Genomic DNA, 72089 nt, shown 5'->3' on the forward strand with positions numbered 1-72089 from the left:
CTATGGAACCCTGACCTGTTCACCGGACGTGCTACCTTGTCCCAGACCTGCTGTTTTCAACTCTCTCTCTCTTCCACACCTGCTATTTCAACCTCTAAATGCCCGGCTATGAAAAGCCAAGTGACATTTACGCCTGATGTACTGACCTGTTGCAACCTCTACAACCACTGTGATTATTATTTGACCCTGCTGGTCATCTATGAACGTTTGAACATCTTGGAGAAAAATCTGGCCTTAATGGCCATGTACTGTTATAATCTCCATCCGGCACAACCAGAAGAGGACTGGCCACCCCTCAGAGCCTGGTTCCTCTCTAGGTTTCTTCCTAGGTTTCTGCCTTTCTAGGGAGATTTTCCTAGCCACCGTGCTTCTACATCTGCATTGCTTGCTGTTTGTGGTTTTAGGCTGGGTTTCTGTATAGCACTTTGTGACATCTGCTGATGTAAAAAGGGCTTTATAAATACATTTAATTGATTGATTGATTGATCCTGTGCTTCAGACATTTTTAAAATAGGTTGTTTTGGTGAATCGTTTTTATAGAAAATGTTTTACCACGCTGACGGATATGCCTCTCCTCTGTTTCAACAACAAAACAAAAACAATTACAGTCGCTGGGGCGAAGAGTGGCAGTTTCCCCAAAAGGTCACTAGTCTACTGAACAACAATATAAACGCAACATGCAACAATTTCAACGATTTTACTGAGTTACAGTTCTTATAAGGAAATCAGTCAATTGAAATAAATTCATTAGGCCCTAATCTATGGATTTCACATGACTGGGCAGGGGCGCAGCCATGGGTGGGCCTGGGAGGGCATAGGCCCACCCACTGTGGAGCCAGGCCCATCAGAATTAGTTTTTCCCCACAAAAGGGTTTTATTACAGAGAGAAATACTCCTCAGTTTCATCAGCTGTCCGGGTGGCTGGTCTCAGACGATCCCGCAGGTGAAGAAGCCGGATGTGGAGGTCCTGGGCTGGCGTGGACTAAAACAGGTAGGGACTAAGTAATGCTCATTTTTGTTTTCCGTTGCGAAACGTTTTTTTGAAACGTTTTCCATTTTATGCCCTAATGAACAGGACCCAAGAGTAGTTGAAGCTCAGATGTGTTCACAGCTTGATGTTGCCTGACACTATGGAGCTGTAGACCTGGCCAGACATTGGTGTGTAGCTCTGCTTTTTCTCCTGGAGGATGTACAGAGGGTCTGGGATGCAGGCCGGGTCGAAACCTTCCTCCACCAACCTCACCTTCATCTGCTTGAAGGTCCCCGTCACCTCCACCGCATTCTGGATATGAGAGAGAAAGAAAGAAAGAGAAAGAGAGACAAACACACACAGGCTTTTAGCTCAGTGGACTATTCATCTCCAGTGATGTTTCTGCCATTGAAATCCTTGGGCTGGGAAAAACATTTCAGTGTAGACGACTAAAATATATATTTGTAAATAATATAATCTTTGAGAACTAACAATCACCTAAATAAAAGCTAGACAGTGGGGGAGGATAGAAAATTACAAAAACTATGAATTTAGCAGTATAGATTTAGTTTTTATGTTTGAGCAAAAGAACACAGCATTAAACATGGTAAAATGCCTAGAATTGCAGGAAATTAGCTTTAAAACTGCAAAAACCTGTCTCAGCTTTATGGAGAAAAGTGTACAATTGCAGGAAATTGGCTTAAAAATGCAAACATTTCTCTACGTCGCCAAGATGGGTGCCTCTAAAAAAAATGTTATCCAGAAAAGCCCCTGATCTCATAAGCAAAAAAGAGTCCACACCAATGTTCCCTCCAAATAAATTTCAGGTCTGCTGAGTTCAAACTTGAACATTGTGAAAATTCTGTGCAACTTCCAGCGAGCGTTTACTGTGAACACTGAGGCTGTACCCGCTTTAAGTAGGCTACTGTGGCTATTTGATCATAATGTAGGCCTACCAGAGTGGCCTACCATCAAAAACAATGGAGAAAAATGCATCCCATAACATTTTAACATGGAAATAACTGTTCTATCAGTCAGCCTACAGTAGCAGCTAATGTGTGGTGTTCAATGTAGGCCTACATTCCATGAGACTTTTGGGGAAAAAACAGGCAGGGCTTGACATTAACCTGTTTATCTACTTGTCCTTCAGACAAGGAGGTGACTGAAAATATTGTTGTGTTTGATGCAAGAAACCACTTTACAAAATAAAATGCATTATTATTATTCCCATTATCCCCCCCCCCGTTTGCCAATCAACTAGGAGATCGACCAGTTGGTGACCACTGCTCTAGAAAGTGTAGTTCAATCTCGTGCTTCTCTCTGTGGGATGATATTACTGCATGGTAGTCTCTGGGCTACTGCATGGTAGTCTCTGGGCTACTGCATGGTAGTCTCTGGGCTACTGCATGGTAGTCTCTGCGCTACTGCATGGTAGTCTCTGGGCTACTGCATGGTAGTCTCTGCGCTACTGCATGGTAGTCTCTGGGCTACTGCATGGTAGTCTCTGGGCTACTGCATGGTAGTCTCTGGGCTACTGCATGGTAGTCTCTGGGCTACTGCATGGTAGTCTCTGGGCTACTGCATGGTAGTCTCTGGGCTACTGCATGGTAGTCTCTGGGCTACTGCATGGTAGTCTCTGCGCTACTGCATGGTAGTCTCTGGGCTACTGCATGGTAGTCTCTGCGCTACTGCATGGTAGTCTCTGGGCTACTGCATGGTAGTCTCTGGGCTACTGCATGGTAGTCTCTGGGCTACTGCATGGTAGTCTCTGGGCTACTGCATGGTAGTCTCTGGGCTACTGCATGGTAGTCTCTGGGCTACTGCATGGTAGTCTCTGGGCTACTGCACGGTAGTCTCTGGGCTACTGCACGGTAGTCTCTGGGCTACTGCACGGTAGTCTCTGGGCTACTGCACGGTAGTCTCTGGGCTACTGCACGGTAGTCTCTGGGCTACTGCACGGTAGTCTCTGGGCTACTGCGCGGTAGTCTCTGGGCTACTGCGCGGTAGTCTCTGGGCTACTGCGCGGTAGTCTCTGGGCTACTGCGCGGTAGTCTCTGGGCTACTGCGCGGTAGTCTCTGGGCTACTGCACGGTAGTCTCTGGGCTACTGCACGGTAGTCTCTGGACTACTGCACGGTAGTCTCTGGGCTACTGCACGGTAGTCTCTGGGCTACTGCACGGTAGTCTCTGGGCTACTGCACGGTAGTCTCTGGGCTACTGCACGGTAGTCTCTGGGCTACTGCACGGTAGTCTCTGGGCTACTGCATGGTAGTCTCTGGGCTACTGCATGGTAGTCTCTGGGCTACTGCATGGTAGTCTCTGGGCTACTGCATGGTAGTCTCTGGGCTACTGCATGGTAGTCTCTGGGCTACTGCATGGTAGTCTCTGGGCTACTGCATGGTAGTCTCTGGGCTACTGCATGGTAGTCTCTGGGCTACTGCATGGTAGTCTCTGGGCTACTGCATGGTAGTCTCTGGGCTACTGCATGGTAGTCTCTGGGCTACTGCATGGTAGTCTCTGGGCTACTGCATGGTAGTCTCTGGGCTACTGCACGGTAGTCTCTGGGCTACTGCACGGTAGTCTCTGGGCTACTGCATGGTAGTCTCTGGGCTACTGCATGGTAGTCTCTGGGCTACTGCATGGTAGTCTCTGGGCTACTGCACGGTAGTCTCTGGGCTACTGCACGGTAGTCTCTGGGCTACTGCATGGTAGTCTCTGGGCTACTGCATGGTAGTCTCTGGGCTACTGCATGGTAGTCTCTGGGCTACTGCACGGTAGTCTCTGGGCTACTGCACGGTAGTCTCTGGGCTACTGCATGGTAGTCTCTGGGCTACTGCGTGGTAGTCTCTGGGCTACTGCACGGTAGTCTCTGGGCTACTGCGCGCCTGCCCGCAGCTTAGAGGGAACATTGGTCCACACACACTCTGATATATGCTCCATTTTTCAACCCGTAGGTCGAGACAAAAGCAAAAATGTTGATTCTACTTTCTAATAAATAATAATATGAATAGTCTACAATTAATAATGTAATGTAAGAAGAAAGACTTTTCAATAGTTACCTGAATGCGTATGAAGCGTGGCCGTGCATATGGCGGTAAGTAGCTGGCTACATGGCTGAACGTTTTGTTGCCATCAAACTGTTCTCCCTCCTTCACCGTGACGGCAGCCATTCCGATCCTCCCCTCGTGGCCTTGGAGGCAGAACACAACAATCACTCATTCCAACAACTAAACAATCAGAACACAACAATCACTCATTCCAACAACTAAACAATCAGAACGCAACAATCACTCATTCCTACAACTAAACAATCAGAACACAACAATCACTCATTCCTACAACTGTACAATCAGAACGCAACAATCACTCATTCCTACAACTAAACAATCAGAACACAACAATCACTCATTCCTACAACTAAACAATCAGAACACAACAATCACTCATTCCTACAACTGTACAATCAGAACACAACAATCACTCATTCCTACAACTGTACAATCAGAACGCAACAATCACTCATTCCTACAACTAAACAATCAGAACACAACAATCACTCATTCCTACAACTGAACAATCAGAACACAACAATCACTCATTCCAACAACTAAACAATCAGAACGCATCATACTGTGACACTTTCTGTATTTTAAAGTTATTTTAAACTTGACTGCTGACATGCAAAACATTTTGGGACTGTATCAACAGTGGACTAATGAAACAAACACCAGAAGATAATTCCACTCAAACTTTCAACAAGAAGTTAAGTTTCAAATGATCATCGTCTGGTGAGTGGAACAGTGATTCTTATATCAGCTCGTTTGCTGTTTTTAGCTATCGCGTTGAAAATAACGTCTGTGAAACATTGTTGCAGTTTTTAAACTTTAGAGCACCAGTTAAACTTTAGAGCACCGGTTACTTTGTGTGCTGAATGTGAAAAAGATGTTTGCAATGGGAAGTGATTGTTGTACATTTCGATTGGGAAATGCTTAGCCTAATGGTTGTGTTTTTGTATTATTATGACTGGGACCTACTGGCTTTTTGCAGTGTATTTGGATAGTATTCTGACCCCTTGACTTTTTCCACATGTTGTTAAGATACAGCCTTATTCTAAAACGGATTCAATACTTTCCCCCCACCCCTCATCAATCTACACACAATACCCCATAATGACAAGGATCTCTCTGTACTTTACTCCGTTCATCTTTCCCTCTATCCTGACTAGTCTCCCAGTCCCAGCCGCTGAAAAACATCCCCACAGCATGATGCTGCCACCACCATGCTTCACCGTAGGGATGCTGCCAGGTTTCCTCCAGACGTGACACTTGGCATTCAGGCCAAAGAGTTCAATCTTGGTTTCATCAGACCAGAGAATTTTGTTTCTCATGGTCTGAGAGTCCTTTAGGTGCCTTTTGGCAAACTCCAAGCGAGCTGTCATGTGCCTTTTACTGAGGAGTGGCTTCCGTCTGGTTACTCTTCCATAAAGGCCTGATTGGTGGAGTGCTGCAGAGACGGTTGTCCTTCTGGCAGGTTCTCCCATCTCGCCTGAATAACTCTGGAGCTCTGTCAGAGTGACCATCGGGTTCTTGGTCACCTCCCTGACCAAGGCCCTTCTCCTCCAATTGCTCAGTTTGGCTGGGCAGCCAGCTCTAGGAAGAGTCTTGGTGGTTTCAAACTTCTTCCATTTAAGAATGATGGAGGCTACTGTGTTCTTGGGAACCTTCAATGCTGCAGAAATGTTTTGTTTCCCTTCCCCAGATCTGTGCCTCGACACAATCCTGTCTCGGAGCTCTACAGACAATTCCTTCGAACTGATGGCTTGGTTTTTGCTCTGACATGCACTGTCAACTGTGGGACCTTATATGGACAGGTTCGTGCCTTTCCAAATCATGTCCAATCAATTGAATTTACCACAGGTGGACTCTAATCAAGTTGTAGAAACATCTCAAGGATGATCAATGGAAACAGGATGCACCTGAGCTTTCTACTAAGCTATATGGAATTGTTTTAAGAAGGTCATACCAAGGATCATTTAGTTATTTGATTTTGAATTTTAAGACCCCTTGAAGTATAAAAAAAATTGAATTTGTCCTTACTGCTATTAGCCCATACAAACACATTGACTAACAGATTCACTACATGGAACAACAGATAGTCCCTAAAAAACAACAAAAGGAAGTTTGTTCTGAAGTGTCTGTCCTATATCTGAGAGATATAAGAAAGATCACGAAACATTTGTTTTATTTTTTATTACATGTATTTAACCCCTTATTTTTGGCAGTAAACAGTCTCCATTGATACCTTCCTTCATCTTTTCAACTGATACCGGGGGGACCTGTGGGGGTCATAGAGCAAAACAGAGAACACCATCGTATTTGTGAGAGTCTCATCTTTCGTAATAGTTTTGTCGGCCAAACCGTTCGGACGCTACAGACGATTTTGTGAGAAGGCCGATCTTCGGGACGTCTCATGGTCTGGCAAACACCGCTCTAGCTCCGTCACCTTTCACCCCAGATGCGGAAGTGTGACATCGGCGGATGTGGTGGATTGAGACGCATCCAATGCAAGATATCTCTAGCTTAAACTAACAGATTTTGGGGGGATTTTTTGTTTTGTTTTACACCATGTTGAGTGTGACTGCTCTCTTTCTATAAACCCTATGTGTGTTCTCTCCTACGTGGCGCACTGCATATTACAGTCACTGTTCCTTCAGCATCACCAGCCTGTCAAACACACATCCTCTGATGTGTCACTGTTGTTGTCGTGGTGATAGTGTGATAGTGATGGCGTCAGGCTACCACAGGCTGTGTAAGCAGCGTGGTTGTGGTTGTTGGTAGCATTATCCATGAGGGCGCTGCCTCTGTGTGAGTGGCAGCCCCAAGCATGGCTCGGCCTCAGGCCTGTTTCATTTAGTTGGGTGCATTAAGTGATGCTATGTTTCTGTTATTTTTCAAGATTTTTTAGTTTGGTACAACGTGTTGGAAGGCTTAGGTCCAATTGCCACTGTTTGCGTTCGAGTTAAGGTTACCTGGTACTTGGATCAAGATTAGGGTTACCTGGTCCCTCGATCAAGGTTAGGGTTAGGGTTCCCTGGTACTTGCATTAAGGTAAGGGTTAGATTTACCTGGTACTTGGATTAAGGTAAGGGTTATATTTACCTGGTACTTGCATTAAGGTAAGGGTTAGATTTACCTGGTACTTGGATTAAGGTAAAGGTTAGATTTACCTGGTACTTGGATTAAGGTATGGGTTAGATTTACCTGGTACTTGGATTAAGGTAAGGGTTAGATTTACCTGGTACTTGCATTAAGGTAAGGGTTAGATTTACCTGGTACTTGGATTAAGGTAAGGGTTAGATTTACCTGGTACTTGGATTAAGGTAAAGGTTAGATTTACCTGGTACTTGGATTAAGGTAAGGGTTAGATTTACCTGGTACTTGGATTAAGGTAAGGGTTAGATTTACCTGGTACTTGGATTAATAATAATAATATGCCATTTAGCAGACGCTTTTATCCAAAGCGACTTACAGTCATGCGTGCATACATTTTTGTGTATGGGTGGTCCCGGGGATCGAACCCACTACCTTGGCGTTACAAGCGCCGTGCTCTACCAGCTGAGCTACAGAGGTAATGGTTAGATTTACCTGGTACTTGCATTAAGGTAAGGGTTAGATTTACCTGGTCCTTGGATTAAGGTAAGGGTTAGATTTACCTGGTACTTGGATTAAGGTAAGGGTTAGATTTACCTGGTACTTGGATTAAGGTATGGGTTAGATTTACCTGGTACTTGGATTAAGGTATGGGTTAGATTTACCTGGTACTTGGATTAAGGTAAGGGTTAGATTTACCTGGTACTTGGATTAAGGTAAGGGTTAGATTTACCTGGTACTTGGATTAAGGTATGGGTTAGATTTACCTGGTACTTGGATTAAGGTAAGGGTTAGATTTACCTGGTACTTGGATTAAGGTTAGGGTTAGATTTACCTGGTACTTGGATTAAGGTAAGGGTTAGATTTACCTGGTACTTGGATTAAGGTAAGGGTTAGATTTACCTGGTACTTGGATTAAGGTAAGGGTTAGATTTACCTGGTACTTGGATTAAGGTTAGGGTTAGATTTACCTGGTACTTGGATTAAGGTAAGGGTTAGATTTACCTGGTACTTGGATTAAGGTAAGGGTTAGATTTACCTGGTACTTGGATTAAGGTTAGGGTTAGATTTACCTGGTACTTGGACGCCGTAGACATTCGCCTCTTGGACAAAGTCTATCAGGGTGAGGATGTCAGCTACTTCAGTTGTGGCCACGTTCTCTCCCTTCCACCTGTAGGGGTCAATACAACTCCAGTCAATATAATATAATATGTTCTCTCCCTTCCACCTGTAGGGGTCAATACAACTCCAGTCAATATCATATAATATGTTCTCTCCCTTCCACCTGTAGGGGTCAATACAACTCCAGTCAATATCATATAATATGTTCTCTCCCTTCCACCTGTAGGGGTCAATACAACTCCAGTCAATATCATAGAATATAATAGAATATGGTTCCATATATTTGGAAAGTCATACTGTAGGTCAGGATATGTACCTGAATGTATCTCCGACTCGATCCTGAAAGTAAATAAAGTTGTCCTGGTCTATCTTCAGCAGGTCTCCACTGTTAAAGTACAGATCTCCTTTCTGAAACACGTCTCTCAGTCTCTTCTTCTCTGTCTGCTGGCTGTTCTTAGCGTATCCAACAAAAGGAGCGATGTCTGTGATCTTCGACACCAACAGTCCTGTCTCACCTTCAGGAAGACACACACACCATAATGTAGACCTATACCCAACAGTCCTGTCTCACCTTCTTGAAGACACACACACCATAATGTAGACCTACTCCAACAGTCCTGTCTCACCTTCAGGAAGACACACACACCATAATGTAGACCTACTCCAACAGTCCTGTCTCACCTTCAGGAAGACACACACACCATAATGTAGACCTACTCCAACAGTCCTGTCTCACCTTCAGGAAGACACACACACCATAATGTAGACCTCCACAGTCTCTGCCTTAGGGAAAGGGCCATACACACACACATGAATAGCATAATATACATTGAGATCTGTGTGATTTTCAGGTCATTATTGTAAACCAGAATGTGTCCACAATAACCTCCCTGGTTGAATAAAAGCAATTAATAAATGAATAAACAGTACAGAACGAGCCTCCAACTCCAGCCCTGGAGAGCCACAGTACAGTGGGTGCAGGCTTTTGTTCCTGCCCAACACTAACACACCTATGAAAGAGTATCTCACCTTTAGGAGCTTCTACACACAGTCCGGTAGAGTCTCTGATTGGTTCATCTCTCTCTGTGTCGTATTTAATCAGAGCATAAGGAAACAGCTTCTATAAGAGGGACAGGAGAGACACCATGATCAGAACATAGTGAAACAGCTTCTATAAGAGGGAGAGACACCATGATCAGAACATAGTGAAACAGCTTCTATAAGAGGGAGAGACACCATGATCAGAACATAGTGAAACAGCTTCTATAAGAGGGAGAGACACCATGATCAGAACATAGTGAAACAGCTTCTATAAGAGGGAGAGACACCATGATCAGAACATAGTGAAACAGCTTCTATAAGAGGGAGAGACACCATGATCAGAACATAGTGAAACAGCTTCTATAAGAGGGAGAGACACCATGATCAGAACATAGTGAAACAGCTTCTATAAGAGGGAGAGACACCATGATCAGAACATAGTGAAACAGCTTCTATAAGAGGGAGAGACACCATGATCAGAACATAGTGAAACAGCTTCTATAAGAGGGAGAGACACCATGATCAGAACATAGTGAAACAGCTTCTATAAGAGGGAGAGACATCATGATCAGAACATAGTGAAACAGCTTCTATAAGAGGGACAGGAGAGACACCATGATCAGAACATAGTGAAACAGCTTATATAAGAGGGAGAGACACCATGATCAGAACATAGTGAAACAGCTTCTATAAGAGGGAGAGACACCATGATCAGAACATAGTGAAACAGCTTCTATAAGAGGGACAGGAGAGACACCATGATCAGAACATAGTGAAACAGCTTCTATAAGAGGGAGAGACACCATGATCAGAACATAGTGAAACAGCTTCTATAAGAGGGAGAGACACCATGATCAGAACATAGTGAAACAGCTTCTATAAGAGGGAGAGACACCATGATCAGAACATAGTGAAACAGCTTCTATAAGAGGGAGAGACATCATGATCAGAACATAGTGAAACAGCTTCTATAAGAGGGAGAGACATCATGATCAGAACATAGTGAAACAGCTTCTATAAGAGGGAGAGACACCATGATCAGAACATAGTGAAACAGCTTCTATAAGAGGGAGAGACACCATGATCAGAACATAGTGAAACAGCTTCTATAAGAGGGAGAGACACCATGATCAGAACATAGTGAAACAGCTTCTATAAGAGGGAGAGACACCATGATCAGAACATAGTGAAACAGCTTCTATAAGAGGGAGAGACACCATGATCAGAACATAGTGAAACAGCTTCTATAAGAGGGAGAGACACCATGATCAGAACATAGTGAAACAGCTTCTATAAGAGGGAGAGACACCATGATCAGAACATAGTGAAACAGCTTCTATAAGAGGGAGAGACACCATGATCAGAACATAGTGAAACAGCTTCTATAAGAGGGAGAGACACCATGATCAGAACATAGTGAAACAGCTTCTATAAGAGGGACAGGAGAGACATCATGATCAGAACATAGTGAAACAGCTTCTATAAGAGGGACAGGAGAGACACCATGATCAGAACATAGTGAAACAGCTTCTATAAGAGGGAGAGACACCATGATCAGAACATAGTGAAACAGCTTCTATAAGAGGGAGAGACATCATGATCAGAACATAGTGAAACAGCTTCTATAAGAGGGAGAGACACCATGATCAGAACATAGTGAAACAGCTTCTATAAGAGGGAGAGACATCATGATCAGAACATAGTGAAACAGCTTCTATAAGAGGGAGAGACACCATGATCAGAACATAGTGAAACAGCTTCTATAAGAGGGAGAGACATCATGATCAGAACATAGTGAAACAGCTTCTATAAGAGGGAGAGACACCATGATCAGAACATAGTGAAACAGCTTCTATAAGAGGGAGAGACACCACGATCAGAACATAGTGAAACAGCTTCTATAAGAGGGACAGGAGAGACACCATGATCAGAACATAGTGAAACAGCTTCTATAAGAGGGAGAGACACCATGATCAGAACATAGTGAAACAGCTTCTATAAGAGGGAGAGACACCATGATCAGAACATAGTGAAACAGCTTCTATAAGAGGGACAGGAGAGACATCATGATCAGAACATAGTGAAACAGCTTCTATAAGAGGGAGAGACATCATGATCAGAACATAGTGAAACAGCTTCTATAAGAGGGAGAGACACCATGATCAGAACATAGTGAAACAGCTTCTATAAGAGGGACAGGAGAGACACCATGATCAGAACATAGTGAAACAGCTTCTATAAGAGGGAGAGACATCATGATCAGAACATAGTGAAACAGCTTCTATAAGAGGGAGAGACACCATGATCAGAACATAGTGAAACAGCTTCTATAAGAGGGAGAGACACCATGATCAGAACATAGTGAAACAGCTTCTATAAGAGGGACAGGAGAGACACCATGATCAGAACATAGTGAAACAGCTTCTATAAGAGGGAGAGACACCATGATCAGAACATAGTGAAACAGCTTCTATAAGAGGGAGAGACATCATGATCAGAACATAGTGAAACAGCTTCTATAAGAGGGAGAGACACCATGATCAGAACATAGTGAAACAGCTTCTATAAGAGGGAGAGACACCATGATCAGAACATAGTGAAACAGCTTCTATAAGAGGGAGAGACATCATGATCAGAACATAGTGAAACAGCTTCTATAAGAGGGAGAGACACCATGATCAGAACATAGTGAAACAGCTTCTATAAGAGGGAGAGACACCATGATCAGAACATAGTGAAACAGCTTCTATAAGAGGGAGAGACATCATGATCAGAACATAGTGAAACAGCTTCTATAAGAGGGAGAGACATCATGATCAGAACATAGTGAAACAGCTTCTATAAGAGGGAGAGACACCATGATCAGAACATAGTGAAACAGCTTCTATAAGAGGGAGAGACACCATGATCAGGACATAGTGAAACAGCTTCTATAAGAGGGAGAGACACCATGATCAGAACATAGTGAAACAGCTTCTATAAGAGGGAGAGACACCATGATCAGAACATAGTGAAACAGCTTCTATAGGAGGGAGAGACACCATGATCAGAACATAGTGAAACAGCTTCTATAAGAGGGACAGGAGAGACACCATGATCAGAACATAGTGAAACAGCTTCTATAAGAGGGAGAGACACCATGATCAGAACATAGTGAAACAGCTTCTATAAGAGGGAGAGACACCATGATCAGAACATAGTGAAACAGCTTCTATAAGAGGGAGAGACACCATGATCAGAACATAGTGAAACAGCTTCTATAAGAGGGACAGGAGAGACACCATGATCAGAACATAGTGAAACAGCTTCTATAAGAGGGAGAGACACCATGATCAGAACATAGTGAAACAGCTTCTATAAGAGGGAGAGACATCATGATCAGAACATAGTGAAACAGCTTCTATAAGAGGGAGAGACACCATGATCAGAACATAGTGAAACAGCTTCTATAAGAGGGAGAGACATCATGATCAGAACATAGTGAAACAGCTTCTATAAGAGGGAGAGACACCATGATCAGAACATAGTGAAACAGCTTCTATAAGAGGGAGAGACACCATGATCAGAACATAGTGAAACAGCTTCTATAAGAGGGAGAGACACCATGATCAGAACATAGTGAAACAGCTTCTATAAGAGGGAGAGACACCATGATCAGAACATAGTGAAACAGCTTCTATAAGAGGGAGAGACACCATGATCAGAACATAGTGAAACAGCTTCTATAAGAGGGAGAGACATCATGATCAGAACATAGTGAAACAGCTTCTATAAGAGGGAGAGACACCATGATCAGAACATAGTGAAACAGCTTCTATAAGAGGGAGAGACACCATGATCAGAACATAGTGAAACAGCTTCTATAAGAGGGAGAGACATCATGATCAGAACATAGTGAAACAGCTTCTATAAGAGGGAGAGACACCATGATCAGAACATAGTGAAACAGCTTCTATAAGAGGGAGAGACACCATGATCAGAACATAGTGAAACAGCTTCTATAAGAGGGACAGGAGAGACACCATGATCAGAACATAGTGAAACAGCTTCTATAGGAGGGAGAGACACCATGATCAGAACATAGTGAAACAGCTTCTATAAGAGGGACAGGAGAGACACCATGATCAGAACATAGTGAAACAGCTTCTATAAGAGGGAGAGACATCATGATCAGAACATAGTGAAACAGCTTCTATAAGAGGGAGAGACACCATGATCAGAACATAGTGAAACAGCTTCTATAAGAGGGAGAGGAGAGACACCATGATCAGAACATAGTGAAACAGCTTCTATAAGAGGGACAGGAGAGACACCATGATCAGAACATAGTGAAACAGCTTCTATAAGAGGGAGAGACACCATGATCAGAACATAGTGAAACAGCTTCTATAAGAGGGAGAGACACCATGATCAGAACATAGTGAAACAGCTTCTATAAGAGGGAGAGACACCATGATCAGAACATAGTGAAACAGCTTCTATAAGAGGGAGAGACACCATGATCAGAACATAGTGAAACAGCTTCTATAAGAGGGAGAGACACCATGATCAGAACATAGTGAAACAGCTTCTATAAGAGGGAGAGACACCATGATCAGAACATAGTGAAACAGCTTCTATAAGAGGGAGAGACACCATGATCAGAACATAGTGAAACAGCTTCTATAAGAGGGACAGGAGAGACACCATGATCAGAACATAGTGAAACAGCTTCTATAGGAGGGAGAGACACCATGATCAGAACATAGTGAAACAGCTTCTATAAGAGGGACAGGAGAGACACCATGATCAGAACATAGTGAAACAGCTTCTATAAGAGGGAGAGACATCATGATCAGAACATAGTGAAACAGCTTCTATAAGAGGGAGAGACACCATGATCAGAACATAGTGAAACAGCTTCTATAAGAGGGAGAGACACCATGATCAGAACATAGTGAAACAGCTTCTATAAGAGGGAGAGACACCATGATCAGAACATAGTGAAACAGCTTCTATAAGAGGGAGAGACATCATGATCAGAACATAGTGAAACAGCTTCTATAAGAGGGAGAGACACCATGATCAGAACATAGTGAAACAGCTTCTATAAGAGGGAGAGACACCATGATCAGAACATAGTGAAACAGCTTCTATAAGAGGGAGAGACACCATGATCAGAACATAGTGAAACAGCTTCTATAAGAGGGAGAGACACCATGATCAGAACATAGTGAAACAGCTTCTATAAGAGGGAGAGACACCATGATCAGAACATAGTGAAACAGCTTCTATAAGAGGGAGAGACACCATGATCAGAACATAGTGAAACAGCTTCTATAAGAGGGAGAGACATCATGATCAGAACATAGTGAAACAGCTTCTATAAGAGGGAGAGACACCATGATCAGAACATAGTGAAACAGCTTCTATAAGAGGGACAGGAGAGACACCATGATCAGAACATAGTGAAACAGCTTCTATAAGAGGGAGAGACACCATGATCAGAACATAGTGAAACAGCTTCTATAAGAGGGAGAGACACCATGATCAGAACATAGTGAAACAGCTTCTATAAGAGGGAGAGACACCATGATCAGAACATAGTGAAACAGCTTCTATAAGAGGGAGAGACACCATGATCAGAACATAGTGAAACAGCTTCTATAAGAGGGAGAGACACCATGATCAGAACATAGTGAAACAGCTTCTATAGGAGGGAGAGACACCATGATCAGAACATAGTGAAACAGCTTCTATAAGAGGGAGAGACACCATGATCAGAACATAGTGAAACAGCTTCTATAAGAGGGAGAGACACCATGATCAGAACATAGTGAAACAGCTTCTATAAGAGGGAGAGACACCATGATCAGAACATAGTGAAACAGCTTCTATAAGAGGGAGAGACACCATGATCAGAACATAGTGAAACAGCTTCTATAAGAGGGAGAGACACCATGATCAGAACATAGTGAAACAGCTTCTATAAGAGGGACAGGAGAGACACCATGATCAGAACATAGTGAAACAGCTTCTATAAGAGGGAGAGACATCATGATCAGAACATAGTGAAACAGCTTCTATAAGAGGGAGAGACACCATGATCAGAACATAGTGAAACAGCTTCTATAAGAGGGAGAGACATCATGATCAGAACATAGTGAAACAGCTTCTATAAGAGGGAGAGACACCATGATCAGAACATAGTGAAACAGCTTCTATAAGAGGGAGAGACACCATGATCAGAACATAGTGAAACAGCTTCTATAAGAGGGAGAGACACCATGATCAGAACATAGTGAAACAGCTTCTATAAGAGGGACAGGAGAGACACCATGATCAGAACATAGTGAAACAGCTTCTATAAGAGGGAGAGACACCATGATCAGAACATAGTGAAACAGCTTCTATAAGAGGGAGAGACACCATGATCAGAACATAGTGAAACAGCTTCTATAAGAGGGAGAGACACCATGATCAGAACATAGTGAAACAGCTTCTATAAGAGGGAGAGACACCATGATCAGAACATAGTGAAACAGCTTCTATAAGAGGGAGAGACACCATGATCAGAACATAATGAAACAGCTTCTATAAGAGGGAGAGACACCATGATCAGAACATAGTGAAACAGCTTCTATAAGAGGGAGAGACACCATGATCAGAACATAGTGAAACAGCTTCTATAAGAGGGAGAGGAGAGGCATCACTGTGATAAAGGCACGGTATTTCAGTTGATTTTCGGACCTGGTAAAATGTCCAATGTACATTTTCTACAACGTAAAACCTTTACCAATTTAATACAAATAAAAGTATCTAGCTATCCTAAGATAAACGCACTAACTATAAGTGAGTCTGGATAAGAGAGTTTTCTAAATGACTAAAATGTAATGTAAATGTAGAGGGAGGCATGATATCTCAGTAGAGTTGGGGTCAATTCCATTTCAATTCAGTAACTGATATTAAATGGAATTGTCCCCAACCCTGGTTCTTAGAAGTCAGATCTTCAGGCCCCTTATTCATAAAGTGTCTCAGAGTAAAGAGTGCTGATCTAGGATCAATTTGACCTTTTAGATCATAATGAATAAGATTTAATGAACAGGGGGGACCTGATCCGAGATCAGCACTCCTACTCTGAGAGGCATTATAAATCCTGGCCCAGGAGTCAGGGCTGTTCAGGAGTCAGTCCTTACCCGGTGTAGGTAGTTGACTCGTCCGATAGCTCCTATCTTCCCGGTGTAGTTGACGAATCCCACGTTGCCCTCAGTTGAAGCATAAAACTCCCTCACGTCCATGTTCCCAAAGCGGTTGAGGAACTCCTTCCATATCTCTGCTCTCACACCGTTACCAATGGCCAGCCTGACTTTGTGCTCTCTGTCGTTGTCTCTCTGGAACGTTGGGAGAAAACAGAAACATTCATCTTTTCAATGTTTATTTTTATGTCAATCATTGTTATTGTGAAGACAAAGACACATTTACTCATTGGGTGAACAATAATGTTTTTCTAATTGTAGTTGTCATTTGAACAGCCATATAGTGTATTACCAATAGAGACAGGAGTCTGTACAGACCTGGAAAATATCCTGTTGGTTTGAGTTCCAGGCAGTAAAACAGACATTTTAAAAACAACTCAAATGGAAATCATGTAACCTCAGTACGACCTTGCCGTCAAAAATTGTTTTCAGAATGAAAATCAAAACCTTAAAGTACCAATATCTTTGCCTGGCTTCCCAAACTCCTTGCACTGGCCAAACGCTAGGCCACGCCCACGGACGTTCGTTTCTTCTCTGCGATGAGTCTGGATCTGAGTACCTCCCTGTCAATTTCTAGAACGCAAACACATTCTAAACTTTCTGATTGGTCCCAGAAACCAATGGGTTGGGCCAGAGACAGAACACACGTGAATAAAGCGACGTTTTTGAAAATTCGTAATTGGCATTGATACTCTGATTGGTTAGAGATGATCCAATCGCTGATGACTTTGTTTTGTACAACACCCCTCATTTTGATGTCACCACAAACTACTTCAGCGATGGCAGTCTCAGACTGAAGTATGTAGCGAACACAGAGCAGCGGAACAATTCAGTTTAAGTCGTCAGGCAACCAATATCTTTCCTTTTCAATATCTTTCCTTTTTCAATATCTTTCAATATCTTTCCTTTTCTATACATTCTGTAGTATATGTAGGTACAGTACATTCAGTTCCAAAAGTCATTTGGAAACAACTGAAAAGAAAACTAACATCGTAAGCTAACATTCTATTAGGTTCTATTAACATTCTAACCTAACATTCTATAACATTCTAACCTAACATTCTATAACATTCTAACCTAACATTCTATTAGGTTCTATTAACATTGTAACCTAACATTCTATAACATTCTAACCTAACATTCTATTAGGTTCTATTAACATTCTAACCTAACATTCTATAACATTCTAACCTAACGTTCTATAACATTCTAACCTAACATTATTTTGAACTATCCAATGAAAGGTTCGAAAACATGACCCGCAATACATGATTACATTCCCCTTCCCTGACGCAGAGATATGGTTTCCCAGCCTCAGCCCCAGCCTCAGCCTCAGCCCCAGCCGCAGCCTCAGCCGCAGCCTCAGCCCAAGCCTCAGCCCAAGCCTCAGCCCCAGCCCAAGCCTCAGCCTACCACTGACTGTCATTCCACATGGTAGAGTTCCTAAGTAAAGGCCACTAGCTATTCCGAGAGGACCACCAGATCAGAACCACGAGGGGTGGGTCTTAAATGGCACCCTATTCCCTATATACTGTAGTCCACTACTTTTACCCTGGTGAAACTATATAGGGAATAGGGTGCAATTTCAGATGCAACTCTAGACCACTAGGCTGTGGGAGGGTCACATGGTGTGTCTGTACGTGGAGAGGGGTTCAGTTTCAAATGGCGGAACACAGAATGTTTACATTGCTCTCCAGGACACGCCTTTCAGGGCCCTGAAATATGACATAACAAGTAAGGGGACGTGGATGACGTGCAAACCAATATTTCATTTCTGAATTGGTTCAAATTAGTTTAGGGTTGGAGTTAGGGTTAGAGTTAGGGTTAGAGTTAGGGTTAGGGTTAGGGTTAGAGTTAGGGTTAGGGTTAGGGTTAGGGTTAAGGTAATGGTTAGGGTTAGGGTTATGGTTAGGGTTTGGGCTAGTTGAGCGGTCAATGGGATGCTGGTCAGAAAAGTATTTTAAGTCTCCCCCCATACATTTTGGGGAAAGGCTCCTTTTGGGAGATTTGGTGATGAGAAGAAGACAGAACTGCCTGCATGTAGCCTAGTCCAGAAAATACAAGGTGATAGCATCTTCCATAAAATGGCGTCTCTCATAACCGCCTGCATATTTTTACCGTAAAAAAAAAAAGAGGCACATGAGAAACATCTGCTACTATAATATCCAGATTAAAACCTAACCTATCGATGAAATGTTGAACTCGATCATCTGTCTGGATTCAATCCAACTCAATAGAAAATATCACCTTAGAACATTCCAGGTCAGTGATATTGATAACAGTAAGGTGACACAGTGAATCTATTTCCGACGCTACAGCTGTGGCCGGGTTGTAAGACAACCTAGCTGGAGAGTTTTGGAAGTGGCCGAGAGGGTCTCGGTCTGATTGGACAAACAGAAGGAGCAGTTCGCGCCACAAAGTCTGGGAGTAAACCACACCTGGCTTCACTAGTCTGTAACACTATAAGAGCGTCTGCTAAATGAATAAAATGTAAAATGTAGTCTGTGACACTAGTCTGTAACACTAGTCTGTGACACTAGTCTGTAACACTAGTCTGTGACACTAGTCTGTGACACTAGTCTGTAACACTAGTCTGTAACACTAGTCTGTGACACTAGTCTGTGATACTAGTCTGTAACACTAGTCTGTGACACTAGTCTGTAACACTAGTCGGTAACACTAGTCTGTAACACTAGTCTGTAATACTAGTCTGTGACACTAGTCTGTAACACTAGTCTGTAACACTAGTCTGTGACACTAGTCTGTAACACTAGTCTGTAACACTAGTCGGTAACACTAGTCTGTAACACTAGTCTGTAATACTAGTCTGTGACACTAGTCTGTAACACTAGTCTGTGACACTAGTCTGTGACATTAGTCTGTAACACTAGTCTGTAACACTAGTCTGTGACACTAGTCTGTAACACTAGTCTGTAACACTAGTCTGTGACACTAGTCTGTAACACTAGTCTGTAACACTAGTCTGTGACACTAGTCTGTAACACTAGTCTGTGACACTAGTCTGTGACACTAGTCTGTAACACTAGTCTGTAACACTAGTCTGTGACACTAGTCTGTGACACTAGTCTGTAACACTAGTCTGTGACACTAGTCTGTGATACTAGTCTGTAACACTAGTCTGTGACACTAGTCTGTGACACTAGTCTGTGACACTAGTCTGTGACACTAGTCGGTAACACTAGTCTGTGACACTAGTCTGAGACACTAGTCTGTGACACTAGTCTGTGACACTAGTCTGTAACACTAGTCTGTAACACTAGTCTATAACACTAGTCTGTGACACTAGTCTGTAACACTAGTCTGTAACACTAGTCTGTGACACTAGTCTGTGACACTAGTCTGTGACACTAGTCTGTAACACTAGTCTGTAACACTAGTCTGTGACACTAGTCTGTGACACTAGTCTGTAACACTAGTCTGTGACACTAGTCTGTGACACTAGTCTGTGATACTAGTCTGTAACACTAGTCTGTAACACTAGTCTGTAACACTAGTCTGTGACACTAGTCTGTGACACTAGTCTGTGACACTAGTCGGTAACACTAGTCTGAGACACTAGTCTGTGACACTAGTCTGTGACACTAGTCTGTAACACTAGTCTGTGACACTAGTCTGTGACACTAGTCTGCGACACTAGTCTGCAACACTAGTCTGTAACAATAGTCTGTGACACTAGTCTGTGACACTAGTCGGTAACACTAGTCTGTAACACTAGTCTGTAACACTAGTCTGTGACACTAGTCTGTAACACTAGTCTGTGACACTAGTCTATAACACTAGTCTGTGACACTAGTCTGTGACACTAGTCTGTGACACTAGTCTGTGACACTAGTCGGTAACACTAGTCTGTAACACTAGTCTGTGACACTAGTCTGTAACACTAGTCTGTAACACTAGTCTGTAACACTAGGCTGGGACACTAGTCTGGGACACTAGTCTGTGACACTAGTCTGTAACACTAGTCTGTAACACTAGTCTGAGACACTAGTCTGTAACACTAGTCTGTGACACTAGTCGGTGACACTAGTCTGTGACACTAGTCTGTATCACTAGTCTGTGACACTAGTCTGTAACACTAGTCTGTAACACTAGTCGGTAACACTAGTCTGGGACACTAGTCTGGGACACTAGTCTGTAACACTAATCTGTAACACTAGTCTGTGACACTAGTCTGTGACACTAGTCTGTAACACTAGTCTGTAACACTAGTCTGTAACACTAGTCTGTGACACTAGGCTGGGACACTAGTCTGGGACACTAGTCTGTGACACTAGTCTGTAACACTAGTCTGTAACACTAGTCTGTGACACTAGTCTGTATCACTAGTCTGTGACACTAGTCTGTAACACTAGTCTGTAACACTAGTCGGTAACACTAGTCTGGGACACTAGTCTGGGACACTAGTCTGTAACACTAATCTGTAACACTAGTCTGTGACACTAGTCTGTGACACTAGTCTGTAACACTAGTCTGTAACACTAGTCTGTAACACTAGTCTGTAACACTAGGCTGGGACACTAGTCTGGGACACTAGTCTGTGACACTAGTCTGTAACACTAGTCTGTAACACTAGTCTGAGACACTAGTCTGTAACACTAGTCTGTGACACTAGTCGGTGACACTAGTCTGTGACACTAGTCTGTATCACTAGTCTGTGACACTAGTCTGTAACACTAGTCTGTAACACTAGTCGGTAACACTAGTCTGGGACACTAGTCTGGGACACTAGTCTGTAACACTAATCTGTAACACTAGTCTGTGACACTAGTCTGTGACACTAGTCTGTAACACTAGTCTGTAACACTAGTCTGTAACACTAGTCTGTGACACTAGTCGGTGACACTAGTCTGTGACACCAGTCTGTATCACTAGTCTGTGACACTAGTCTGTGACACTAGTCTGTAACACTAGTCTGTAACACTAGTCTGTAACACTAGTCTGTGACACTAGTCTGTGACACTAGTCTGTGACACTAGTCTGTAACACTAGGCTGGGACACTAGTCTGTAACACTAGTCTGTAACACTAGTCGGTGACACTAGTCTGTATCACTAGTCTGTGACACTAGTCTGTGACACTAGTCTGTGACACTAGTCTGTAACACTAGTCTATAACACTAGTCTGTGACACTAGTCTGTGACACTAGTCTGTAACACTAGTCTGTAACACTAGTCTGTAACACTAGTCTGTGACACTAGTCGGTGACACTAGTCTGTGACACTAGTCTGTAACACTAGTCTGTAACACTAGTCTGTGACACTAGTCTGTGACACTAGTCTGTAACACTAGTCTGTGACACTAGTCTGTGACACTAGTCTGTGATACTAGTCTGTAACACTAGTCTGTAACACTAGTCTGTAACACTAGTCTGTGACACTAGTCTGTGACACTAGTCTGTGACACTAGTCGGTAACACTAGTCTGAGACACTAGTCTGTAACACTAGTCTGTGACACTAGTCTGTAACACTAGTCTGTGACACTAGTCTGTGACACTAGTCTGTGACACTAGTCTGCGACACTAGTCTGCAACACTAGTCTGTAACAATAGTCTGTGACACTAGTCTGTGACACTAGTCGGTAACACTAGTCTGTAACACTAGTCTGTAACACTAGTCTGTAACACTAGTCTGTGACACTAGTCTGTAACACTAGTCTGTGACACTAGTCTATAACACTAGTCTGTGACACTAGTCTGTAACACTAGTCTGTCACACTAGTCTGTGACACTAGTCTGTGACACTAGTCTGTGACACTAGTCTGTAACACTAGTCTGTAACACTAGGCTGGGACACTAGTCTGGGACACTAGTCTGTGACACTAGTCTGTAACACTAGTCTGTAACACTAGTCTGAGACACTAGTCTGTAACACTAGTCTGTGACACTAGTCGGTGACACTAGTCTGTGACACTAGTCTGTATCACTAGTCTGTGACACTAGTCTGTAACACTAGTCTGTAACACTAGTCGGTAACACTAGTCTGGGACACTAGTCTGGGACACTAGTCTGTAACACTAATCTGTAACACTGGTCTGTGACACTAGTCTGTGACACTAGTCTGTAACACTAGTCTATAACACTAGTCTGTGACACTAGTCTGTGACACTAGTCTGTAACACTAGTCTGTAACACTAGTCTGTAACACTAGTCTGTGACACTAGTCGGTGACACTAGTCTGTGACACTAGTCTGTATCACTAGTCTGTGACACTAGTCTGTAACACTAGTCTGTAACACTAGTCGGTAACACTAGTCTGTGACACTAGTCTGTAACACTAGTCTGTAACACTAGTCTGTGACACTAGTCTGTGACACTAGTCTGTAACACTAGTCTGTGACACTAGTCTGTGACACTAGTCTGTAACACTAGTCTGTAACACTAGTCTGTGACACTAGTCTGTGACACTAGTCGGTAACACTAGTCTGTGACACTAGTCTGTAACACTAGTCTGTAACACTAGTCTGTAACACTAGTCTGCAACACTAGTCTGTAACACTAGTCTGTGACACTAGTCGGTAACACTAGTCTGTAACACTAGTCTGTGACACTAGTCTGTAACACTAGTCTGTGACACTAGTCTGTAACACTAGTCTGTAACACTAGTCTATAACACTAGTCTGTGACACTAGTCAGTAAAACACTAGTCTGTGACACTAGTCTGTGACACTAGTCTGTAACACTAGTCTGTGACACTAGTCTGTAACACTAGTCTGTAACACTAGTCTGTAACACTAGTCTGTGACACTAGTCTGTGACACTAGTCTGTGACACTAGTCTAACACTTGGGTTCACCATAGCTCAGTGGGTTAGAGCATGGATGCTGCCGGAAACACCAGAGATGTGAGGTTTGATTCCAGCATGGCCCCTGCATGGGAAACACCAGAGATGTGATGTTTGATTCCAGCATGGTTCCTGCATGGGAAACACCAGAGATGTGAGGTTTGATTCCAGCATGGCCCCCACATGGGAAACACCAGAGATGTGAGGTTTGATTCCAGCATGGCCCCTGCATGGGAAACACCAGAGATGTGAGGTTTGATTCCAGCATGGCACCCAGATGGGAAACACCAGAGATGTGATGTTTGATTCCAGCATGGCCCCCACATGGGAAACACCAGGAAGTGGAGTTTGATTCCAGCATGGCCCCCGCATGGGAAACACCAGGAAGTGGAGTTTGATTCCAGCATGGCCCCCACATGGGAAACACCAGGAAGTGGAGTTTGATTCCAGCATGGCCCCCGCATGGGTTCCTCATGGCCCCTGCATGCTGCCAAGTGGCCTACTAACATGTTATTATTATTAGTGTGTACTCTACAGCACTCGGTCAAAAATATAATGTCAAATACTTTCAAATCCTTGTCTGAAACATGGCTGAAAACATGGCTGGTCAGCCATATACCCTGTAGCTGAGAGAATAAGTAAGCCTTGTCCGAGACAGAAAGGGTCCATATCTCCTGCTTATGTGGCATGAGGCAGCTTGATGTGCAAATAAACCCCCTGGACAGGATGCTAGAACCATAGCAACTACTATGTAATTACTATGTCATAAACCCCCTGGACAGGATGCTAGAACCATAGCAACTACTATGGAATTTCTATGTCATAAACCCCCTGGACAGGATGCTAGAACCATAGCAACTACTATGTAATTACTATGTCATAAACCCCCTGGACAGGATGCTAGAACCATAGCAACTACTATGTAATTACTATGTCATAAACCCCCTGGACAGGATGCTAGAACCATAGCAACTACTATGGAATTACTATGTCATAAACCCCCTGGACAGGATGCTAGAACCATAGCAACTACTATGTAATTACTATGTCATAAACCCCCTGGACAGGATGCTAGAACCATAGCAACTACTATGTAATTACTATGTCATAAACCTCCTGGACAGGATGCTAGAACCATAGCAACTACTATGTAATTACTATGTCATAAAGCCCCTGGACAGGATGCTAGAACCACAGCAACTACTATGTAATGACTATGTCATAAACCTCCTGGACAGGATGCTAGAACCATAGCAACTACTATGTAATTACTATGTCATAAACCCCCTGGACATAATGCTAGAACCATAGCAACTACTATGTAATTACTATGTCATAAACCCCCTGGACAGGATGCTAGAACCATAGCAACTACTATGGAATTACTATGTCATAAACCCCCTGGACAGGATGCTAGAACCATAGCAACTACTATGTAATTACTATGTCATAAACCCCCTGGACAGGATGCTAGAACCATAGCAACTACTATGGAATTACTATGTCATAAACCTCCTGGACAGGATGCTAGAACCATAGCAACTACTATGTAATTACTATGTCATAAAGCCCCTGGACAGGATGCTAGAACCACAGCAACTACTATGTAATGAATATGTCATAAACCTCCTGGACAGGATGCTAGAACCATAGCAACTCCTATGTAATTACTATGTCATAAACCCCCTGGACATGATGCTAGAACCACAGCAACTACTATGGAATTACTATGTCATAAGCTAGTAATAATGATGAATGACAAAACGAAGGTCCCGTTGTATAGAGCTTGCAGCTGAGGTTGCTTACCTTGGGTGTGTTACAGAGGTAGCGTAAGACCTCTCCTATGTACTGGACCACGGTAACGTTGTACTTCCTGCACTCATCCCAGAACTGAGAGGCCGAGAACTTCCTCCTCAGAATGATGGTCGAGCCTGGAACACAGACAGATAGAAGAGATGAAAGAGGAACAATGAAAAGATCGGTTTGAAGAACATGCAGGTGATATAGCTTCATATCAAACAATGGCAGAACTGAAATGCTGACAAAACTGTCATGGTAAGTCAGCAGTGTTGACAAAACTGTCATGGTAAGTCAGCATTGTGTACATGGTCATCGCCAAACACCCTAACACGCAGGCGCGGTTATTAGTTCAGGCACAGGAATGAACAAGACAGAGCTCTTATAAATGAGGTACATGCTGTAAAACAGGGACCTTGTAGCGGCCGTGAGAGCAGAAATGTTGCCACACATGCTGTGAACCTGTTGTATTCACTTCAGTACCAAAATGTCCCGTAAATCTGCACCCGTGAGCTGGTACTGCATGTGCATCATAATCAGCTTGGGAGTTATTCCTAACCACGTGACCTGACCAGGACATTTCAAATAAAACTTTATTGGTCGCATTCACATATTTAGCAGATGTTATTGCGGGTGTAGTGAAATGCTTGTGTTCCTAGCTCCAACAGTGCAGTAATCTCTAATACACAACAATACACACAAATCTAAAAAGTAAAATAATGGAATTAAGAAATATATAAATATTAGGATGAGCGTCCGGAGTATATATACAGTACATATATATATATATATATATATATGATGGGATGTATATACATTATGGACAGTATATGGATAGAATATGTAGTATATCTGAAGAATAGCATACAGTGCATTCGGAAAGTATTCAGACCCCTTTACTTTTTCCACATTGTTACGTTACAGACTTATTCTAAAATGGATAAAATTGTTTTTTCCCCCCTCATCAATCTACGCACAATACCCCCTAATAACAAAGCAAAAACAGGTTTTTAGAAATGTTTGCAAATGTATTAAAAATAACAAACTGAAATATCACATTTACATAAGTATTCAGACCCTTTACTCAGTACTTTGTTTAAGCACCTTTGGCAGCAATTACAGCCTCGAGTCTTCTTGGGTATGATGCTAAAAGCTTGACACAACTGTATTTGGGGAGTTTCTCCCATTCTTCTCTGCAGATCCTCTCAAGCTCTGTCAGGTTGGATGGGGAGTGTTGCTGCACAGCTATTTTCAGGTCTCTCCAGAGATGTTAGATCGGGTTCAAGTCCGGGCTCTGGCTGGGCCACTCAAGGACATTCCAAGATTTGTCCCGAAGCCACTCCTGCATTGTCTTGGCTGTGTGCTTAGGGTCGTTGTCCTGTTGGAAGGTGAACCTTCACCCCAGTCTGAGGTCCTGAGAGCCCTGGAGCAGGTTTTCATCAAGGATCTCTCTGTACTTTTCTCTGTTCATCTTTGCCTCGATCCTGACTAGTCTCCCAGTCCCTGCCGCTGAAAACATCCCCAAAGCATGATGCTTCCACCACCATGCTTCACCGTAGGGATGGTGCCAGGTTTCCTCCAGACGTGACGCTTGGCATTCAGGCCAAAGAGTTCAATCTTGGTTTCATCAGACCAGAGAATCTTGTTTCTCATGGTCTGAGAGTCTTTAGGTGTCTTTAGGCAAAATCCAAGTGGGCTGTCATGTGCCTTTTACTGAGGAGAGGCTTCCGTCTCCGGCCATTCTACCATAAAGGCCTGATTGGTGGAGTGCTGCAGAGATGGTTGTCCTTCTGGAAGGTTCTCCCATCTCCACAGAGGAACTCTAGAGCTCTTTCAGAGTGACCATCCGATTCTTGGTCACCTCCCTGACCAAGGCCCTTCTCCCCCGATTGCTCAATTTGGCCGGGCGGCCAGCTCTAGGAAGAGTCTTAGTGGTTCCAAACTTCTTCCATTCCCAAACTTCTTCCATTTAAGAATGATGGAGGCCACTGTGTTCTTGGGGACCTTCAATGCTGCAGAATTTTTTTGGCACCCTTACCCAGATCTGTGCATCGACACAATCCTGTCTCGGAGCGCTACGGACAATTCCTTCGAACTCATGGCTTGGTTTTTGCTCTGACATGCACTGTCAACTGTGGGATCTTATATAGACAGGTGTGTGCCTTTCCAAATCATGTCCAATCAATTGAATTTACCACAGGTGGACTCCAATCAAGTTGTAGAAAAAACTCAAGGATGATCCATGGAAACAGGATGCACCTGAGCTCAATTTCTAGTCTCATAGCAAAGGGTCTGAATACTTATGTCAATATGATATTTCTGTTTTTTATTTTTAATACATTTGCAAAAAAAATCTAAAAACCTGTTTTCGCTTTGTCATTATGGGGTATTGTGTGTAGATTGGTGAGGAAATTGTTTTATTTAATCCATTTTAGAATAAGGCTGTAACTTAACAAAATGTGGAAAAAGTCAAGGGGTCTGAATACTTTCCGAAGTTACTGTATGTACAGCCATAGTTGTATACAGGTAACGAGCTGAGATTAGGAGCTCACTCTTAAAGGGAGTCTCCTAATCTCAGCTCGTTACCTGTATAAAAGACACCTGTCCACAGAAGCAATCAATCAATCAGATTCCCAACTCTCCACCATGGCCAAGACCAAAGAGCTCTCCAGGGATGTCAGGGACAAGATTGTAGACCTACACAAGGTTGGAATGGGCTAAAAGACCATCGCCAAGCAGCTTGGTGAGAAGGTGACAACAGTTGGTGCGATTATTCGCAAATGGAAGAAACACAAAATAACTATCAATCTCCCTCGGCCTGGGGCTCCATGCAAGATCTCACCTTGTGGAGTTGCAATGATCATGAGAACGGTGAGGAATCAGCCCAGAACTACACGGGAGGATCTTGTCAATGATCTCAAGGCAGCTGGGACCATAGTCACCAAGAAAACAATTGGTAACACACTACGCCGTGAAGGACTGAAATCCTGCAGCGCCCACAAGGTACCCCTGCTCAAGAAAGCACACATACAGGGCCGTCTGAAGTTTGCCAATGAACATCTGAATGATTCAGAGGAGGACTGGGTGAAAGTGTTGTGGTCAGATGAGACCAAAATCGAGCTCTTTGGCATCAACTCAACTCGCCGTGTTTGGAGGAGGAGGAATGCTGCCTATGACCCCAAGAACACCATCCCCACCGTCAAACATGGAGGTGGAAACATTATGCTTTGGGGGGGGTTTTCTGCTAAGAGGACAGGACAACTTCACTGCATCAAAGGGACGATGGACGGGGCCATGTACCGTCAAATCTTGGGTGAGACCCTCCTTCCCTCAGCCAGGGCATTGAAAATGGGTCGTGGATGGGTATTCCAGCATGACAATGACCCAAAACACACGGCCAAGGCAACAAAGGAGTGGCTCAAGAAGAAGCACATTAAGGTCCTGGAGTGGCCTAGCCAGTCTCCAGACCTTAATCCCATAGAAAATCTGTGGAGGGAGCTGAAGGTTCGAGTTGCCAAACGTCAGCCTCGAAACCTTAATGACTTGGAGAAGATCTGCAAAGAGGAGTGGGACAAAATCCCTCCTGAGATGTGTGCAAACCTGGTGGCCAACTACAAGAAATGTCTGACCTCTGTGATTGCTAACAAGGGTTTTGCCACCAAGTACTAAGTCATGTTTTGCAGAGGGGTCAAATACTTAATTCCCTCATTAAAATGCAAATCAATTCATAACATTTTTGACATGCGTTTTTCTGGATTTTTTTGTTGTTATTCTGTCTCTCACTGTTCAAATAAACCTACCATTAAAATTATAGACTGATCATGTCTTTGTGAGTGGGCAAACGTACAAAATCAGCAGGGGATCAAATACTTTTTTCCCTCACTGTATGTGCATAGGGCAGCAGCCTCTAAGGTGCATGGTAGAGTAACCGGGTGGTAGCCGGCTAGTGACAGTGACTAAAGTTCAGGGCAGGGTACTGGGCGGAGGCCAGATAGTGGTGACTATTTAACAGTGATAACCTTGAGATAGAAGCTGTTTTTCAGTATCTCGGTCTCAGCTTTGATGCACCTGTAGTGACCTTGACTAGAATACAGTATATACATATGAAATGGGTAAAACGGTATGTAAACATTATTAAAGTGACCAGTGTTCCATTATTAAAGTGACCAGTGTTCCATTATTAAAGTGACCAGTGTTCCATTATTAAAGTGACCAGTGTTCCATTATGGTGCATCTTTTGGTGCATCTGTAGAAGTTTGTGAGAGGCCAAGCCAAATTTCTTCAGCCTCCTGAGGTTGAAGAGGCGCTGTTGCACCCTTTCACCACATTGTCTGTGTGAGTAGACCATTTCAGATTGTCAGTGATGTCTACGCCGTGGAACTTGAAGCTTTTCACCTTCTCCAATGCGGCCCTGTCGATGTGGATGGGGGCGTGCTCCTTCTAATGTCTCAATTTACATTTTAGTCATTTAGCATCAAACATTGTTATATCCAGAGCAATTACAATCAACCTCTGGGCAACCTCCAGGCCCCAGTTATACATTAGACCATAACTAGAGTCTTGTTTAGAGTCTGTCCTGGTCAGATTACGTGGTGAAGGGAAACTCTGGGCCCTAATCATAGTCTATAACTAAAGCCTTGCTTAGAGTCTGTCCTGGTCAGATTATGTGGTGAGGGGAAACTCTGGGCCCTAATCATAGTCTATAACTAGAGTCTTGTTTAGAGTCTGTCCTGGTCAGATTACGTGGTGAGGGGAAACTCTGGGCCCTAATCATAGTCTATAACTAGAGTCTTGTTTAGAGTCTGTCCTGGTCAGATTACGTGGTGAGGGGAAACTCTGGGCCCTAATCATAGTCTATAACTAGAGTCTTGTTTAGAGTCTGTCCTGGTCAGATTACGTGGTGAAGGGAAACTCTGGGCCCTAATCATAGTCTATAACTAGAGCCTTGTTTAGAGTCTGTCCTGGTCAGATTACGTGGTGAGGGGAAACTCTGGGCCCTAATCATAGTCTATAACTAAAATCTTGTTTAGAGTCTGTCCTGGTCAGATTACGTGGTGAGGGGAAACTCTGGGCCCTAATCATAGTCTATAACTAAAGCCTTGGTTAGAGTCTGTCCTGGTCAGATTACGTGGTGAGGGGAAACTCTGGGCCCTAATCACAGTCTATAACTAGAGTCTTGTTTAGAGTCTGTCCAGGTCAGATTACGTGGTGAGGGGAAACTCTGGGCCCTAATCATAGTCTATAACTAGAGTCTTGTTTAGAGTCTGTCCTGGTCAGATTACGTGGTGAGGGGAAACTCTGGGCCCTAATCATAGTCTATAACTAGAGTCTTGTTTAGAGTCTGTCCTGGTCAGATTACGTGGTGAGGGGAAACTCTGGGCCCTAATCATAGTCTATAACTAGAGCCTTGGTTAGAGTCTGTCCTGGTCAGATTACATGGTGAGGGGAAACTCTGGGCCCTAATCATAGTCTATAACTAGAGTCTTGTTTAGAGTCTGTCCTGGTCAGATTACGTGGTGAGGGGAAACTCTGGGCCCTAATCATAGTCTATAACTAGAGTCTTGGTTAGAGTCTGTCCTGGTCAGATTACGTGGTGAGGGGAAACTCTGGGCCCTAATCATAGTCTATAACTAAAGCCTTGGTTAGAGTCTGTCCTGGTCAGATTACGTGGTGAGGGGAAACTCTGGGCCCTAATCATAGTCTATAACTAAAGCCTTGGTTAGAGTCTGTCCTGGTCAGATTACGTGGTGAGGGGAAACTCTGGGCCCTAATCATAGTCTATAACTAGAGTCTTGTTTAGAGTCTGTCCTGGTCAGATTACGTGGTGAGGGGAAACTCTGGGCCCTAATCATAGTCTATAACTAGAGTCTTGTTTAGAGTCTGTCCTGGTCAGATTACGTGGTGAGGGGAAACTCTGGGCCCTAATCATAGTCTATAACTAGAGTCTTGTTTAGAGTCTGTCCTGGTCAATTACGTGGTGAGGGGAAACTCTGGGCCCTAATCATAGTCTATAACTAGAGTCTTGTTTAGAGTCTGTCCTGGTCAATTACGTGGTGAGGGGAAACTCTGGGCCCTAATCATAGTCTATAACTAGAGTCTTGTTTAGAGTCTGTCCTGGTCAATTACGTGGTGAGGGGAAACTCTGGGCCCTAATCATAGTCTATAACTAAAGCCTTGGTTAGAGTCTGTCCTGGTCAGATTACGTGGTGAGGGGAAACTCTGGGCCCTAATCATAGTCTATAACTAGAGTCTTGTTTAGAGTCTGTCCTGGTCAGATTACGTGGTGAGTGGAAACTCTGGGCCCTAATCATAGTCTATAACTAGAGTCTTGTTTAGAGTCTGTCCTGGTCAGATTACGTGGTGAGGGGAAACTCTGGGCCCTAATCATAGTCTATAACTAAAGTCTTGTTTAGAGTCTGTCCTGGTCAGATTACGTGGTGAGGGGAAACTCTGGGCCCTAATCATAGTCTATAACTAAAGCCTTGGTTAGAGTCTGTCCTGGTCAGATTACGTGGTGAGGGGAAACTCTGGGCCCTAATCATAGTCTATAACTAGAGTCTTGTTTAGAGTCTGTCCTGGTCAGATTACGTGGTGAGGGGAAACTCTGGGCCCTAATCATAGTCTATAACTAAAGCCAGGAGATTTTCCTGGTCATGTTAAGTGGTGAGGGGGGAAACCTGGGCTGGCCTTAAACCAACTCTGACATTCCAGAACCACAGTTCTATCAGACATAACAAGGTAAAAGAGGCTGTTTTGTTTTCGCTACGTGATTAAATATCCCTTCAATTAGTAACTCTGCTCTGAGGTCAAACAGAAGAGTGAAATGAACTATAGCCCACTTGGAGAACTCAGGAAAACGGTCTCACTAAGAGAATTGGCATCTCAAATGGCACCCTTTTCCCTACACAGTGCACTACTTTTGACCAGAGCCCAATAGGCCTTGGTCAAAATTAGTGCACTCTGAAGAGAAAAGGGTGGCAGTTGGGACGGAGCCGAAAAGAAAGAAGTGGCGAGCCAACTCGTTTGCTGTTTTTTCTGCCCAGTGGCTTTGGCTGTGTTGAGATAACCCGGGTTTACATGCACAAGGACCTCTTTCATTTGATTTCCCCTTCCGTGGGAGGGGGGGGGGGAGTAAATGGCTAAGTAAATGGCTTCAACTAGAAAGGCCAAGCCACAGACCTTAACATTACCCCTTACACACCTACTACCTCACTATTGCCTCTACACACCTACTACCTCATAAAATATTACCCCTTACACACCTACTACCTCAATATTGCCTCTACCCACCTACTACCTCATAAAATATTACCCCCTACCTACCTACTACCCCAATATTACCCCCTACCCACCTACTACCTCAATATTACCCCCTACCCACCTACTACCTCAATATTACCCCCTACCCACCTACTACCTCAATATTACCCCCCAACCCACACAACCTCAATATTACCCCCTACCCACCTACTACCTCAATATTACCCCCTACCCACCTACTACCTCAACATTACCCCCCAACCCACACACTACCCCAATATTACCCCCTACCCACCTACTACCTCAATATTACCCCCCAACCCACCTACTACCCCAATATTACCCCCTACCCACCTACTACCTCAATATTACCCCCTACCCACCTACTACCCCAATATTACCCCCTACCCACCTACTACCTCAATATTACCCCCTACCCACCTACTACCCCAATATTACCCCCTACCCACCTAATACCCCAATATTACCCCCTACCCACCTACTACCCCAATATTACCCCACTACCTACCTAATACCCCAATATTACCCCCTACCCACCTACTACCCCAATATTACCCCCTACCCACCTAATACCCCAATATTAACCCCTACCCACCTACTACCCCAATATTACCCCCTACCCACCTAATACCTCAATATTACCCCCTACCCACCTACTACCTCAATATTACCCCCTACCCACCTACTACCTCAATATTACCCCCTACCCACCTAATACCTCAATATTACCCCCTACCCACCTACTACCTCAATATTACCCCCTACCCACCTAATACCTCAATATTACCCCCTACCCACCTAATACCTCAATATTACCCCCCAACCCACACACTACCTCAATATTACCCCCTACCCACCTACTACCCCAATATTACCCCCTACCCACCTACTACCTCAATATTACCCCCTACCCACCTAATACCTCAATATTACCCCCTACCCACCTAATACCTCAATATTACCCCCCAACCCACACACTACCTCAATATTACCCCCTACCCACCTACTACCCCAATATTACCCCCTACCCACCTAATACCTCAATATTACCCCCTACCCACCTAATACCTCAATATTACCCACTACCCACCTACTACCTCAATATTACCCACTACCCACCTACTACCTCAATATTACCCCCTACCCACCTACTACCCCAATATTACCCCCTACCCACCTAATACCCCAATATTACCCCCTACCCACCTAATACCCCAATATTACCCCCTACCCACCTAATACCCCAATATTACCCCCTACCCACCTACTACCCCAATATTACCCCCTACCCACCTACTACCTCAATATTACCCACTACCCACCTACTACCTCAATATTACCCCCTACCCACCTACTACCCCAATATTACCCCCTACCCACCTACTACCTCAATATTACCCACTACCCACCTAATACCCCAATATTACCCCCTACCCACCTACTACCTCAATATTACCCCCTACCCACCTACTACCTCAATATTACCCCCTACCCACCTACTACCTCAATATTCCCCCCTACCCACCTACTACCTCAATATTACCCCCTACCCACCTACTACCTCAATATTACCCCACTACCCACCTACTACCCCAATATTACCTCCTACCCACCTACTACCCCAATATTACCCCCTACCCACCTACTACCCCAATATTACCCACTACCCACCTACTACCTCAATATTACCCCCCTACCCACCTACTACCTCAATATTACCCCCCTACCCACCTAATACCTCAATATTACCCCACTACCTACCTAATACCCCAATATTACCCCCTACCCACCTACTACCCCAATATTATCTCCTACCCACCTACTACCTCAATATTACCCCCTACCCACCTACTACCTCAATATTACCCCCTACCCACCTACTACCTCAATATTACCCCACTACCTACCTAATACCCCAATATTACCCCCTACCCACCTACTACCCCAATATTACCCCCTACCCACCTACTACCTCATAAAATATTACCCCCTACCCACCTACTACCTCAATATTACCCCCTACCCACCTACTACCCCAATATTACCCCCCTACCTACCTACTACCTCAATATTACCCACTACCCACCTACTACCTCAATATTACCCCCTACCCACCTAATACCCCAATATTACCCCCTACCCACCTACTACCCCAATATTACCCCCTACCCACCTAATACCTCAATATTACCCCCTACCCACCTACTACCTCAATATTACCCCCCAACCCACACACTACCTCAATATTACCCCCTACCCACCTACTACCTCAATATTACCCCCTACCCACCTACTACCCCAATATTACCCCCCTACCTACCTACTACCTCAATATTACCCACTACCCACCTACTACCCCAATATTACCCCCTACCCACCTACTACCCCAATATTACCCCCTACCCACCTAATACCTCAATATTACCCCACTACCCACCTACTACCTCAATATTACCCCCTACCCACCTAATACCCCAATATTACCCCACTACCCACCTAATACCCCAATATTACCCCCTACCCACCTACTACCCCAATATTAGCCCCTACCCACCTACTACCTCAATATTACCCCACTACCCACCTACTACCCCAATATTACCCCCTACCCACCTACTACCCCAATATTATCCCCTACCCACCTACTACCTCAATATTACCCCCTACCCACCTACTACCTCAATATTACCCCACTACCTACCTACTACCTCAATATTACCCCCTACCCACCTAATACCTCAATATTACCCCCTACCCACCTACTACCTCAATATTACCCCCTACCCACCTACTACCCCAATATTACCCCCTACCCACCTACTACCCCAATATTACCCACTACCCACCTACTACCTCAATATTACCCCCTACCCACCTACTACCCCAATATTACCCCCTACCCACCTAATACCTCAATATTACCCCACTACCCACCTACTACCTCAATATTACCCCCTACCCACCTAATACCCCAATATTACCCCACTACCCACCTAATACCCCAATATTACCCCCTACCCACCTACTACCCCAATATTAGCCCCTACCCACCTACTACCTCAATATTACCCCACTACCCACCTACTACCCCAATATTACCCCCTACCCACCTACTACCCCAATATTACCCCCTACCCACCTACTACCCCAATATTACCCCCTACCCACCTACTACCCCAATATTACCCCCTACCCACCTAATACCCCAATATTACCCCCTACCCACCTACTACCCCAATATTACCCCACTACCCACCTACTACCCCAATATTACCCCACTACCCACCTACTACCCCAATATTACCCCCCAACACACACACTACCCCAATATTACCCCCTACCCACCTACTACCTCAATATTACCCCCTACCCACCTACTACCCCAATATTACCCCCTACCCACCTACTACCCCAATATTACCCCCTACCCACCTACTACCCCAATATTACCCCCCAACACACACACTACCCCAATATTACCCCCTACCCACCTACTACCCCAATATTACCCCCTACCCACCTACTACCTCAATATTACCCCCTACCCACCTAATACCCCAATATTACCCCCTACCCACCTAATACCCCAATATTACCCCAATATTACCCCACTACCCACCTACTACCCCAATATTACATTTACATTACATTTTAGTCATTTAGCAGACGCTCTTATCCAGAGCGACTTACAGTTAGTGATTACATATTTTTTTTATACTGGCCCCCCGTGGGAATCGAACCCACAACCCTGGCGTTGCAAACGCCATGCTCTATCAACTGAGCTACATCCCTGCCGGCCATTCCCTCCCCTACCCTAGACGACGCTGGGCCAATTGTGCGCCGCCCATGAGTCTCCCGGTCGCGGCCGGCTGCGACAGAGCCTGGATTCGAACCAGGATCTCTAGTGGCACAGTTAGCACTGCGATGCAGTGCCTTAGACCACTGCGCCACTCAGGAGCTCTTACCCCCTACCCACCTAATACCTCATACAATACAATATCCCGTGTGTATCAAGAATGGTCCACCACCCAGCCATCTTGACAATGTGGGAAGCATTGGAGTCAACATGCTTTCAACACCTTGTAGAGTCCATGCCCCGACAAATTGAGTATGTTCTTAGGGTAAAAGGTGGGGTGCAACCCAATATTAGGAAGGTGTTCTTAATGTTTTGTACACTCAGTGTAAACTCACCAGTCTCGATGGATCCTGTATAAACTCACCTGCCTCGATGGATCCTGTATAAACTCACCTGTCTCGATGGATCCTGTATAAACTCACCTGCCTCGATGGATCCTGTATAAACTCACCTGCCTCGATGGATCCTGTATAAACTCACCTGCCTCGATGGATCCTGTATAAACTCACCTGCCTCGATGGATCCTGTATAAACTCACCTGCCTCGATGGATCCTGTATAAACTCACCTGCCTCGATGGATCCTGTATAAACTCACCTGCCTCGATGGATCCTGTATAAACTCACCTGCCTCGATGGATCCTGTATAAACTCACCTGTCTCGATGGATCCTATGAAGCCGATGATGAAGCCGGCGGTGTGGTAGAGGGGCAGGTTGAGGTAGATGACATCACCAGGCGTGACACCGGTGGAGTCCAGCACGGCCAGGGCAGCCAGAAGACGGTTCTGATTAACCACCGCTGCTTTAGGCAGACCTACAGGAGCAGTAGAAAGAGGAGAGAGATGATTACAGCAGGAGAGAGAGAGAGGGCTGTTCATATAGAGGTCCCCTGTAGCTCAGTTGGTAGAGCATGGCACTTGCAACGCCAGGGTTGTGGGTTCGTTTCCCACGGGGGGCCAGTATGAAAATGTATGCACTCACTAACTGTAAGTCGCTCTGGATAAGAGCGTCTGCTAAATGACTAAAATCTAAAATGTAAATGTAATATACAGTAGCACTGGCAGGAGAGAGAGAGCTGTTCATATACAGTAGCACTGGCAGGAGAGAGAGGGCTGTTCATATACAGTAGCACTGGCAGGAGGAGAGGGCTGTTCATATACAGCAGCACTGGCAGGAGAGAAAGAAGGAGAAAGGAAACAGAGAGGAGGAAGCAGAGAAGCAGTGCTCTAGAAGGTGATGTCTGACTAGTAGACCATACCTGTGTAGCACCCTCCTCCTTTACCTATACCCCCTCCCTCTCCCTCTCCCTCCCCCTCACCTGTACCCCCTCCCTTCCACTCTGACCTCCCCCTCCCCTGTACCCCCTCCCTCTCCCTTCCCCTCTGTCCTCCCCTATACCCCCTCCCTCTCCCTTCCCCTCTGTCCTTCCCCTCTGTCCTCCCCCTCCCTTCCCCTCTGTCCTCTCCCTTCCCCTCTGTCCTCCCCCTCACCTGTTCCCTCTCCCTTCCCCTCTGTCCTCCCCCTCCCTTCCCCTCTGTCCTCCCCCTCCCTCTCCCTTCCCCTCTGTCCTCCCCCTCCCCTGTACCCCCTCCCTCTCCCTTCCCCTCTGTCCTCCCCCTCCCTCTCCCTCTCCATTCCCCTCTGTCCTCCCCCTCCCCTGTACCCCCTCCCTCTCCCTTCCCCTCTGTCCTCCCCCTCCCCTGTACCCCCTCCCTCTCCCTTCCCCTCTGTTGTCCCCCTCCCCTGTACCCCCTCCCTCTCCCTTCCCCTCTGTCCTCCCCCTCCCCTGTACCCCCTCCCTCTCCCTTCCCCTCTGTCCTCCCCCTCCCCTGTACCCCCTCCCTCTCCCTTCCCCTCTGTCCTCCCCCTCCCCTGTACCCCCTCCCTCTCCCTTCCCCTCTGTCCTCCGCCTCACCTGTACCCCCTCCCTTCCACTCTGACCTCCCCCTCCCCTGTACCCCCTCCCTCTCCCTTCCCCTCTGTCCTCCCCCTCACCTGTACCCCCTCCCTCTCCCTTCCCCTCTGTCCTCCCCCTCACCTGTACCCCCTCCCTCTCCCTTCCCCTCTGTCCTCCCCCTCCCCTGTACCCCCTCCCTCTCCCTTCCCCTCTGTCCTCCCCCTCACCTGTACCCCCTCCCTCTCCCTTCCCCTCTGTCCTCCCCCTCACCTGTACCCCCTCCCTCTCCCTTCCCCTCTGTCCTCCCCCTCCCCTGTACCCCCTCCCTCTCCCTTCCCCTCTGTCCTCCCCTATACCCCCTCCCTCTCCCTTCCCCTCTGTCCTCCCCCTCCCCTATACCCCCTCCCTCTCCCTTCCCCTCTGTCCTCCCCCTCCCCTATACCCCCTCCCTCTCCCTTCCCCTCTGTCCTCCCCCTCCCCTGTACCCCCTCCCTCTCCCTTCCCCTCTGTCCTCCGCCTCACCTGTGGTCCCAGAGGTGTAGATGTAGACAGCAGGGCTTTTGAAGGTGATGTCCGAGCGGAGGGACTGAGGGAGAGGTGTGTCCGATGCTTCCTCCACCTGGTCAGAGAAGCCCTCCACGCCAGGTGTGTCACACTGTTTAGTCATCAGGTACACACACACACCCTGCTCCCTCAGGGATGGGAGCACCTCCTCCACCGCTTCCTGCAGCTCTGAGAGAAGAACTCAATATTCAATACTTGATCAAAACTGGACTCCAGCTGTTCTAGACTGCAGAGAAAAAATTTAACTTTTGCCCCCACGGTCATGAATTATCATTTGATTATCATTATCATTTGAGTTTCAATAGGCTATTGCAGACCTTTGTCTTTTTCATTCCATCCCTCTGGATGTGCATGTCTCTGATAAACTCATAACAACACCTGTGATTTTCACCTACTGTCATAATGTAGTAATCTCAACCAGACACTTCTGCCTATGAGGAATTAGCCTCGGGATGAGTTTACTTTGATAGTGATATCCGCCTGCTGAAGGGCCAACGGGTAGGCATTGGGGTATTGGTCACTTACCCGCGGCTGCTATGAGCAGCTTGGCGCTGCAACAGTTGAAGCAGTGCAGCAGAGATCTAGATCTGATGTTATGGTTGAGAAGCGCTACGGGACATCCCAGTTTGGCCAGGGCCAGCCAGGTGAAGATGAAGGCAGGTTCGTTTCCCATAAAAAGAGCCACGGTATCCCCCGGTCGCAGCTCCGAGTGCCTCTGTAAAGCGTTGGCTATTTTGTTGCTTCTTCTGTCCGTGTCCTGATACGAATAGGTTTTATTTTCAAACACGATGAACGGTCTGTCCGCATGAGCGGCGGACTGCTCCAAAAAACGGTCCAGAACCAAAAATAACGGTTTCCTTCTCCTCCGTAAAACAAACTTCAGCAAAATCCGAACCAAGTCCGCGAGGTAGAAGGCATCTTTCCAGAAGTAAGGAAAGAAAGTTTTAAGAACTAGCGGTGTGACGGCCAGACTGGCGAAAAGGATAGAAACCAAGTACATTGTTGAGCACAACGTCGAGCTCCTATGCTTCTGGGTGAATTGTAGATTCGTTTATTCTCTGTGGATAAAAAAAATAGGATAACAATCGGATCAAAACAAAAGTGTAGCGCGCCGCAAACAGTTATTACCGTCGCAGGCGAATTTCTTTTCAAATGTGGAATGCCTCAAATCGACTAAACATGTTCGTTTTTTCAAGTGTGGGCGGGACATTGAGTATTTAATAGTGCAGGAGACCCAGGTTTATCATTCTTTCTTCTGAAATCCTCTTACAGGACATAAACACACACAGAGAGCCGCCTCTAGCGTTTTGGGGGCCCTAAGCGAGATTTGGGCCCCCACCTCGCAGGCATAACAATTTAGTGGCCCCACTCATGGCTGCAAAGAGAACATTTTGTCCTGCAATTCTACACATTTTGCCATGGGGTGCAGAGAAAATGTTGTCCTGCAATTCTACACATTTTGCCATGGGGTGCAGAGAAAATGTTGTCCTGCAATTTTACACATTTTGCCAAGGGGTGCAGAGAAAATGTTGTCCTGCATTCTACACATTTTGCCATGGGGTGCAGAGAAAATGTTGCAGTTTTAAAGGACATTTCAAATGATTCTACTCAATTTGCCATGAGATGGAGAGAAGAATTTGCAGTTTTAAAGGTAATTCCCTGCAGTTCTACACATTTTGTCATGGCTTACACTACCAGTCAAAGTTTTGGACACACCTACTCATTGTAGTAACGATGGCCGGGCACGCAAGGCACGTGCCCAGGGGCCCTGACCTCCAGTGGGCCCCCGTTTATTTTCACTCAGACATCATTTGATCATGACATACACTACCAGTCAAAAGTTTGGACACACCTACTCATTCCAGGGTTTTTCTTTATTTTTACTATTTTCTACATTGTAGAATAATAGTGAAGACATCAAAACTATGAAATAACACATATGGAATCATGTAGTAACCTAAAAAGTGTTAAACAAATCAACATATATTTTTATATTTGAGATTCTTCAAATAGCCACCCTTTGCCTTGATGACAGCTTTGCACACCCTTGGCATTCTCTCAACCAGCTTCATGAGGTAGTCACCTGGAATGCATTTCAATTAACAGGTGTGCCTTCTTAAAAGTGAATTTGTGGAATTTCTTTCCTTCTTAATGCGTTTGAGCCAATCAGTTGTGTTGTGACAAGGTAGGGGGGGTATACAGAAGATAGCCCTATTTGGTAAAATACCAAGTCCATATTATGGCAAGAACAGCTCAAATAAGCAAAGAGAAACGACATTCCATAATTACTTTAAGACATGAAGGTCAGTCAATACTGAACATTTCAAGAACGTTGAAAGTTTCTTCAAGTGCAGTTGGAAAAACCATCAAGCACTATGATGAAACTGGCTCTCATGAAGACTGCCAAAGGAATGGAAGACCCAGAGTTACCTCTGCTGCAGAGGATAAGTTCATTAGAGTTACCAGCCTCAGAAATTGCAGCCCAAATAAATGCTTCACAGAGTTCAAGTAACAGACAACAGACACATCTCAACATCAACTGTTCAGAGGGAACTGTGTGAATCAGGCCTTCATGGTCGAATTTCTGCAAAAAAAAACACTACTAAAGGACACCAATAAGAAGACGAGACATGCTTGGGCCAAGAAACACGAGCAATGGACATTAGATTGGTGGAAATGTGTCTGGAGTCCAAATTGGAGATTTGTGGTTCAAACCGCCGTGTCTTTGTGAGACGCAGTGTGGGTGAATGGATTATCTCCGCATGTGTAGTTCCCACCGTAAAGCATGGAGGAGGAGATGTTATGGTCTGGGGGTGTTTTGCTGGTGACACTGTCTGTGATTTATTTAGAATTCAAGGCACACTTAACCAGCATGGCTACCACAGCATTCTACAGCGATACGCCATACCATCTGGTTTGGGCTTAGTGGGACTATCATTTGTTTTTCAACTGGACAATGACCCAACACACCTCCAGGCTGTGGAAGGGCTATTTTACAAAGAAGGAGAGTGATGGAGTGCTGCATCAGATGACCTGGCATCCACAATCCCCCGACCTCAACCCAATTGAGATGGTTTGGGATGAGTCGGACGGCAGAGTGAAGGAAAAGCAGCCAACAAGTGCTCAGCATATGTGGGAACTCCTTCAAGACTGTTGGAAAAGCATTCCAGGTGAAGCTGGTTGAGAGAATGCCAAGAGTCTGCGAAGCTGTCATCAAGGCAAAGGGTGGCTATTTGAAGAATCTCAAATATAAAATATATTTTGATTTGTTTAACACTTTTTTGGTTACTACGTGATTCCATATGTGTTATTTCATAGTTTTGATGTCTTCATTATTATTCTACAATGTAAAAATAAAGAAAAAAACCCTGGAATGAGTAGGTGTGTCCAAACTTTAGACTGGTAGTGTATGTCATGATCATATGATGTCTGAGTGAAAATAAACGGGGGCCCACTGGAGGTTTAGGGCCCCTGGGCACGTGCCTTGCGTGCCCGGTCAATAATTTGGCCATCGTTACTACAAGGTTTAGATAACTGGCTAGAGGTTTAGATAACTGGCAATCTATAAAATGTTAGCTGACATGGGCTAATTGATTGACAGTCAGTAACTGACATAACAAGAGGATAACTGCTGATGCACAACCACATTTCAAAATAGCACTTTGTGCATTCTACTATGCTATCGCTCAACAGTAAATTGAGACCCTGACTGACCTTGACATCAGCACGTTGTCTGCGTATGGGCAGAGGCGGCTCTGCCTGTGATAGAAGGAAAGTTAACAGATGGCTCCCGGCTGACAGGAAGCGTTATGTCACTTAGAAGCCTACCTGCTGATCCCTGATCAGATTGACACCACAACAGGACAGTACAGAATGTAGGCTACAGTCACTGAGTCGTGTTGTGGGGTTGAAAGGGCTTATTTACTAGACTGAGACCTTACCTTATATACAGTACACCATGTTCATGTTTATTCTAATGACCCAGGTGCCACACATAGGGCTGAACGATTAATTGCATTCGCGATAATATCGCGATTTGACTGAACGCGATTTTCTAATCGCAACGTGCGCGATTTGAGGTGGTCACGTGACGCGACTTTTCATGCTGTCCAGCGCAATGGCCTCTTGCTCGACGGAACAGTCAGAAACTGACACAGCTGATACTTTAATATCGAAGAGGAACAGCACGTCGGTGGTGTGGAACTATTTTGGTTTTAAAAAAGAAGATGCTGAGCAGCGTCAGGTGTTGTGCAGAGCATGCCGTGCTCCGATTGCTACTTCACGGGGTAACACTACAAACCTGTTTCAGCACTTAAAAAAATACCACAAATCAATGCATGACAGTTGTATGACCAAAATGCCGAGCATCAGTGCGCGAGACAAGCCAAATACCTCAAGACAGGGATCACTGACAGAAATGTTCGAAAGTGTCACTCCGTATGAACGTAATTCAAAACGGCACGGAGAAATCACTCGGACAATAACCGAGTTCATAGCCAAAGATATGATGCCTCTCAGCACGGTGACCAAGCCTGGGTTCATGGCATTAATACATACGCTTGATAAACGTTACAGTATACCCTCCCGCACATACTTCAGTCAGACTGCCATACCGGAGCTGTACAAAAAGTGCAAAGAGAAAGTCGCCGCGGAACTTAAAACGGTGGAGTTTTTTGCTAGCACTACTGATATGTGGTCAAGCCGCACAGCTGAGCCGTACCAGAGTCTTACAGTCCATTTTATTGATGAAGATTTCAACCTCCGAGCTCGCTGCCTACAAACTACCTACTTCCCAGACGATCACACAGGGGAAAATATTGCAGCCGGCCTGAGAGAAGGGCTTGTCAGCTGGGATCTCCACGAGGAGAATCACGTCTGTAGTCACTCGTAGTGAACTTTAGTCTGTGTGGTGTGTTATTGTTGTGTACTTGAGATAAGTGAGGCTCATCTATTTTATATTATAATATTCAAATCGTTTATAAAAAATAGTTTGTCTAAATTAAAAGTGCATTTCTCATTTTTTATTTATAACTTTATTTACTTTGATTTTACAAAATATTTTCAAAGCAAATTCCTTGTTTCAGTTGTGTGAAATGTTACTGACTTGGGAGCAGTAAGATACATACAATTTAAAATTATTTTTTTCTTAAGACTGTACCTTTTGCACACAGTGTTTACAAAGTTCATGCCTTTGTTTAAATTATTTAAATGCACAGTGGCAAAGCCACAGATGTTTCTGTAATGAGCAGTTCAATAAAAATGTCATTTATTTCAAGTCATACATGTTTGAATTTAATTCTAACAAATAGACCCAGCCTATGGGAAAGAACATTTCACACTAAATGTATATACTATTGTGTTGGTCATATTTAAATCATTCATTATGTTTTGTAGGGGAAAAAGGATAAATAAATTAAATCGCATATTAAATCGCAATCGCAATATTGGGGGCAAAAAATCGCAATTCGATTATTTTCCAAAATCGTTCAGCCTTAGCCACACACACACACAAACACAAACACACACACACACACACACACAAACACACACACACACACACACGCACACAAACACATACACACACGCACACGCACACAAACACACACACGCAAACACATACACACACACACACGCACACGCACACAAACACACACACACACATACACACACACACACACACACATACACACACATACACAAACACACACACACACACACACACAGCATAGCAGGCTGCAGGGAGGGAGCAGAGTTAGCCTACTATCAGACTACTCAATGTTTCAGACTACTCAATGTTTCAGACTACTCAATGTTTCAGACTACTCAGATTATCAGGATCTAGGATAGCCTAGTGATTGAGCTAATGCACTCAGAGCGGGATTTCCAAATGGGCCCCAACCTTTCTTTGGGTGGGGCCCCAGATAGCATACGATAGCAAAATGGGTAGAATTGCAGGAAATTAGCTTTCAATCTGCACAATTTTCTCTCAGCCTCATGGTCAATATGTGTAGAATAGCAGGAAATAAGCTTTAGAACTGCAATATTTTCTCTTAGCCTCATGTCAGGATGTGTATAATAGCATTATAAAACTGAAAATGTTTCTCTCTGCACCGTGGCAAAATGTGTTAAAATGCAGGAAGTTCACTATCAAATTTTTTTTTGCACCCCGGGGCCGCAAATGCAGTAGTCCGGCCCTACATGCACAGGTTTGATGCCTATAAATCAAATCTTGCACTTTGACAAGGAAGTGACCAATACATTCAACGTGGTTGACCAATCTTTGTTATCATAATACATAACTATATAGGATCCTCCTAGAGCCAAGTTTCATCATTTCATAACTTCTCTACTGATATCACACGTGAATCCAGGCCACTGACTCCGTTGGCCTCTATAGCCTCTCTTTCCCTGACTGGAAATGTGCCCGTCTCTGGAAATGTGAGGGTTCAAGCGACTGCTCTGCCCTACACCCTTACGCACAAGGAGCTTGGCGCTAGTAGTGAGCAGTGGCATGGGAATGATGTGCATCTCAGATCAGGTTTTAAAGCACCGTATCATGCCCAGTACAGTATGTACTACGTAGGGTACTTCAAGGATTGATACTGTAGTGGGGGGGGGGTGGGGGGGGGTTGTCTGTTGATTTCGGCTACATCTCAAATGGCACCGTATTCCCTATATAGTGCGCGACTTTCGAACAGAGCCTTTGGGCTCTAGTCAAAGTAGTGCACTATATATGGAATATGGTGCCATTTGGCACGCAATTTGGAAACACTGGACTCGAACCAGCAACCTAGCCCAGGGCAATGAGGACATCCCCATATAAACACGAGTGTAATACATGGCCAAACCTCTTGGCAGAAGCCGTAGTGAGTTTTAAAGAGCAGGGATGTTATACTTTATAGACTCTTGGAAGATTAGCAACCTTTGAAGGCTAAAAGACATCCAAACAAACAAACAAATAAAGTCCCTCGGTGTGTATGCTCTCTGATGGGAGCAGTAGTAATTTACAATACATGGATGTCAGACTGTCAGTGATAATGTATATGATAGAGAGAGAGAGAGAGAGCTGGGGACTATTTCTGTAGCTTTTTTAGGTTTTGTTTATTCACACCAAAGAAAACAAGTGAAAGACAAAACAGTACAGATAAAAATAAACTGGTCAAAACGGTGTGCAGGTGAGGTTGGAAACCCAAAAGGGCTGATATGGAAACCACACCTCCAAAACCAATATACAAATACAAGTATAAATACAGTTTGTTCAATCAGTTAGACAGAGCATACTCATTAAACATGAACATGCTTCAGTATACAAGAAAAAAACATGTTTGATTATGTGTATGTGTGTGAGTGTGAGAGCTACATGGAGGGTACTACTGACCCCTGACCCCTAGTCTACTACTGGGTAGTTTGGTTCATCAGGCTGACCCCTGACCCCTAGTCTACTACTGGGTAGTTTGGTTCATCAGGCTGACCCCTGACCCCTAGTCTACTACTGGGTAGTTTAGTTCATCAGGCTGACCCCTGACCCCTAGTCTACTACTGGGTAGTTTAGTTCATCGACTGACCCCTGACCCCTAGTCTACTACTGGGTAGTTTGGTTCATCTGACTGACCCCTGACCCCTAGTCTACTACTGGGTAGTTTGGTTCATCAGGCTGACCCCTGACCCCTAGTCTACTACTGGGTAGTCTGGTTCATCAGGCTGACCCCTAGTCTACCACTGGGTAGTTTAGTTCATCAGGCTGACCTCTGACCCCTAGTCCACTACTGGGTAATCTGGTTCATCAGGCTGACCCCTGACCCCTAGTCTACTACTGGGTAGTTTAGTTCATCAGGCTGACCCCTGACCCCTAGTCTACTACTGGGTAGTTTGGTTCATCAGGCTGACTCCTAGTCTACTACTGGGTAGTTTAGTTCATCAGGCTAACCCCTGACCCCTAGTCTACTACTGGGTAGTTTAGTTCATCAGTTTGACCCCTGACCCCTAGTCTACTACTGGGTAGTTTGGTTCATCAGGCTTACCCCTGACCCCTAGTCTACTACTGGGTAGTTTGGTTCATCCGGCTGACCCCTGACCCCTAGTCTATTACTGGGTAGTTTGGTTCATCAGGCTGACCCCTAGTCTACTACTGGGTAGGTTGGTTCATCCGGCTGACCCCTGACCCCTAGTCTACTACTGGGTAGTTTAGTTCATCAGGCTGACCCCTGACCCCTAGTCTACTACTGGGTAGTTTGGTTCATCAGGCTGACCCCTGACCCCTAGTCTACTACTGGGTAGTTTGGTTCATCAGGCTGACCCCTGACCCCTAGTCTACTACTGGGTAGTTTGGTTCATCAGGCTGAACCCTGACCCCTAGTCTACTACTGGGTAGTTTAGTTCATCAGGCTGACCCCTGACCCCTAGTCTACTACTGGGTAGTTTAGTTCATCGACTGACCCCTGACCCCTAGTCTACTACTGGGTAGTCTGGTTCATCAGGCTGACCCCTGACCACTAGTCTACTACTGGGTAGTTTGGTTCATCAGGCTGACCCCTGACCCCTAGTCTACTACTGGGTAGTTTGGTTCATCAGGCTGACCTCTGACCCCTAGTCTACTACTGGGTAGTTTGGATCATCAGGCTGACCCCTAGTCTACTACTGGGTAGTTTAGTTCATCAGGCTGACCCCTAGTCTACAACTGGGTAGTTTAGTTCATCAGGCTGACCCCTGACCCCTAGTCTACTACTGGGTAGTTTAGTTCATCAGGCTGACTCCTGACCCCTAGTCTACTACTGGGTAGTCTGGTTCATCAGGTTGACCCCTGACCCCTAGTCTACTACTGGGTAGTTTGGTTCATCAGGCTGACCCCTGACCACTAGTCTACTACTGGGTAGTTTGGTTCATCAGGTTGACCCCTGACCCCTAGTCTACTACTGGGTAGTTTGGTTCATCAGGCTGACCCCTGACCACTAGTCTACTACTGGGTAGTTTGGTTCATCAGGCTGACCCCTGACCACTAGTCTACTACTGGGTAGTTTGGTTCATCAGGCTGACCCCTGACCCCTAGTCTACTACTGGGTAGTTTGGTTCATCAGGCTGACCCCTGACCCCTAGTCTATTACTGGGTAGTTTGGTTCATCAGGCTGACCCCTAGTCTACTACTGGGTAGTTTGGTTCATCCGGCTGACCCCTGACCCCTAGTCTACCACTGGGTAGTTTGGTTCATCAGGTTGACCCCTGACCCCTAGTCTACTACTGGGTAGTTTAGTTCATCAGGTTGACCCCTGACCCCTAGTCTACTACTGGGTAGTTTAGTTAATCAGTTTGACCCCTGACCCCTGGTCTACTACTGGGTAGTTTGGTTCATCAGGCTGACCCCTGACCCCTAGTCTACTACTGGGTAGTTTGGTTCATCAGGCTGACCTCTGACCCCTAGTCTACTACTGGGTAGTTTGGTTCATCAGGCTGACCCCTAGTCTACTACTGGGTAGTTTAGTTCATCAGACTGACCCCTGACCCCTAGTCTACTACTGGGTAGTTTGGTTCATCAGGCTGACCCCTAGTCTACTACTGGGTAGTTTGGTTCATCCGGCTGACCCCTGACCCCTAGTCTACTACTGGGTAGTTTGGTTCATCAGGCTGACCCCTAGTCTACTACTGGGTAGTTTGGTTCATCCGGCTGACCCCTGACCCCTAGTCTACTACTGGTAGTTTGGTTCATCAGGCTGACCCCTGACCCCTAGTCTACTACTGGTAGTTTGGTTCATCAGGCTGACCCCTGACCCCTAGTCTACTACTGGGTAGTTTAGTTCATCAGGCTGACCCCTAGTCTACAACTGGGTAGTTTAGTTCATCAGGCTGACCCTTGACTCCTAGTCTACTACTGGGTAGTTTAGTTCATCAGGCTGACCCCTGACCCCTAGTCTACTACTGGGTAGTTTGGTTCATCAGGCTGACCCCTGACCCCTAGTCTATTACTGGGTAGTTTGGTTCATCAGGCTGACCCCTAGTCTACTACTGGGTAGGTTGGTTCATCCGGCTGACCCCTGACCCCTAGTCTACTACTGGGTAGTTTGGTTCATCAGGTTGACCCCTGACCCCTACTCTACTACTGGGTAGTTTGGTTCATCAGGCTGACCCCTAGTCTACTACTGGGTAGTTTGGTTCATCAGGCTGACCCCTGACCCCTAGTCTACTACTGGGTAGTTTGGTTCATCAGCTTACCCCAGACCCCTAGTCTACTACTGGGTAGTTTGGTTCATCAGGCTGACCCCTGACCCCTAGTCTACTACTGGGTAGTTTAGTTCATCAGGCTGACCCTGACCCCTAGTCTACTACTGGGTAGTTTAGTTCATCGACTGACCCCTGACCCCTAGTCTACTACTGGGTAGTCTGGTTCATCAGGCTGACCCCTGACCACTAGTCTACTACTGGGTAGTTTGGTTCATCAGGCTGACCTCTGACCCCTAGTCTACTACTGGGTAGTTTGGATCATCAGGCTGACCCCTAGTCTACTACTGGGTAGTTTAGTTAATCAGACTGACCCCTGACCCCTAGTCTACTACTGGGTAGTTTGGTTCATCAGGCTGACTCCTGACCCCTAGTCTACTACTGGGTAGTTTGGTTCATCAGGCTGACCCCTGACCCCTAGTCTACTACTGGGTAGTTTAGTTCATCAGGCTGACCCCTGACCCCTAGTCTACTACTGGGTAGTCTGGTTCATCAGGCTGACCCCTGACCACTAGTCTACTACTGGGTAGTTTGGTTCATCAGGCTGACCCCTGACCCCTAGTCTACTACTGGGTAGTTTGGTTCATCAGGCTGACCCCTGACCCCTAGTCTATTACTGGGTAGTTTGGTTCATCAGGCTGACCCCTAGTCTACTACTGGGTAGTTTGGTTCATCAGGCTGACCCCTGACCCCTAGTCTACTACTGGGTAGTTTGGTTCATCAGGTTGACCCCTGACCCCTAGTCTACTACTGGGTAGTTTAGTTCATCAGGTTGACCCCTGACCCCTAGTCTACTACTGGGTAGTTTTGTTAATCAGTTTGACCCCTGACCCCTGGTCTACTACTGGGTAGTTTGGTTCATCAGGCTGACCCCTGACCCCTAGTCTACTACTGGGTAGTTTGGTTCATCAGGCTGACCTCTGACCCCTAGTCTACTACTGGGTAGTTTGGTTCATCAGGCTGACCCCTAGTCTACTACTGGGTAGTTTAGTTCATCAGACTGACCCCTGACCCCTAGTCTACTACTGGGTAGTTTGGTTCATCAGGCTGACCCCTAGTCTACTACTGGGTAGTTTGGTTCATCAGGCTGACCCCTAGTCTACTACTGGGTAGTTTGGTTCATCCGGCTGACCCCTGACCCCTAGTCTACTACTGGGTAGTTTGGTTCATCAGGCTGACCCCTAGTCTACTACTGGGTAGTTTGGTTCATCCGGCTGACCCCTGACCCCTAGTCTACTACTGGGTAGTTTAGTTCATCAGGTTGACCCCTGACCCCTAGTCTACTACTGGGTAGTTTAGTTAATCAGTTTGACCCCTGACCCCTGGTCTACTACTGGGTAGTTTGGTTCATCAGGCTGACCCCTGACCCCTAGTCTACTACTGGGTAGTTTGGTTCATCCGGCTGACCCCTGACCCCTAGTCTACTACTGGTAGTTTGGTTCATCAGGCTGACCCCTGACCCCTAGTCTACTACTGGTAGTTTGGTTCATCAGGCTGACCCCTGACCCCTAGTCTACTACTGGGTAGTTTAGTTCATCAGGCTGACCCCTAGTCTACAACTGGGTAGTTTAGTTCATCAGGCTGACCCTTGACTCCTAGTCTACTACTGGGTAGTTTAGTTCATCAGGCTGACCCCTGACCCCTAGTCTACTACTGGGTAGTTTGGTTCATCAGGCTGACCCCTGACCCCTAGTCTACAACTGGGTAGTTTAGTTAATCAGGCTGACCTCTGACCCCTAGTCTACAACTGGGTAGTTTAGTTCATCAGGCTGACCCTTGACTCCTAGTCTACTACTGGGTAGTTTAGTTCATCAGGCTGACCCTTGACCCCTAGTCTACTACTGGTAGTTTGGTTCATCAGGCTGACCCCTGACCCCTAGTCTACTACTGGGTAGTTTAGTTCATCAGGCTGACCCCTGACCCCTAGTCTACTACTGGGTAGTTTAGTTCATCGACTGACCCCTGACCCCTAGTCTACTACTGGGTAGTCTGGTTCATCAGGCTGACCCCTGACCCCTAGTCTACTACTGGGTAGTTTAGTTCATCAGGCTGACCCCTGACCACTAGTCTACTACTGGGTAGTTTGGTTCATCAGGCTGACCCCTGACCCCTAGTCTACTACTGGGTAGTTTGGTTCATCAGGCTGACCTCTGACCCCTAGTCTACTACTGGGTAGTTTGGATCATCAGGCTGACCCCTAGTCTACTACTGGGTAGTTTAGTTAATCAGACTGACCCCTGACCCCTAGTCTACTACTGGGTAGTTTGGTTCATCAGGCTGACCCCTGACCCCTAGTCTACTACTGGGTAGTTTGGTTCATCAGGCTGACCCCTGACCCCTAGTCTACTACTGGTAGTTTGGTTCATCAGACTGACCCCTAGTCTACTACTGGGTAGTCTGGTTCATCAGGCTGACCCCTGACCACTAGTCTACTACTGGGTAGTTTGGTTCATCAGGCTGACCCCTGACCCCTAGTCTACTACTGGGTAGTTTGGTTCATCAGGCTGACCCCTGACCCCTAGTCTATTACTGGGTAGTTTGGTTCATCAGGCTGACCCCTAGTCTACTACTGGGTAGTTTGGTTCATCCGGCTGACCCCTGACCCCTAGTCTACTACTGGGTAGTTTGGTTCATCCGGCTGACCCCTGACCCCTAGTCTACTACTGGGTAGTTTAGTTCATCAGGTTGACCCCTGACCCCTAGTCTACTACTGGGTAGTTTAGTTAATCAGTTTGACCCCTGACCCCTGGTCTACTACTGGGTAGTTTGGTTCATCAGGCTGACCCCTGACCCCTAGTCTACTACTGGGTAGTTTGGTTCATCCGGCTGACCCCTGACCCCTAGTCTACTACTGGTAGTTTGGTTCATCAGGCTGACCCCTGACCCCTAGTCTACTACTGGTAGTTTGGTTCATCAGGCTGACCCCTGACCCCTAGTCTACTACTGGGTAGTTTAGTTCATCAGGCTGACCCCTAGTCTACAACTGGGTAGTTTAGTTCATCAGGCTGACCCTTGACTCCTAGTCTACTACTGGGTAGTTTAGTTCATCAGGCTGACCCCTGACCCCTAGTCTACTACTGGGTAGTTTGGTTCATCAGGCTGACCCCTGACCCCTAGTCTACAACTGGGTAGTTTAGTTAATCAGGCTGACCTCTGACCCCTAGTCTACAACTGGGTAGTTTAGTTCATCAGGCTGACCCTTGACTCCTAGTCTACTACTGGGTAGTTTAGTTCATCAGGCTGACCCTTGACCCCTAGTCTACTACTGGTAGTTTGGTTCATCAGGCTGACCCCTGACCCCTAGTCTACTACTGGGTAGTTTAGTTCATCAGGCTGACCCCTGACCCCTAGTCTACTACTGGGTAGTTTAGTTCATCGACTGACCCCTGACCCCTAGTCTACTACTGGGTAGTCTGGTTCATCAGGCTGACCCCTGACCACTAGTCTACTACTGGGTAGTTTGGTTCATCAGGCTGACCCCTGACCACTAGTCTACTACTGGGTAGTTTGGTTCATCAGGCTGACCTCTGACCCCTAGTCTACTACTGGGTAGTTTGGATCATCAGGCTGACCCCTAGTCTACTACTGGGTAGTTTAGTTAATCAGACTGACCCCTGACCCCTAGTCTACTACTGGGTAGTTTGGTTCATCAGGCTGACCCCTGACCCCTAGTCTACTACTGGGTAGTTTGGTTCATCAGGCTGACCCCTGACCCCTAGTCTACTACTGGTAGTTTGGTTCATCAGACTGACCCCTAGTCTACTACTGGGTAGTCTGGTTCATCAGGCTGACCCCTGACCACTAGTCTACTACTGGGTAGTTTGGTTCATCAGGCTGACCCCTGACCCCTAGTCTACTACTGGGTAGTTTGGTTCATCAGGCTGACCCCTGACCCCTAGTCTATTACTGGGTAGTTTGGTTCATCAGGCTGACCCCTAGTCTACTACTGGGTAGTTTGGTTCATCCGGCTGACCCCTGACCCCTAGTCTACTACTGGGTAGTTTGGTTCATCAGGTTGACCCCTGACCCCTAGTCTACTACTGGGTAGTTTAGTTCATCAGGTTGACCCCTGACCCCTAGTCTACTACTGGGTAGTTTAGTTAATCAGTTTGACCCCTGACCCCTGGTCTACTACTGGGTAGTTTGGTTCATCAGGCTGACCCCTGACCCCTAGTCTACTACTGGGTAGTTTGGTTCATCAGGCTGACCTCTGACCCCTAGTCTACTACTTGGTAGTTTGGTTCATCAGGCTGACCCCTAGTCTACTACTGGGTAGTTTAGTTCATCAGACTGACCCCTGACCCCTAGTCTACTACTGGTAGTTTGGTTCATCAGGCTGACCCCTAGTCTACTACTGGGTAGTTTGGTTCATCCGGCTGACCCCTGACCCCTAGTCTACTACTGGGTAGTTTGGTTCATCAGGCTGACCCCTGACCCCTAGTCTACTACTGGGTAGTTTGGTTCATCAGGTTGACCCCTGACCCCTAGTCTACTACTGGGTAGTTTGGTTCATCCGGCTGACCCCTGACCCCTAGTCTACTACTGGGTAGTTTGGTTCATCAGGTTGACCCCTGACCCCTAGTCTACTACTGGGTAGTTTAGTTAATCAGTTTGACCCCTGACCCCTGGTCTACTACTGGGTAGTTTGGTTCATCAGGCTGACCCCTGACCCCTAGTCTACTACTGGGTAGTTTGGTTCATCCGGCTGACCCCTGACCCCTAGTCTACTACTGGTAGTTTGGTTCATCAGGCTGACCCCTGACCCCTAGTCTACTACTGGTAGTTTGGTTCATCAGGCTGACCCCTGACCCCTAGTCTACTACTGGGTAGTTTAGTTCATCAGGCTGACCCCTAGTCTACAACTGGGTAGTTTAGTTCATCAGGCTGACCCTTGACTCCTAGTCTACTACTGGGTAGTTTAGTTCATCAGGCTGACCCCTGACCCCTAGTCTACTACTGGGTAGTTTGGTTCATCAGGCTGACCCCTGACCCCTAGTCTACAACTGGGTAGTTTAGTTCATCAGGCTGACTCCTGACCCCTAGTCTACTACTGGGTAGTTTGGTTCATCAGGCTGACCCTTGACTCCTAGTCTACTACTGGGTAGTTTAGTTCATCAGGCTGACCTCTGACCCCTAGTCTACAACTGGGTAGTTTGGTTCATCAGGCTGACCCCTGACCCCTAGTCTACAACTGGGTAGTTTAGTTCATCAGGCTGACATCTGACCCCTAGTCTACAACTGGGTAGTTTAGTTCATCAGGCTGACCCTTGACTCCTAGTCTACTACTGGGTAGTTTAGTTCATCAGGCTGACCCTTGACCCCTAGTCTACTACTGGTAGTTTGGTTCATCAGGCTGACCCCTGACCCCTAGTCTACTACTGGTAGTTTGGTTCATCAGGCTGACCCCTGACCCCTAGTCTACTACTGGGTAGTTTAGTTCATCAGGCTGACCCCTGACCCCTAGTCTACTACTGGATAGTTTGGTTCATCAGGCTGACCCCTGACCCCTAGTCTACTACTGGTAGTTTGGTTCATCAGGCTGACCCCTGACCCCTAGTCTACTACTGGGTAGTCTGGTTCATCAGGCTGACCCCTGACCCCTAGTCTACTACTGGGTAGTCTGGTTCATCAGGCTGACCCCTAGTCTACAACTGGGTAGTTTGGTTCATCAGGCTGACCCCTGACCCCTAGTCTACTACTGGTAGTTTGGTTCATCAGGCTGACCCCTGACCCCTAGTCTACTACTGGGTAGTCTGGTTAATCAGGCTGACCCCTAGTCTACTACTGGGTAGTTTAGTTCATCAGACTGACCCCTGACCCCTAGTCTACTACTGGGTAGTTTGGTTCATCAGGCTGACCCCTAGTCTACTACTGGGTAGTTTGGTTCATCAGGCTGACCCCTAGTCTACTACTGGGTAGTTTAGTTCATCAGACTGACCCCTGACCCCTAGTCTACTACTGGGTAGTTTGGTTCATCAGGCTGACCCCTAGTCTACTACTGGGTAGTTTGGTTCATCAGGCTGACCCCTAGTCTACTACTGGGTAGTTTGGTTCATCCGGGTGACCCCTGACCCCTAGTCTACTACTGGGTAGTTTGGTTCATCAGGCTGACCCCTAGTCTACTACTGGGTAGTTTGGTTCATCCGGCTGACCCCTGACCCCTAGTCTACTACTGGGTAGTTTGGTTCATCAGGTTGACCCCTGACCCCTAGTCTACTACTGGGTAGTTTAGTTCATCAGGTTGACCCCTGACCCCTAGTCTACTACTGGGTAGTTTAGTTAATCAGTTTGACCCCTGACCCCTGGTCTACTACTGGGTAGTTTGGTTCATCAGGCTGACCCCTGACCCCTAGTCTACTACTGGGTAGTTTGGTTCATTCGGCTGACCCCTGACCCCTAGTCTACTACTGGTAGTTTGGTTCATCAGGCTGACCCCTGACCCCTAGTCTACTACTGGTAGTTTGGTTCATCAGGCTGACCCCTGACCCCTAGTCTACTACTGGGTAGTTTAGTTCATCAGGCTGACCCCTAGTCTACAACTGGGTAGTTTAGTTCATCAGGCTGACCCTTGACTCCTAGTCTACTACTGGGTAGTTTAGTTCATCAGGCTGACCCCTGACCCCTAGTCTACTACTGGGTAGTTTGGTTCATCAGGCTGACCCCTGACCCCTAGTCTACAACTGGGTAGTTTAGTTAATCAGGCTGACCTCTGACCCCTAGTCTACAACTGGGTAGTTTAGTTCATCAGGCTGACCCTTGACTCCTAGTCTACTACTGGGTAGTTTAGTTCATCAGGCTGACCCTTGACCCCTAGTCTACTACTGGTAGTTTGGTTCATCAGGCTGACCCCTGACCCCTAGTCTACTACTGGGTAGTTTAGTTCATCAGGCTGACCCCTGACCTCTAGTCTACTACTGGGTAGTTTAGTTCATCGACTGACCCCTGACCCCTAGTCTACTACTGGGTAGTCTGGTTCATCAGGCTGACCCCTGACCACTAGTCTACTACTGGGTAGTTTGGTTCATCAGGCTGACCCCTGACCACTAGTCTACTACTGGGTAGTTTGGTTCATCAGGCTGACCTCTGACCCCTAGTCTACTACTGGGTAGTTTGGATCATCAGGCTGACCCCTAGTCTACTACTGGGTAGTTTAGTTAATCAGACTGACCCCTGACCCCTAGTCTACTACTGGGTAGTTTGGTTCATCAGGCTGACCCCTGACCCCTAGTCTACTAATGGGTAGTTTGGTTCATCAGGCTGACTCCTGACCCCTAGTCTACTACTGGGTAGTTTGGTTCATCAGGCGGACCCCTGACCCCTAGTCTACTACTGGTAGTTTGGTTCATCAGACTGACCCCTAGTCTACTACTGGGTAGTCTGGTTCATCAGGCTGACCCCTGACCCCTAGTCTACTACTGGGTAGTCTGGTTCATCAGGCTGACCCCTGACCACTAGTCTACTACTGGGTAGTTTGGTTCATCAGGCTGACCCCTGACCCCTAGTCTACTACTGGGTAGTTTGGTTCATCAGGCTGACCCCTGACCCCTAGTCTATTACTGGGTAGTTTGGTTCATCAGGCTGACCCCTAGTCTACTACTGGGTAGTTTGGTTCATCCGGCTGACCCCTGACCCCTAGTCTACTACTGGGTAGTTTGGTTCATCAGGTTGACCCCTGACCCCTAGTCTACTACTGGGTAGTTTAGTTCATCAGGTTGACCCCTGACCCCTAGTCTACTACTGGGTAGTTTAGTTAATCAGTTTGACCCCTGACCCCTGGTCTACTACTGGGTAGTTTGGTTCATCAGGCTGACCCCTGACCCCTAGTCTACTACTGGGTAGTTTGGTTCATCAGGCTGACCTCTGACCCCTAGTCTACTACTGGGTAGTTTGGTTCATCAGGCTGACCCCTAGTCTACTACTGGGTAGTTTAGTTCATCAGACTGACCCCTGACCCCTAGTCTACTACTGGGTAGTTTGGTTCATCAGGCTGACCCCTAGTCTACTACTGGGTAGTTTGGTTCATCCGGCTGACCCCTGACCCCTAGTCTACTACTGGGTAGTTTGGTTCATCAGGCTGACCCCTGACCCCTAGTCTACTACTGGGTAGTTTGGTTCATCCGGCTGACCCCTGACCCCTAGTCTACTACTGGGTAGTTTGGTTCATCAGGTTGACCCCTGACCCCTAGTCTACTACTGGGTAGTTTAGTTCATCAGGTTGACCCCTGACCCCTAGTCTACTACTGGGTAGTTTGGTTCATCAGGTTGACCCCTGACCCCTAGTCTACTACTGGGTAGTTTAGTTAATCAGTTTGACCCCTGACCCCTGGTCTACTACTGGGTAGTTTGGTTCATCAGGCTGACCCCTGACCCCTAGTCTACTACTGGGTAGTTTGGTTCATCCGGCTGACCCCTGACCCCTAGTCTACTACTGGTAGTTTGGTTCATCAGGCTGACCCCTGACCCCTAGTCTACTACTGGTAGTTTGGTTCATCAGGCTGACCCCTGACCCCTAGTCTACTACTGGGTAGTTTAGTTCATCAGGCTGACCCCTAGTCTACAACTGGGTAGTTTAGTTCATCAGGCTGACCCTTGACTCCTAGTCTACTACTGGGTAGTTTAGTTCATCAGGCTGACCCCTGACCCCTAGTCTACTACTGGGTAGTTTGGTTCATCAGGCTGACCCCTGACCACTAGTCTACAACTGGGTAGTTTAGTTCATCAGGCTGACTCCTGACCCCTAGTCTACTACTGGGTAGTTTGGTTCATCAGGCTGACCCTTGACTCCTAGTCTACTACTGGGTAGTTTAGTTCATCAGGCTGACCTCTGACCCCTAGTCTACAACTGGGTAGTTTAGTTCATCAGGCTGACCTCTGACCCCTAGTCTACAACTGGGTAGTTTGGTTCATCAGGCTGACCCCTGACCCCTAGTCTACAACTGGGTAGTTTAGTTCATCAGGCTGACATCCGACCCCTAGTCTACAACTGGGTAGTTTAGTTCATCAGGCTGACCCTTGACTCCTAGTCTACTACTGGGTAGTTTAGTTCATCAGGCTGACCCTTGACCCCTAGTCTACTACTGGTAGTTTGGTTCATCAGGCTGACCCCTGACCCCTAGTCTACTACTGGTAGTTTAGTTCATCAGGCTGACCCCTGACCCCTAGTCTACTACTGGGTAGTTTAGTTCATCAGGCTGACCCCTGACCCCTAGTCTACTACTGGATAGTTTGGTTCATCAGGCTGACCCCTGACCCCTAGTCTACTACTGGTAGTTTGGTTCATCAGGCTGACCCCTGACCCCTAGTCTACTACTGGGTAGTCTGGTTCATCAGGCTGACCCCTAGTCTACAACTGGGTAGTTTGGTTCATCAGGCTGACCCCTGACCCCTAGTCTACTACTGGTAGTTTGGTTCATCAGGCTGACCCCTGACCCCTAGTCTACTACTGGGTAGTCTGGTTCATCAGGCTGACCCCTAGTCTACTACTGGGTAGTTTAGTTCATCAGACTGACCCCTGAACCCTAGTCTACTACTGGGTAGTTTGGTTCATCAGGCTGACCCCTAGTCTACTACTGGGTAGTTTGGTTCATCAGGCTGACCCCTAGTCTACTACTGGGTAGTTTGGTTCATCCGGCTGACCCCTGACCCCTAGTCTACTACTGGGTAGTTTGGTTCATCAGGCTGACCCCTAGTCTACTACTGGGTAGTTTGGTTCATCAGGCTGACCCCTGACCCCTAGTCTACTACTGGGTAGTTTGGTTCATCAGGTTGACCCCTGACCCCTAGTCTACTACTGGGTAGTTTAGTTCATCAGGTTGACCCCTGACCCCTAGTCTACTACTGGGTAGTTTAGTTAATCAGTTTGACCCTGACCCCTGGTCTACTACTGGGTAGTTTGGTTCATCAGGCTGACCCCTGACCCCTAGTCTACTACTGGGTAGTTTGGTTCATCCGGCTGACCCCTGACCCCTAGTCTACTACTGGTAGTTTGGTTCATCAGGCTGACCCCTGACCCCTAGTCTACTACTGGTAGTTTGGTTCATCAGGCTGACCCCTGACCCCTAGTCTACTACTGGGTAGTTTAGTTCATCAGGCTGACCCCTAGTCTACAACTGGGTAGTTTGGTTCATCAGGCTGACCCCTAGTCTACTACTGGGTAGTTTAGTTCATCAGGCTGACCCCTAGTCTACTACTGGGTAGTTTGGTTCATCAGGCTGACCCCTGACCCCTAGTCTACTACTGGTAGTTTGGTTCATCAGACTGACCCCTAGTCTACTACTGGGTAGTCTGGTTCATCAGGCTGACCCCTGACCACTAGTCTACTACTGGGTAGTTTGGTTCATCAGGCTGACCCCTGACCCCTAGTCTACTACTGGGTAGTTTGGTTCATCAGGCTGACCCCTGACCCCTAGTCTATTACTGGGTAGTTTGGTTCATCAGGCTGACCCCTAGTCTACTACTGGGTAGTTTGGTTCATCCGGCTGACCCCTGACCCCTAGTCTACTACTGGGTAGTTTGGTTCATCAGGTTGACCCCTGACCCCTAGTCTACTACTGGGTAGTTTAGTTCATCAGGTTGACCCCTGACCCCTAGTCTACTACTGGGTAGTTTAGTTAATCAGTTTGACCCCTGACCCCTGGTCTACTACTGGGTAGTTTGGTTCATCAGGCTGACCCCTGACCCCTAGTCTACTACTGGGTAGTTTGGTTCATCAGGCTGACCTCTGACCCCTAGTCTACTACTTGGTAGTTTGGTTCATCAGGCTGACCCCTAGTCTACTACTGGGTAGTTTAGTTCATCAGACTGACCCCTGACCCCTAGTCTACTACTGGTAGTTTGGTTCATCAGGCTGACCCCTAGTCTACTACTGGGTAGTTTGGTTCATCCGGCTGACCCCTGACCCCTAGTCTACTACTGGGTAGTTTGGTTCATCAGGCTGACCCCTGACCCCTAGTCTACTACTGGGTAGTTTGGTTCATCAGGTTGACCCCTGACCCCTAGTCTACTACTGGGTAGTTTGGTTCATCCGGCTGACCCCTGACCCCTAGTCTACTACTGGGTAGTTTGGTTCATCAGGTTGACCCCTGACCCCTAGTCTACTACTGGGTAGTTTAGTTAATCAGTTTGACCCCTGACCCCTGGTCTACTACTGGGTAGTTTGGTTCATCAGGCTGACCCCTGACCCCTAGTCTACTACTGGGTAGTTTGGTTCATCCGGCTGACCCCTGACCCCTAGTCTACTACTGGTAGTTTGGTTCATCAGGCTGACCCCTGACCCCTAGTCTACTACTGGTAGTTTGGTTCATCAGGCTGACCCCTGACCCCTAGTCTACTACTGGGTAGTTTAGTTCATCAGGCTGACCCCTAGTCTACAACTGGGTAGTTTAGTTCATCAGGCTGACCCTTGACTCCTAGTCTACTACTGGGTAGTTTAGTTCATCAGGCTGACCCCTGACCCCTAGTCTACTACTGGGTAGTTTGGTTCATCAGGCTGACCCCTGACCCCTAGTCTACAACTGGGTAGTTTAGTTCATCAGGCTGACTCCTGACCCCTAGTCTACTACTGGGTAGTTTGGTTCATCAGGCTGACCCTTGACTCCTAGTCTACTACTGGGTAGTTTAGTTCATCAGGCTGACCTCTGACCCCTAGTCTACAACTGGGTAGTTTGGTTCATCAGGCTGACCCCTGACCCCTAGTCTACAACTGGGTAGTTTAGTTCATCAGGCTGACATCTGACCCCTAGTCTACAACTGGGTAGTTTAGTTCATCAGGCTGACCCTTGACTCCTAGTCTACTACTGGGTAGTTTAGTTCATCAGGCTGACCCTTGACCCCTAGTCTACTACTGGTAGTTTGGTTCATCAGGCTGACCCCTGACCCCTAGTCTACTACTGGTAGTTTGGTTCATCAGGCTGACCCCTGACCCCTAGTCTACTACTGGGTAGTTTAGTTCATCAGGCTGACCCCTGACCCCTAGTCTACTACTGGATAGTTTGGTTCATCAGGCTGACCCCTGACCCCTAGTCTACTACTGGTAGTTTGGTTCATCAGGCTGACCCCTGACCCCTAGTCTACTACTGGGTAGTCTGGTTCATCAGGCTGACCCCTAGTCTACAACTGGGTAGTTTGGTTCATCAGGCTGACCCCTGACCCCTAGTCTACTACTGGTAGTTTGGTTCATCAGGCTGACCCCTGACCCCTAGTCTACTACTGGGTAGTCTGGTTAATCAGGCTGACCCCTAGTCTACTACTGGGTAGTTTAGTTCATCAGACTGACCCCTGACCCCTAGTCTACTACTGGGTAGTTTGGTTCATCAGGCTGACCCCTAGTCTACTACTGGGTAGTTTGGTTCATCAGGCTGACCCCTAGTCTACTACTGGGTAGTTTAGTTCATCAGACTGACCCCTGACCCCTAGTCTACTACTGGGTAGTTTGGTTCATCAGGCTGACCCCTAGTCTACTACTGGGTAGTTTGGTTCATCAGGCTGACCCCTAGTCTACTACTGGGTAGTTTGGTTCATCCGGGTGACCCCTGACCCCTAGTCTACTACTGGGTAGTTTGGTTCATCAGGCTGACCCCTAGTCTACTACTGGGTAGTTTGGTTCATCCGGCTGACCCCTGACCCCTAGTCTACTACTGGGTAGTTTGGTTCATCAGGTTGACCCCTGACCCCTAGTCTACTACTGGGTAGTTTAGTTCATCAGGTTGACCCCTGACCCCTAGTCTACTACTGGGTAGTTTAGTTAATCAGTTTGACCCCTGACCCCTGGTCTACTACTGGGTAGTTTGGTTCATCAGGCTGACCCCTGACCCCTAGTCTACTACTGGGTAGTTTGGTTCATTCGGCTGACCCCTGACCCCTAGTCTACTACTGGTAGTTTGGTTCATCAGGCTGACCCCTGACCCCTAGTCTACTACTGGTAGTTTGGTTCATCAGGCTGACCCCTGACCCCTAGTCTACTACTGGGTAGTTTAGTTCATCAGGCTGACCCCTAGTCTACAACTGGGTAGTTTAGTTCATCAGGCTGACCCTTGACTCCTAGTCTACTACTGGGTAGTTTAGTTCATCAGGCTGACCCCTGACCCCTAGTCTACTACTGGGTAGTTTGGTTCATCAGGCTGACCCCTGACCCCTAGTCTACAACTGGGTAGTTTAGTTAATCAGGCTGACCTCTGACCCCTAGTCTACAACTGGGTAGTTTAGTTCATCAGGCTGACCCTTGACTCCTAGTCTACTACTGGGTAGTTTAGTTCATCAGGCTGACCCTTGACCCCTAGTCTACTACTGGTAGTTTGGTTCATCAGGCTGACCCCTGACCCCTAGTCTACTACTGGGTAGTTTAGTTCATCAGGCTGACCCCTGACCTCTAGTCTACTACTGGGTAGTTTAGTTCATCGACTGACCCCTGACCCCTAGTCTACTACTGGGTAGTCTGGTTCATCAGGCTGACCCCTGACCACTAGTCTACTACTGGGTAGTTTGGTTCATCAGGCTGACCCCTGACCACTAGTCTACTACTGGGTAGTTTGGTTCATCAGGCTGACCTCTGACCCCTAGTCTACTACTGGGTAGTTTGGATCATCAGGCTGACTAGTCTACTACTGGGTAGTTTAGTTAATCAGACTGACCCCTGACCCCTAGTCTACTACTGGGTAGTTTGGTTCATCAGGCTGACCCCTGACCCCTAGTCTACTAATGGGTAGTTTGGTTCATCAGGCTGACTCCTGACCCCTTGTCTACTACTGGGTAGTTTGGTTCATCAGGCGGACCCCTGACCCCTAGTCTACTACTGGTAGTTTGGTTCATCAGACTGACCCCTAGTCTACTACTGGGTAGTCTGGTTCATCAGGCTGACCCCTGACCCCTAGTCTACTACTGGGTAGTCTGGTTCATCAGGCTGACCCCTGACCACTAGTCTACTACTGGGTAGTTTGGTTCATCAGGCTGACCCCTGACCCCTAGTCTACTACTGGGTAGTTTGGTTCATCAGGCTGACCCCTGACCCCTAGTCTATTACTGGGTAGTTTGGTTCATCAGGCTGACCCCTAGTCTACTACTGGGTAGTTTGGTTCATCCGGCTGACCCCTGACCCCTAGTCTACTACTGGGTAGTTTGGTTCATCAGGTTGACCCCTGACCCCTAGTCTACTACTGGGTAGTTTAGTTCATCAGGTTGACCCCTGACCCCTAGTCTACTACTGGGTAGTTTAGTTAATCAGTTTGACCCCTGACCCCTGGTCTACTACTGGGTAGTTTGGTTCATCAGGCTGACCCCTGACCCCTAGTCTACTACTGGGTAGTTTGGTTCATCAGGCTGACCTCTGACCCCTAGTCTACTACTGGGTAGTTTGGTTCATCAGGCTGACCCCTAGTCTACTACTGGGTAGTTTAGTTCATCAGACTGACCCCTGACCCCTAGTCTACTACTGGGTAGTTTGGTTCATCAGGCTGACCCCTAGTCTACTACTGGGTAGTTTGGTTCATCCGGCTGACCCCTGACCCCTAGTCTACTACTGGGTAGTTTGGTTCATCAGGCTGACCCCTGACCCCTAGTCTACTACTGGGTAGTTTGGTTCATCCGGCTGACCCCTGACCCCTAGTCTACTACTGGGTAGTTTGGTTCATCAGGTTGACCCCTGACCCCTAGTCTACTACTGGGTAGTTTAGTTCATCAGGTTGACCCCTGACCCCTAGTCTACTACTGGGTAGTTTGGTTCATCAGGTTGACCCCTGACCCCTAGTCTACTACTGGGTAGTTTAGTTAATCAGTTTGACCCCTGACCCCTGGTCTACTACTGGGTAGTTTGGTTCATCAGGCTGACCCCTGACCCCTAGTCTACTACTGGGTAGTTTGGTTCATCCGGCTGACCCCTGACCCCTAGTCTACTACTGGTAGTTTGGTTCATCAGGCTGACCCCTGACCCCTAGTCTACTACTGGTAGTTTGGTTCATCAGGCTGACCCCTGACCCCTAGTCTACTACTGGGTAGTTTAGTTCATCAGGCTGACCCCTAGTCTACAACTGGGTAGTTTAGTTCATCAGGCTGACCCTTGACTCCTAGTCTACTACTGGGTAGTTTAGTTCATCAGGCTGACCCCTGACCCCTAGTCTACTACTGGGTAGTTTGGTTCATCAGGCTGACCCCTGACCACTAGTCTACAACTGGGTAGTTTAGTTCATCAGGCTGACTCCTGACCCCTAGTCTACTACTGGGTAGTTTGGTTCATCAGGCTGACCCTTGACTCCTAGTCTACTACTGGGTAGTTTAGTTCATCAGGCTGACCTCTGACCCCTAGTCTACAACTGGGTAGTTTAGTTCATCAGGCTGACCTCTGACCCCTAGTCTACAACTGGGTAGTTTGGTTCATCAGGCTGACCCCTGACCCCTAGTCTACAACTGGGTAGTTTAGTTCATCAGGCTGACATCCGACCCCTAGTCTACAACTGGGTAGTTTAGTTCATCAGGCTGACCCTTGACTCCTAGTCTACTACTGGGTAGTTTAGTTCATCAGGCTGACCCTTGACCCCTAGTCTACTACTGGTAGTTTGGTTCATCAGGCTGACCCCTGACCCCTAGTCTACTACTGGTAGTTTAGTTCATCAGGCTGACCCCTGACCCCTAGTCTACTACTGGGTAGTTTAGTTCATCAGGCTGACCCCTGACCCCTAGTCTACTACTGGATAGTTTGGTTCATCAGGCTGACCCCTGACCCCTAGTCTACTACTGGTAGTTTGGTTCATCAGGCTGACCCCTGACCCCTAGTCTACTACTGGGTAGTCTGGTTCATCAGGCTGACCCCTAGTCTACAACTGGGTAGTTTGGTTCATCAGGCTGACCCCTGACCCCTAGTCTACTACTGGTAGTTTGGTTCATCAGGCTGACCCCTGACCCCTAGTCTACTACTGGGTAGTCTGGTTCATCAGGCTGACCCCTAGTCTACTACTGGGTAGTTTAGTTCATCAGACTGACCCCTGAACCCTAGTCTACTACTGGGTAGTTTGGTTCATCAGGCTGACCCCTAGTCTACTACTGGGTAGTTTGGTTCATCAGGCTGACCCCTAGTCTACTACTGGGTAGTTTGGTTCATCCGGCTGACCCCTGACCCCTAGTCTACTACTGGGTAGTTTGGTTCATCAGGCTGACCCCTAGTCTACTACTGGGTAGTTTGGTTCATCAGGCTGACCCCTGACCCCTAGTCTACTACTGGGTAGTTTGGTTCATCAGGTTGACCCCTGACCCCTAGTCTACTACTGGGTAGTTTAGTTCATCAGGTTGACCCCTGACCCCTAGTCTACTACTGGGTAGTTTAGTTAATCAGTTTGACCCTGACCCCTGGTCTACTACTGGGTAGTTTGGTTCATCAGGCTGACCCCTGACCCCTAGTCTACTACTGGGTAGTTTGGTTCATCCGGCTGACCCCTGACCCCTAGTCTACTACTGGTAGTTTGGTTCATCAGGCTGACCCCTGACCCCTAGTCTACTACTGGTAGTTTGGTTCATCAGGCTGACCCCTGACCCCTAGTCTACTACTGGGTAGTTTAGTTCATCAGGCTGACCCCTAGTCTACAACTGGGTAGTTTAGTTCATCAGGCTGACCCTTGACTCCTAGTCTACTACTGGGTAGTTTAGTTCATCAGGCTGACCCCTGACCCCTAGTCTACTACTGGGTAGTTTGGTTCATCAGGCTGACCCCTGACCCCTAGTCTACTACTGGGTAGTTTGGTTCATCCGGCTGACCCCTGACCCCTAGTCTACTACTGGGTAGTTTGGTTCATCAGGTTGACCCCTGACCCCTAGTCTACTACTGGGTAGTTTAGTTCATCAGGTTGACCCCTGACCCCTAGTCTACTACTGGGTAGTTTGGTTCATCAGGTTGACCCCTGACCCCTAGTCTACTACTGGGTAGTTTAGTTAATCAGTTTGACCCCTGACCCCTGGTCTACTACTGGGTAGTTTGGTTCATCAGGCTGACCCCTGACCCCTAGTCTACTACTGGGTAGTTTGGTTCATCCGGCTGACCCCTGACCCCTAGTCTACTACTGGTAGTTTGGTTCATCAGGCTGACCCCTGACCCCTAGTCTACTACTGGTAGTTTGGTTCATCAGGCTGACCCCTGACCCCTAGTCTACAACTGGGTAGTTTAGTTCATCAGGCTGACCCTTGACTCCTAGTCTACTACTGGGTAGTTTAGTTCATCAGGCTGACCCCTGACCCCTAGTCTACTACTGTGTAGTTTGGTTCATCAGGCTGATCCCTGACCCCTAGTCTACAACTGGGTAGTTTAGTTCATCAGGCTGACTCCTGACCCCTAGTCTACTACTGGGTAGTTTGGTTCATCAGGCTGACCCTTGACTCCTAGTCTACTACTGGGTAGTTTAGTTCATCAGGCTGACCTCTGACCCCTAGTCTACAACTGGGTAGTTTAGTTCATCAGGCTGACCTCTGACCCCTAGTCTACAACTGGGTAGTTTGGTTCATCAGGCTGACCCCTGACCCCTAGTCTACAACTGGGTAGTTTAGTTCATCAGGCTGACATCTGACCCCTAGTCTACAACTGGGTAGTTTAGTTTATCAGGCTGACCCTTGACTCCTAGTCTACTACTGGGTAGTTTAGTTCATCAGGCTGACCCTTGACCCCTAGTCTACTACTGGTAGTTTGGTTCATCAGGCTGACCCCTGACCCCTAGTCTACTACTGGTAGTTTAGTTCATCAGGCTGACCCCTGACCCCTAGTCTACTACTGGGTAGTTTAGTTCATCAGGCTGACCCCTGACCCCTAGTCTACTACTGGATAGTTTGGTTCATCAGGCTGACCCCTGACCCCTAGTCTACTACTGGTAGTTTGGTTCATCAGGCTGACCCCTGACCCCTAGTCTACTACTGGGTAGTCTGGTTCATCAGGCTGACCCCTAGTCTACAACTGGGTAGTTTGGTTCATCAGGCTGACCCCTGACCCCTAGTCTACTACTGGTAGTTTGGTTCATCAGGCTGACCCCTGACCCCTAGTCTACTACTGGGTAGTCTGGTTCATCAGGCTGACCCCTAGTCTACTACTGGGTAGTTTAGTTCATCAGACTGACCCCTGACCCCTAGTCTACTACTGGGTAGTTTGGTTCATCAGGCTGACCCCTAGTCTACTACTGGGTAGTTTGGTTCATCAGGCTGACCCCTAGTCTACTACTGGGTAGTTTGGTTCATCCGGCTGACCCCTGACCCCTAGTCTACTACTGGGTAGTTTGGTTCATCAGGCTGACCCCTAGTCTACTACTGGGTAGTTTGGTTCATCCGGCTGACCCCTGACCCCTAGTCTACTACTGGGTAGTTTGGTTCATCAGGTTGACCCCTGACCCCTAGTCTACTACTGGGTAGTTTAGTTCATCAGGTTGACCCCTGACCCCTAGTCTACTACTGGGTAGTTTAGTTAATCAGTTTGACCCCTGACCCCTGGTCTACTACTGGGTAGTTTGGTTCATCAGGCTGACCCCTGACCCCTAGTCTACTACTGGGTAGTTTGGTTCATCCGGCTGACCCCTGACCCCTAGTCTACTACTGGTAGTTTGGTTCATCAGGCTGACCCCTGACCCCTAGTCTACTACTGGTAGTTTGGTTCATCAGGCTGACCCCTGACCCCTAGTCTACTACTGGGTAGTTTAGTTCATCAGGCTGACCCCTAGTCTACAACTGGGTAGTTTAGTTCATCAGGCTGACCCTTGACTCCTAGTCTACTACTGGGTAGTTTAGTTCATCAGGCTGACCCCTGACCCCTAGTCTACTACTGGGTAGTTTGGTTCATCAGGCTGACCCCTGACCCCTAGTCTACAACTGGGTAGTTTAGTTAATCAGGCTGACCTCTGACCCCTAGTCTACAACTGGGTAGTTTAGTTCATCAGGCTGACCCTTGACTCCTAGTCTACTACTGGGTAGTTTAGTTCATCAGGCTGACCCTTGACCCCTAGTCTACTACTGGTAGTTTGGTTCATCAGGCTGACCCCTGACCCCTAGTCTACTACTGGGTAGTTTAGTTCATCAGGCTGACCTCTGACCCCTAGTCTACTACTGGGTAGTTTGGTTCATCAGGCTGACCCTTGACCCCTAGTCTACTACTGGGTAGTTTAGTTCATCAGGCTGACCCCTGACCCCTAGTCTACTACTGGGTAGTTTAGTTAATCAGACTGACCCCTGACCCCTAGTCTACTACTGGGTAGTCTGCGGTTATGGAACCCCTACCTGTCCCAGACCTGCTGTTTTCAACTCTTAATGATCGGCTATGAAAAGCCAACTGAGATTTATTCCTGATTATTATTTGACCATGCTTGTCACTTATGAACATTTTTGAACATCTTGGCATGGTTCTGTTATAATCTCCACCCGGCACAGCCAGAAGAGGACTGGCCACCCCTCATAGCCTGGTTCCTCTCTAGGTTTCTTCCTAGGTTTTCGCCTTTTCTAGGGAGTTTTTCCTAGCCACCGTGCTTCTACACCTGCATTACTAGCTGTTTGGGGTTTTAGGCTGGGTTTCTGTACAGCACTTCGAGATATTAGCTGATGTAAGAAGGGCTATATAAAATAAAATTGATTGATTGATTGATTTGGTTCATCAGGCGGACCCCTGACCCCTAGTCTACTACTGGTAGTTTGGTTCATCAGACTGACCCCTGACCCCTAGTCTACTACTGGGTAGTTTGGTTCATCCGGCTGACCCCTGACCACTAGTCTACTACTGGGTAGTTTGGTTCATCCGGCTGACCCCTGACCACTAGTCTACTACTGGGTAGTCTGGTTCATCAGACTGACCCCTGACCCCTAGTCTACTACTGGGTAGTTTGGTTCATCCGGCTGACCCCTGACCACTAGTCTACTACTGGGTAGTTTGGTTCATCCGGCTGACCCCTGACCACTAGTCTACTACTGGGTAGTTTGGTTCATCAGACTGACCCCTGACCCCTAGTCTACTACTGGGTAGTTTGGTTCATCCGGCTGACCCCTGACCCCTAGTCTACTACTGGGTAGTTTGGTTCATCCGGCTGACCCCTGACCCCTAGTCTACTACTGGGTAGTCTGGTTCATCAGGCTGACCCCTGACCACTAGTCTACTACTGGGTAGTCTGGTTCATCAGGCTGACCCCTGACCCCTAGTCTACTACTGGGTAGTTTGGTTCATCAGGCTGACCCCTGACCCCTAGTCTACTACTGGGTAGTTTAGTTCATCAGGCTGACCCCTGACCACTAGTCTACTACTGGGTAGTTTGGTTCATCAGGCTGACCCCTGACCCCTAGTCTACTACTGGGTAGTTTGGTTCATCAGGCTGACCCCTGACCCCTAGTCTACTACTGGGTAGTTTGGTTCATCAGGTTGACACCTGACCCCTAGTCTACTACTGGGTAGTTTAGTTCATCAGGTTGACCCCTGACCCCTAGTCTACTACTGGGTAGTTTAGTTAATCAGTTTGACCCCTGACCCCTGGTCTACTACTGGGTAGTTTGGTTCATCAGGCTGACCCCTGACCCCTAGTCTACTACTGGGTAGTTTGGTTCATCAGGCTGACCTCTGACCCCTAGTCTACTACTGGGTAGTTTGGTTCATCAGGCTGACCCCTAGTCTACTACTGGGTAGTTTAGTTCATCAGACTGACCCCTGACCCCTAGTCTACTACTGGGTAGTTTGGTTCATCAGGCTGACCCCTAGTCTACTACTGGGTAGTTTGGTTCATCCGGCTGACCCCTGACCCCTAGTCTACTACTGGGTAGTTTAGTTAATCAGTTTGACCCCTGACCCCTGGTCTACTACTGGGTAGTTTGGTTCATCAGGCTGACCCCTGACCCCTAGTCTACTACTGGGTAGTTTGGTTCATCCGGCTGACCCCTGACCCCTAGTCTACTACTGGTAGTTTGGTTCATCAGGCTGACCCCTGACCCCTAGTCTACTACTGGTAGTTTGGTTCATCAGGCTGACCCCTGACCCCTAGTCTACTACTGGGTAGTTTAGTTCATCAGGCTGACCCCTAGTCTACAACTGGGTAGTTTAGTTCATCAGGCTGACCCTTGACTCCTAGTCTACTACTGGGTAGTTTAGTTCATCAGGCTGACCCCTGACCCCTAGTCTACTACTGTGTAGTTTGGTTCATCAGGCTGATCCCTGACCCCTAGTCTACAACTGGGTAGTTTAGTTCATCAGGCTGACTCCTGACCCCTAGTCTACTACTGGGTAGTTTGGTTCATCAGGCTGACCCTTGACTCCTAGTCTACTACTGGGTAGTTTAGTTCATCAGGCTGACCTCTGACCCCTAGTCTACAACTGGGTAGTTTAGTTCATCAGGCTGACCTCTGACCCCTAGTCTACAACTGGGTAGTTTGGTTCATCAGGCTGACCCCTGACCCCTAGTCTACAACTGGGTAGTTTAGTTCATCAGGCTGACATCTGACCCCTAGTCTACAACTGGGTAGTTTAGTTTATCAGGCTGACCCTTGACTCCTAGTCTACTACTGGGTAGTTTAGTTCATCAGGCTGACCCTTGACCCCTAGTCTACTACTGGTAGTTTGGTTCATCAGGCTGACCCCTGACCCCTAGTCTACTACTGGTAGTTTAGTTCATCAGGCTGACCCCTGACCCCTAGTCTACTACTGGGTAGTTTAGTTCATCAGGCTGACCCCTGACCCCTAGTCTACTACTGGATAGTTTGGTTCATCAGGCTGACCCCTGACCCCTAGTCTACTACTGGTAGTTTGGTTCATCAGGCTGACCCCTGACCCCTAGTCTACTACTGGGTAGTCTGGTTCATCAGGCTGACCCCTAGTCTACAACTGGGTAGTTTGGTTCATCAGGCTGACCCCTGACCCCTAGTCTACTACTGGTAGTTTGGTTCATCAGGCTGACCCCTGACCCCTAGTCTACCACTGGGTAGTCTGGTTCATCAGGCTGACCCCTAGTCTACTACTGGGTAGTTTAGTTCATCAGACTGACCCCTGACCCCTAGTCTACTACTGGGTAGTTTGGTTCATCAGGCTGACCCCTAGTCTACTACTGGGTAGTTTGGTTCATCAGGCTGACCCCTAGTCTACTACTGGGTAGTTTGGTTCATCCGGCTGACCCCTGACCCCTAGTCTACTACTGGGTAGTTTGGTTCATCAGGCTGACCCCTAGTCTACTACTGGGTAGTTTGGTTCATCCGGCTGACCCCTGACCCCTAGTCTACTACTGGGTAGTTTGGTTCATCAGGTTGACCCCTGACCCCTAGTCTACTACTGGGTAGTTTAGTTCATCAGGTTGACCCCTGACCCCTAGTCTACTACTGGGTAGTTTAGTTAATCAGTTTGACCCCTGACCCCTGGTCTACTACTGGGTAGTTTGGTTCATCAGGCTGACCCCTGACCCCTAGTCTACTACTGGGTAGTTTGGTTCATCCGGCTGACCCCTGACCCCTAGTCTACTACTGGTAGTTTGGTTCATCAGGCTGACCCCTGACCCCTAGTCTACTACTGGTAGTTTGGTTCATCAGGCTGACCCCTGACCCCTAGTCTACTACTGGGTAGTTTAGTTCATCAGGCTGACCCCTAGTCTACAACTGGGTAGTTTAGTTCATCAGGCTGACCCTTGACTCCTAGTCTACTACTGGGTAGTTTAGTTCATCAGGCTGACCCCTGACCCCTAGTCTACTACTGGGTAGTTTGGTTCATCAGGCTGACCCCTGACCCCTAGTCTACAACTGGGTAGTTTAGTTAATCAGGCTGACCTCTGACCCCTAGTCTACAACTGGGTAGTTTAGTTCATCAGGCTGACCCTTGACTCCTAGTCTACTACTGGGTAGTTTAGTTCATCAGGCTGACCCTTGACCCCTAGTCTACTACTGGTAGTTTGGTTCATCAGGCTGACCCCTGACCCCTAGTCTACTACTGGGTAGTTTAGTTCATCAGGCTGACCCCTGACCCCTAGTCTACTACTGGGTAGTTTAGTTCATCGACTGACCCCTGACCACTAGTCTACTACTGGGTAGTTTAGTTCATCAGGCTGACCTCTGACCCCTAGTCTACTACTGGGTAGTTTGGTTCATCAGGCTGACCCTTGACCCCTAGTCTACTACTGGGTAGTTTAGTTCATCAGGCTGACCCCTGACCCCTAGTCTACTACTGGGTAGTTTAGTTAATCAGACTGACCCCTGACCCCTAGTCTACT

The 72089-nt window shown here is 46.8% G+C and overlaps 1 protein-coding gene across 1 annotated transcript; it reads right to left on the minus strand.

Annotated features, from left to right (window-relative positions):
• Positions 1 to 681: 681 nt before the first annotated feature.
• LOC311111897 (long-chain fatty acid transport protein 2-like) lies at positions 682 to 39863 on the minus strand. The gene is made up of 10 exons (XM_084154818.1): positions 39235 to 39863; positions 38668 to 38877; positions 36904 to 37062; positions 25122 to 25246; positions 16457 to 16651; positions 9270 to 9360; positions 8557 to 8755; positions 8192 to 8289; positions 4029 to 4159; positions 682 to 1282 (listed from the first exon to the last, which is right to left on the minus strand). The coding sequence occupies exons 1-10, from the start codon at positions 39707 to 39709 to the stop codon at positions 1106 to 1108; spliced, it is 1860 nt and encodes a 619-aa protein (XP_084010944.1). The 5' UTR covers positions 39710 to 39863; the 3' UTR covers positions 682 to 1105.
• Between the last annotated feature and the right edge of the window lie 32226 nt (positions 39864 to 72089).

Source organism: Coregonus lavaretus, assembly GCF_964263955.1.
Source record: "Coregonus lavaretus genome assembly, chromosome: 37".
NCBI lineage: Eukaryota > Metazoa > Chordata > Actinopteri > Salmoniformes > Salmonidae > Coregonus > Coregonus lavaretus.

Coding starts and splice junctions, on each gene's coding strand:
- LOC311111897 (XM_084154818.1), bottom strand. CDS start 39,709: ATGTACTTGGTTTCTATCCTTTTCGCCAGTCTGGCCGTCACACCGCTA. Junction 16,652..25,121: donor ACCTCTGTAACACACCCAAG/GTAAGCAACCTC, acceptor CCAACGTTCCAG/AGAGACAACGACAGAGAGCA. Junction 9,361..16,456: donor GAGTCAACTACCTACACCGG/GTAAGGACTGAC, acceptor TCCCTCTTATAG/AAGCTGTTTCCTTATGCTCT.